Below are 72,089 nucleotides of genomic sequence, written 5' to 3' on the forward strand. Positions count from 1 at the left end.
ATGGGAGAAAGATACTGAAAATATTATATAATGCCATTTTATAAGTCAATGAGATACCCTCCCTGGGAATACTGTGTGCAGTCCTCATCAGAGGCATGGAAAAACATCCATATGAAGAGATGGGTAAGATTGGGACTGCATAGCTATAGAAATGAGACAAATCAGAAGGGGACATCATAAAGACATATAAAATACTGAATGATATCATGAAGGTAGACAAGGTGTTCCAGTACAAAGGAACATTCAACAAAATAGAAAGGGATCGTACCTTTGATGGGGTATCAAGCCTTGTGGATGGGGGGGAAGCGGTACATGTAGTATATTTTGACTTTAATAAGTGTTTTGATATTGTCTTGCATGACCTCCTCATAAACAAACTGAGGAAATACAACCTAGATGTAGCTACTATAAGGTGGGTGTATACCTGGTCGGAAAACCATTTCCAGAGAGTAGTTATCGGTAATTCAAGTGGGGTCCCACAGGGATCAGTTCTGGGTCCGGTTCTGTTCAATGTCTTCATCAATGATTTAGCATAGAGAGTACACTTATAAAATTTGCAGATAGTACCAAGCTGGGAGGAGTTGCAAGTGCTTTGGAGGACAGGATTAAAATTCAAAATGATCTGGACAAACTGGAAAAATGGTCTGAAGTAAATAAGATGAAATTCAATAAGGACAAACACAAAGCACTCCACTTAGGAAGAAACCATCAGTTGCACATATACAAAATGGGGAATGACTGCCTAGGAAGGAGTACTGCAGAAAGGGATCTGTGGGTGATAGTGGACCATAAGCTAAATATGAGAACAGTGTAACACTATTGCAAACATCATTCTGGGATATATGAGCAAGAGTGTTGTAAGCAAGACTCTAGATGTAATTCTTCTGCTCTACTCCATGCTGATTAGGCCTCACCTGGAGTATCGTGTCCAGTTCTGGGAAAGTCCAGAGAAGAGCAACAGAAATGATTAAAGGCCTAGAAAACATGACCTATAAGGGAAGACTGAAAAAACTGTGTTTAGTCTGAAGGGTTGAATGGGTGCAGGGATCCCAAGGGGCAGTTAGGAAGGAGGGGAGTTGGATGGGGCAGCAGGGGGCAGTCAGGGGCAGGAGTTCTGGGGATGGTCAGGGAGAAGAGGTGGTTGGATGGGACAGGGGTCCCGGGGGGGGCATTCAGGAATGAGTGGAGGGGTTGGGTGGGGGTTCTGGGGGCAGTCAGGGGACAGGGAGCAGGGTGTGTGTGGATGGGGCATGGGGGGGCCATCAGGGAACGGGGGGGTGGATGAGGCAGGAGTAGGAGGGGGCTATCGGGGGGGGAGGGGGCAGGGGCCAGGCCCATGCCTGGCTGTCTGGGGAGGCACAGCCTCCCCGAACTGGCCTGCCATACAATTTCCAAAAGCTGATTTGGCCCTCAGGCCAAAAAGTTTGCCCACCCCTGCTCTAGACCATTTTTGCAATTTTAGAGTCTGGAAAGTCTATAGTGTTTTGTATTAACTATCACTACTTCTGAATAAAATTAAAAGGAAAAACTACTAGAGTTGCAAATTTACACCAAGATCATACATCAGAAGGTGGAGTATGCACCTAGGGCACCAAGCTGCAAAGTCCTGACCATTTCCTATGAAGTGCTGATCACCTTCAACTCCCATAGAAGCCACCAAGCACTGAGGGAGCTCAACATTCTTTAGATGAGAATAGGTGAACAGCAGTCCGGAAGCCAAGGCAATGGTGAGCTGGGTGGATGCAGTCAGGATGGAGAAGGTGGGATAGAGCGCTGGAACTGGTGCCAAACAGGACATGGACTGGGGCACCATCTTCTTGACAAAGAGTAACCTCACCATCTGGGGCACCAAGAAAAGAGAGGAGAGGGCTCCTGACTGAGTGAAGGGTAGAGGCAGACACCAGCTTAGGAGAGAAGCGAGGAAAGCGGTAGCAACAGGAGATGGTCCCAAACTGGAAGTGCAGATCTAAGGAAGGGTAGTGAAGAGATCATCAGCTCTCTGCAGCAGGGACTATCTTTTTGTTCTGTGTCTGTGCTGCACCTAGCACAAGAGGGTCCGGGTCTCTGACTAGGGCACTACCACAACACAAACAAGAAAATAATTTATGAAAGTATCTCCACACATTAAAACCTGATGCAAAACTGCTACAAAGGCCAGATCCAAGTCCACTGAAGTCAATGGGAATCTCTCCATTATCTTAAATAGGCTTTGGATCAAGCTCCTAAAGCCCAGAGGGCAGCTCAGAAATATGCCAGTGTTTGAAAAAGCACAAGAGAAATATCGATCACCCAAGCACATACAGCCCTTCACGGATCCTTACTACTTTCAGAGACAGGATTAGAGCCCATCTCTCTTTGATCTAGGAGGTGTGGGAGTTAAACTGGTGCTGTTACGATGGTTTAAAGCCTCACATGTTGTCCCTGAATGTTCCCAGGTTTCAGGGATACAGTCCATCACTGTCTGCTATGGGCTTTGAAGATAAAACATGCTATGCAAGTACAGTCTCATTATTATTCACAAAGTGCCTAATTGGGGGGGTTTCTTTGTTGGACTCTTTGGCAAAGCTGCATTAGTGTATTAGGTTTTACTTTATACATTTTAATTTTTAAGGTGCACAAAACCAGCCTCTCAACTCCAGCATTTTGGGTGCCTTCTGCTCTGACCCTTCACTAGAATGGCACTCCAGTACCAATCACCCACTGATTAGGATGGAAGGCAAGAGTGGGCCTCAAGAACTGACACAAACGATTAAACAGCTTAGCTGCTCTCTAACGTGTCAGGTACATCCAGTACTGCCCCAGTGATGTCCCACTGACATTTCAATGGGCTATCCAAACATTAAAGGCACAAGGTGGCTGCACAGGAGCTGGAGGATAAGATCCAGCAGTCAAGCAGCGAAGGAACCTTAAGTGCTAGGTATGGTTGTCTCAGAAAACATATCAGAGCAGAGGAAAGGCAGAAAAGATGGAAAGCAGCATGGGGTATTTATGACAAATTAGTGATGGGTTCAATGTTAAACAAAAACACATCAAATATGTTCTTTTGGGTGCAATGGGAGGCTGTGTTTTGCAAATGCTCTCTATAATGCGTAAGACAATGGGGTGGAGTTACGCTTCAGTCACTTCAAGGGGAAAATTTAACGTGTGTTTGGGCAGCGCTGGTGCAAAGAGCATGGGCTTACTCTGTGCAAAGAGTCCTGATTCCCCAGGAGGGGACAATGAAAAATGACTACAAGAGGGGAAACCATGAGATACTGGAGTTAGAAACTTTGCTAATTGGACCCTCTCACACCTTGACTTCCCTCTTCTTTGGTCGGTGGCAGCCCTGGGAAACGGGAGGCTGCATATTTCCAAATCCTGTGCAGAAGCCCCTCAGCCACAGAGCATGTAAACTGGGGAGCAAGAATGCACCCTGCTGGCCTGATTCCTCTACAGCTGGTCAGGGAGAGAGCTTCTGAATTCCCTGTAATCCGATGGCTTTGAACAAGTAGACAGTGTTAAAACATACAACTGCAACAAAAGGATGTCCAGGTCAGATGTGACATCTTAGTGCAATAGTGTGACCCATTAGTTATAATCTGGTCACTAGTAAAATCACTTAAATGCTAACAAAAGCTTCACTACCAGGGAAGCTATCAGATCCCATAATTTCTGTGACTCTGACCCCCTAATCTCCCAAAATCGGGAATCAGCTTCACCTAGCCTCAGCAGATTCTCTGAGGCATCTCCTAACACAGTAGCTATGTACCTAACTACTAGAGGTTGGGATGATTCCTTCATTAATGTTTGTAAAGTGCTTTGAAGATATAAAGCGCTAGATAAGTGCTAAGTGTTGTTATTACCACCCGACCTCAGCCTACTGGGCAAGGCAGGAACATGCGCCCTTTCCCCAAGGCTAGCAGACGGCTTGAGGCAGGGTGTCACCCTGTCCACACTGCAGCACCCTCAGCAGACTGCTGCAGGTGGTGAGCCTAGCCTGCTAGTCCAACTCCCTAAATTCTGCAGACTCCCCTTGTTATTCTAAACTGTAGTGCTCATTGTAATGCCTTCCTGAAAATCATCTTTTAATTCCCTTATCATGCATTCTGCCCTGCACTTCCAATGGAAGATGGCATTAATAGTTGTTCTTGTACAGGTGCCAGAACCATTCATGTTGTCAGCACAATGCTGGTTAACTGTTGCTGCAAAGCCAGCAAGGGGAACACACCACACTGCTCTTTTTGGTAGGGTCTATTTAAAAAAAAAAAAAAAAAAAAAGAAGAGGAACTTTGTTGCTCAGCAACTAATAATCTAAAAAAAAAAGAAAAAAGATATTTAGAATCTGGAGGACATTCTTCCCTCTGATTGCCGGAGTCTTAAGAAAGGTCACATTTGGAATCTAAACTACTGGGACAGTTAAAAGATTTTGTTTTAGTATTTATAAATGGAAACGTCTGCACTCCCAATGACTAAGCACTTCATGATGGGGACTGGGGAATTTACCCTACAAGATACTGTCACACTGGACACATAGGAGCCAATTCAATATTGCCACGCTGAGTGGGGATAAAAACGTTCCTGTTCTTACTTGGTGCCATTTTACACTATTTTTTGTTTGGTGTTTGTACAGCAGCTCTCACAAACAACCAACAACAAAGCTGTACCATGATGGTGGATTGGACCCATCGATTCCCGTTGTGTAATGGGGCTAACCTATCAGAAGCATGGAATTCTCACTGTACTGGGAATTGCACAGCCAAGGGCTCCGGTAAGATGGGGCATTTTACTGACTCAAACAGGAGATTCTTTTCCGGTGAAGGAGGGCAGAGCTGCAGAAACGGATTGGTTCTGCTGAGTTCTGATACAAAGTCTTTTTCCAGTTAGAGCACTCTTGCAGGTCACAGTATGTTTAACTGCCTAAGCAGTTAATCTCCCTCCTGCTTCCATCATCGGAAAATCCCTTCCATTCATTTGATAGAGCCAGCAGGCTACCTTGGGCACTGGAATTGAGAGCAACAGGAGGGGTTGCTCAGTCACAATTTTGTTGACAATATATTGGGGCTTTTTAACCAGTTGTCGTGCAGCAGGGTGAAGGGGATGAACCCCTGGTGGGTGGGAAGGCATGCAGCTTCCCCTTGGGCTTGGATCAAAGGGCCTCCACTTTGAAACAAGGATTTGCAATAACAGCACCTCCTGCCCCCTCCACTCTCCCCTCAGCCCCCAAATTGAGGGAACGGCAAGGGAAGGGGAGAGAGAACATTCTTCTTGCTCCAGGAAGGCTTTCCAATTTGCGTAATGAATACCTTCTGAAAAGCTTAGCAGCTCTGTAAACATACATGAGATTTCAACACTTGGTAAAGGTTCATCTTTTCCCTGAACTCCGATGGCAGAGACCAGCATTGGTCTGCAGGGAAGGTGGACTGACGACCAGGAACAGGCCCAAGGAGGCTCCCAGGCTCCACAGGCACCTGGCAGACAATGCTGGGCACTGGCAAGCCTTTTAAATACCAAAAGCTAGTTTAAACCAATCTATCCATGCGGTATTGAGATGAAAATCCTATCAGTCTGTGGTGGGAATATCTCCAGTTCTGAGTGGTCCAGGGAGCTGTGAAGTGATGAAGGCGAAATCCAAGAGACCTTCTCCACCCTTCTTGTGGAGGACGGATGCAGCAGTGGCCTTCGGCTCTCTAGTACACGGATTTCCTTTCTTCTCAGAAGAAGCCTGGTAGTCAATTAACCCAGAGGTAATTGGTGGAGCGAAAACACACAGTGCCAGCCTGATTCTCGCTGCGCCTGGTCAGGGAGAGGGTGACTGCATTCCCCAGGAATACAGCTCCAATGGCTTTAAAACGGGAGAGAGTGTCTTATAAAAACAAACACCATGAAAGGGTGACGAATTGGTGCTTGGGTCAGACATGACGTGTTAGTGCAATTGGGCCCAAAGTCGCAATCTGCTCACTATTGACACCATTTAAATGACAACAGGGAGGTAATCTGACCCTTACTTCTGTTATTCCAGTCCTCTAACCTCAGGGAATCCACCCCCTGACTCCAGCAGACTCCCTCAAGCAGGAAATCTGAGCCCTGTGCCTCAGCAGATGCCCCAAGGCAGGGAATCTGCCCCCTGATTTAATCCAGTAAGCTGAGGTAGGGAAACCAAACATCTAACTCCATTGATGAGACCCTCTTAGTGTAACAGGCTTTGAGAGGCAGTACATCTTCTCCCAAACTTAAGCATACGACCTAGCATATGGAATCCATCCCCCTGATGTTACTATGCCACCAGCATGGCACCCCAGAAGGAACATTCTCAGGCATCTCCTCCACTTCCGAACTGCCCAATGACCAGCTCCTCCAAGTGTTATCCCAGCATTCAGCTCATAGGATTGGCTCTTGGAGCCTAACATCCACTCCTGCACTAGAGGGCTGAGATCATGAGGTCCTCTTGCTTGGCAGGGCTGGTCACATGACCAGCTGGAGTGGAAGTCCGGATTTTGTCAGTGACCAGGCATTCCTGGCTGCTCATGCCTGTGGGAGTGATGTCCATAAGCTCCCCAGACGAACTCAGAGGGAAGGAGGGTGAGACCGAGATGCCAGAAGAGGGATCTGCTGAGCCAGCAAACAACCTAGGGGGCTTGGGGACTAGGTTGGGCTCATACTGTGCTCTCAGCAGGATCTCCTGATCACTGACTGACTTGGGCATCTCAGCAAAGTCACTGGAGCTGTCAGATACCATCATGCAGTAGAGGTCCTGGAAAGAGCTGCTTTTGCTGTCCAAGTTAAAAAGGCTGTCTATAAATTCGGCAAACTCCAGCACTTGTGGACTGGGCACATCAGTGAGCCGCCCATTCTGGAGCGTCAGTTCCTCCCGAGGGGTGAAGGAAACGTGATCCCCTTCGCTACCAGCCCCTTCCTCACTGTCACGTCGCTGGGGGGTAGTGCCACCACTGTTGTGCAAGGCCTCCGGGGGCTGGGTCTCCTGGGAGTGTTTGGAGAGGCTGTCGGCAGCAAGCAGCTCTGTCCGTGAGCTGAGGGAGGGGTTTTCCTCAGGGATAACGGGGTCTATATAAAAGCAGTGCGTCTCATCCTTCTCCATGACAACGTGGAGGCTGGGTGAACCACGGATGCTCCGAAAGCCAGAGGAGCGCCTCGACTCAAAGCTGTAGATGGACTCATTGTCAGACAGACTTTCCATGGTAGCGAGAGGAGCACGACGGTCCTGCAGGTCCACAGACAAGCGCTCCTTGGTATCCAGAAGCAGGAGTTCCACGGGGTCCCTCTGCACGGGAGAAAAGAGCTTGGTCTCATAAAACCCCTCCAAACTGATTTCAGAATGGGACTTGCTCCTGCAAAGAGACAACAGAAACATGAGGCAGCTGCATGACTCTGAAACCTGACTTATATCAGCTCATTCCTGTGTAAATGAGGGAGTCCCAGACACCATCTCTCAGCACCGACATAGCTCTGCTTACTGAGTGCACATCAGATATCACCTCTGGGCCCAGCACTTTCACATACACCTTGGCAGTCAGCATCTCAATCTCCACCTCCTACCTTCCAACACTGTCAGTTAAAGCTTCACCTGCCACAAATTTAACCCATCAACCTGTACCTAGTTCCCTGAGTAGCCTCTCCCCTGGATGGAAATGATGGAAAGTGAAGCAGCAGCAGCCTCCAATCCTGGACTGCCCTATCTCTGACCCTCCCTTTCACAGCACAAGGCTTGAGAGAGTAACCTCCTCTCCCCTTCACCCACCTCCAGAACAAGAATAGCCTCACATTATTCCACTCTAGAGTCTGCTTTGGCTAGAACATGGAAGTCTCTCTCCTCTGGGTAGTTAACAGCCTCTTCCTCCTCTCTGCTTGCTCCTACCTCCCTCTTTTTGGCCTCATTGTAGCCTTCACTAATCACAGAATCAAGGACTGGAAAGGACCTTGACAGCTCTTCTAGTCCAGTCCCCTGCCCTCATGGCAGGACTGCTCCCTCCTCTGGCTGCTCTACTGTCATGGTTCTGCCCCTGCCTACCCTCTCATTCTGTCTCAGGTGATGGCTCCTGATCAGGGCCTAGAACCCCTCTGTTTCCAGTCTACTACTTTCTCATCTCATCTTTTTCTTTAACTTCAGATACTACTCAGTTTTATCCCGGGGTGCATACTTCAACAGCCTTAATGACTCCATCATGTTCGGCCTCCCTACATGGAAGCCAGATAAGTGCACGGCTTCCTCTCAGCTTCCTTTATCTGAAATCTCAGAAACAGAAGTCCTTTTCTGGGGTAGAAGTGGCCCCTTCAAGCACAGCTCCATCTCTTCATCCCCATTTGCTCCAAGCGTCTATAGTCTTCCTCCTCCATCGCTCGTGTCTGCAAACTGGCTATCTCCAATGCAACCATGTTCATAAATCACTCACTTCACATTTTCTGCAATCTTCATCCAAGTCCTCTCCTCTCTCACTTTGACTACTGCAACTCTCGTTCTGTGGCCTCCCCAGTCCCAATTCTGCCAATCCCAGCATGTGCATATGCCCCAAACCCTCACACAGGTACAAATGAGTGCAACCACACTCACTTCCCTTCCCCTACAAAATTCCACTGGCTCCCCATCTCGTTCTCACTGAAAATTACCTTCCTTGTTTTTGTAACTCCCAATGGTCTGGCTCCAGCCAGCCTCACAGTAACTGCCTACTTCCTTCCCAACTCTCTCTGCCCCGGCCTGTTTCCTGTCCATCACTAATCTGGCCTCCCTCACTATGATAGCCTTCTCTTCTGCAGCTCCTGCCAGCCTTCCTGGGTTCATCTGCCTTACAGTCTCTCTATTTCACATCTCAGCTGGGAACATACTTTCCCCCCCTTGCCCATGCCTCTGTACTTCTCTCTTCCCCTGAAATTTTCTGTAATAACTTTATTTACACTGTAAATCATTTTGGGATACACTTTACATAAGGAACTATACAAAATGTAGCATTCTGCTCACTATGACAGTCTCAGATAGTATCTATTACCATTGATACCATCTATTACTACCAGTACAATCATATTTACAGGGTACTGGAAAAGAGAAATCTACCCTGCAGGGATGCAAGCTTCGCTCCACCACCAAATCCCAGTCTTGTCCCAAGGGAAACCCCTTCTTTGCCCCGGAGTAAGAAGGAAAGTTGCCATGTCCTTTCACCACTGGGTTTCACTTTGCTGTATCAATGGACTTTTGGCATGATATGATCTTCTTTATTTCCTAGGTAAAAATCCCACTTGAGAAGCTACTGAATCTATACTTCACACATGGGCCAGTCACAATTTTCAAAGGGTACTTGTGACTCTGGCAGCACAAGTGCCAGCTCACGCCAAGGCCTTAGGTCTCAGCTGAACACTGATAAATATATAGCTGGAAACCAATCTGGCTCACCTGTGTGTTGGTATCGTTAACATAGGTGTTAGAGTATGCAAATGTGCTTAGACTTTATGAAATGTTTGTAAACTGACGCTTGCATTAATCTCACTTATAATATTTGTATCCCATGCTATAAGTTAATATTTACGTGTTTGCTCTATAACTGTAAAAGTGTTTGCTCTGTAACTGCAAATCACCAGACAGGAGAAAGGCATTCACAAAAGTGAAATACTACTTTGCCTTCGGAGATGTTAGCTCTGGCCCAACAAAAGAAGGCCCATCAACACCAGACAAACCACTGTGGAACATCAGTGGACAAAAGACTTTGTTAGTTGCTTCCACTCACTCACCCCCGACCCTGCTCATGAAGAGAAGACAATTCCTCCCAACAGCTGAACTTGCATCTCAAAGCAGAAGTGGGAAAGGAATAAAAGGCCCTAACAAGGAGAAACAGTATCTTTTATGCAAAAGATCCTCAGTGCCTGGTCTGGGTTAGCCCTAAAGGACATACAGAGCTTGCTTATTATAGAAACTTTTATTACCTTTTGAAACTTAACACTGGAACTCATTTGTGTGTGTGTGTATGTGTTTAGCTACTTTAAACTTTGTAAATAACTCTCTTATTTCCTTTTCTTAGTTAATACATCTTTAAATAGTTTATTATAGGACTGGCTGCAAGTGTTGTCTTTGGTGTGAGATCCAAGATGCAATTGACTTGGGGTAAGTGACTGGTCCTTTGGGATTGGGAATAACCTGAATATTACTATAATCTTTGGTTGGAGGAACCATCTATCAAAGGTAACCTTACCTTGGTGCCAAGATAGATCAGAGTTCACAAGAGGACTGTCTGTGACTCCATGTTAAGGCTGATGTAGTGCTTGAGGAGTTCACACTTGATAATAGCTTGGTGAAATCTAAGTACAGAACTCACAACCAATTTGGGGTTTGTGCCCTGCTCCTTAACAGTCCATACGGGGCTTGATCTCATGCTCTTGAGCCACTGCAGGACAGCTTGGCAGTGACCAGGGATCCTGTGGGAGGCAACAACCCCTCCACAGGCCTTGGGTAAAGTTTTCAAGGAAATTAAAGGCATATCCTTACTTGACGCTGCTGTTCCTTCTGTCCACTGTTATGGCTCCAATCCCGATCTGTAATGAGGGTCCGCTGGGCAGGGGCTGATTCTGGAAGATCAATTCCGGGTTGAGATCCACTTCTGTTGGACTCACCATCACTTTGGCTGCAGAAAGCAAGGCAGTTTTGCCCTTGTTGTAATTCTCCAAGACCTAATCAAAATAAGATCAGCTTTGCTCAGTGACCGTTTCTGTTCTGACCATTGAACATCCCCCAGACAAGCCAACTTATCCCCGATTTGCTTCTTATCATCAGCCTTTGCAAGCCTAGAGGGATCTCAAAGGCAAGGATCATACCTAGGATCACACATGCTGATATTATACAAATATTGACACTAAAGCCACACTGTCAGTACGTACTGCTGGAACCCAGCACGGGGAAAGCAACTAGGGACCTTGCCTGTGGTAGCCCTATGATTAGCAGGGCCTAGGAGACCTGGGTAAAGCTATGTGCCACTGCCTCATGACTAGGAACTGTATTTGTATCATTCTGCAGCCCTTACCCATGTGTGGTGGAAGGCACTCAGATAAGCAGTCCCACTGAGGGTTGTAAAATCAGGCCCAATGACTTAAGACATGTCCTACTGTGTGACATGTAGATGCCTAATATTGCCTCTGTAGCAAAACGGAAAGATTCTACAAAGGCTCTAGCATGTTGGGAGGTGCTGGACAACTCAGGGACCTCTACACACGTCACTGCTGCCCCACTGAGGAAGTTGTGGCTTATTAGATTAACTTTGAATACATGAGCAGTCCTTTGGCAGAGAGAGGAAGGGTGTGGAATAGGCAGGTTCTGAAGGAAGGAACCAAGAAGCAGACAAGACTAAGGAGACAGCTGAGGCTGGGGTTCACACTGTGCTGTTTTGGAAATGCAGCACGGTCAAGTGGATAGGCACTTAACGGGGACTCAGAAGACCCAAGTCCTATTTCCAGCTCTGCAATGAATGAGCTGTGTGACCCTGGGCCAGACTTGCCCACTTTGTGCTTCAGTTTCCCTTCCCACTCTTTGACAACCTTGTCAATTTAGACTGTAAGTTCTCTAGAGCAGGGACTGGCTCTTACTATGTGTACACAGAATGCCTAGTACAGTGGGCACCAATCTTGGCTGGAGCCTCTCAGTGTTACTGGAATACACTACTCTGTATAAGAGTTAATAAAACCAGGTGCCAGCACGTGACTTTTTGACTCTTCAACAAGGGCATAACTTTGGTTTGGAGCAGCTGAGTGGGGATTCTACCAGCTTACGCCCTCGTTCAACCTTCCCATCTCCTGCCACTCCCAGGGTCTGAGACTCAGAAGCTATATTGCTGTGCTGAGTCTCCCCCTATCCCTCCCGATATCAGAGACTCAGACACTCAGCATTACCTTGTTGAGCCCCTCCATGACCACATAAGGGAGGTGTTCATGCAGCATTGCAGGGGAGATGATGACTTCATTAAATGCTTTATTGTCGCCCCAAATTGCAAAGTAAGTGGGATCCTCCTGTTCACAGCAACTGGAATAAAAGTCAGGGATCAAAAGAAAGGGAGAGATGAAGACATGGGAGAGCATGTGAGTCAGAGAGGGAGAAGGAGGGAGAATGTGAGGAGACAGTAGGGGCCAGAGACAGAGAACAAGAGGATGGGAGGGGCGCAGTAAAAGAGAAGAGACGTTGAGTTACATATACTACTGCCACTTCTCCCAATCCTGATGCAAGATCTCCACTCCTTCTATCTCCTCTCCAGGACAGACACAACCATCACAGGATGGTGCTAAATAACTCCCACTTTCAGACAAAGCAAGCTTGGGTCCCTTTCCAAAACTGAAGTGTGCCTCCCGGCCCCAGGCACTGGCTTGCAGCATGGCTGCAGCTCCAGCTGTACTTACCAGCACTGCTCGGCAGGGTGATTGTGCACCACATGGATGATGCGGCCAGGTGGATAGAGTGGCGTACTGGCAGACAGGGCAATAGTTAGGTCACTGGGGTAAGTCCAGAGACGGCTACTGGTCACTGAATTCCCTTCAGTCTCTTCTGGGAGCTCTGACTTGGGTATACACTTTGTGGCACCCACGATGATTCGCCACTGTCCAAGAAGAGAGAAAGGAGGAGAATGAGGTGATGCAACGGATTGTGATGTCAAAATACAGAAAGGGATAGTGTGGAGATGAGAAAAAAGAATAGGATAAAAAGCCAGGGGAGAAGGGGGCGCACAGTGTCATATTCCTTGGGTCACTTCACATTAGACTGTTGCTGGGTTTGGTTAAACAGGATACAAAGTGTCCCAAAACAACAAAATCGGGCTTGCGCCCTTATTTGCTTAATCAGAAAACAAAGGAAAGTTAAAAGGTCTCCTTTGCTGAAGGTTTCCTTAGAGGAGCCAGAGACATGGCGTGAAAGTGTTATCAGCCTACATTGGAGGGCCAGGTATGGCGAATCTTTTACAAAGAGATATTTTATCATACCTATTTATTAGGCATTTGAGTTAAGTAGACATTAGCAACAAAAGAAAGAAGAAAAAGTTCTAAAGAATCTGCATGAAAACCAGTTCCCCTCTCAGTTTCGCTTCCCTGGTCCTTGTGAAATCACAATCTCAACAGTTTTATATACCCACAGAACACTGAAAGACAAGCAGCATAGACAACAGCTGAATTTCTAATGTGAAAAACAAGCAGAGAACAAACAACCCAAACAAACAGAAAAAAACTTTCAAGCATGCCACACTAAACAACCACACAAAAAGACAAGGACTCCTTTTTCCCCATTTATAGGTCACCTTTAAAATCCTTGATATTAAAAAAGCTACTAGTGTTAATAAGACTCTTGTTATCCCTTAGATCGGGGTGCCCAACCTATGGCCCACCGGAGCATTTCCTAAGGCCCACAGCCTGTTTCAACATAATATACTAACAGCCAATTCATTTGCATTTGTTCACATCATTTTCATTTACACAAATGTGTAAATAAACAATACTGTACCTAGAAACATGCTATCTAAATATATATGAAAAAAGCTGAACTTAAAATATAAATCAATATGGGTGAATTTAAATCTTATTAAAACAGGTTGAATCTGTTTGGCCCACACAAGGTTGTGCTTAGGTTTATGTGGTGTGACAGACCCAGGTTAGTGGGGTACAGGAGTCTGGTAGAGGGCAAATATACTGGTCACTGGATGAGTAGTTTTCTGTTCCCTGAGTGACCAGAGCAGGGGCTGCACTGGAGTAATCAGGAACCTGCTAGAACCAATTAAGGCAGACAGGCTGATTAGAACACCTGCAGCCAATCAAGGCAGGCTAATCAGGGCACCTGGGTTTAAAAAGGAGCTCACTTCAGTTTGCGGGGGGCATGTGAGGAACTGGGAGCAAGAGGCACAAGGAGCTGAGAGTGAGAGAGTGTGCTGCTGGAGGACTAAGGAGTACAAGCGTTCTCAGACACACCAGGTATCAGAGGGGTAGCCATGTTAGTCTGGATCTGTAAAAGCAGCAAAGAGTCTTGTGGCACCTTATAGACTAACAGACGTTTTGGAGCATGAGCTTTCGTGGGTGAATACCCACTTCGTCAGATGCATGTAGTGGAAATCTCCAGGGGCAGGTATATATATGCAGGAAAGCTAGAGATAATGAGGTAGTTCAATCAGGGAGGATAAGGCCCTGTTCTAGCAGTTGAGGTGTGAAAACCAAGGGAGGAGAAACTGGTTCTGTAATTGGCAAGCCATTCACAGTCTTTGTTTTATCCTGAGCTGATGGTGTCAAATTTGCAGATGAACTGTAGCTCAGCAGTTTCTCTTTGAAGTCTGGTCCTGAAGTTTTTTTGCTGCAGGATGGCCACCTCAAGGTCTGCTATAGTGTGGCCAGGGAGGTTGAAGTGTTCTCCTACAGGTTTTTGTATATTGCCATTCCTAATATCTGATTTGTGTCCGTTTATCCTTTTCCGTAGAGACTGTCCAGTTTGGCCGATGTACATAGCTGAAGGGCATTGCTGGCATATGATGGCGTATATTACATTGGTGGACGTGCAGGTGAATGAACCGGTGATTGTGTGGCTGATCTGGTTAGGTCCTGTGATGGTGTCGCTGGTTTAGATATGTGGGCAGAGTTGGCATCGAGGTTTGTTGCATGGATTGGTTCCTGAGCTAGAGTTATTATGGTGCAGTGTGCAGTTACTGGTGAGAATATGTCCACATATCTACACCAGCGACACCATCACAGGACCTAACCAGATCAGCCACACAATCACCGGTTCATTCACCTGCACGTCCACCAATGTAATATACGCCATCATATGCCAGCAATGCCCCTCAGCTATGTACATCGGCCAAACTGGACAGTCTCTACGGAAAAGGATAAACGGACACAAATCAGATATTAGGAATGGCAATATACAAAAACCTGTAGGAGAACACTTCAACCTCCCTGGCCACACTATAGCAGACCTTAAGGTAGCCATCCTGCAGCAAAAAAACTTCAGGACCAGACTTCAAAGAGAAACTGCTGAGCTTCAGTTCTTCTGCAAATTTGGCACCATCAGCTCAGGATTAAACAAAGACTGTGAATGGCTTGCCAATTACAGAACCAGTTTCTCCTCCCTTGGTTTTCACACCTCAACTGCTAGAACAGGGCCTCATCCTCCCTGATTGAACTATCTCATTATCTCTAGCTTGCCTGCATATATATACCTGCCTCTGGAGATTTCCACTACATGCATCTGACGAAGTGGGTATTCACCCACGAAAGCTCATGCTTCAAAACGTCTGTTAGTCTATAAGGTGCCACAGGACTCTGGTCAGACAGCAAGAGGAAGGTCCTGTGGTGAGAATAAAGAAGGTGTTTGGAGGACGCCATGGGGAAGGAGCCCAGGGAGTTGTAGCTGTCATACAGCTGTTACAGGAGGCACTATAGACAGCTGCAATCCACAGGGCCCTGGGCTGGAACCCAGAGCAGAGGGTGGGCCTGGGTTTCCCTCAAACCGCCCAACTCCTGATCAGATACAGGAGGAGTTGACCCAGACTGTGAGTTCCACCAGAGGAGAAGATCACTAAGGTGAGCAAATCTGCCAATAAGTGCAGGACCCACCAAGGTAGAGGAGGAACTTTGTTACAGTGGTAATAAGGCTGGACACCACTGCCTTAGAATGCTGGCATTTCCCAGTCTGCTGGAAATGAATCTTTACGACATAATATACATATAAATCCTCCATCTCCAAAGGGTTAACGTAATCTACTTAACCCAAAACTGCACAACGAAATAGACACCATGTAGCCATGGGTATAAAACTCCACACCCGCTCCATTACTTAGTCCATTACTGGCTATTGCTCGCTAAAGGCCTGGAAGAGCTAGAACTGGAGTGTGAGATCCTAAACAGATTCAGCTCAGGACAACACCCTATTTGTTCGGTCTGGTGTTTCCATGCAAATAAATGTCAAGGCTTTTCATTCCAGGTGGATTTGAATCTTCTTACCTTTGGTTTGTTACTTCTCTGGAGAACATCAAGGAGCTGCCGGCGAAATCCCTCTAGCTGTGAAAGACCAATCCTGGAAGAGAGAGAAAGAGAGAAAGGGTGTTAGCTACAACTGCACAGGTGACTCCCAAGAAGTAAGCACCACAACAGAGGTACCAAGGAGAGGTGGGACTGACAGAACAGAAGAGTGAGATACCACAATACAAGAGATGGTACAAAGATTTGGGAGATGCCACGATACAGATGACCCAAGAAACATCACAGAGATGTGAGATTACATAATATAGGTAACGATGTGTAAGAAGCCACAGATACATTGATTAGATAGTATATGGGTATCAGATGTGACAATATAGATAACCAAGGAGATGGATACTGAGGTGTGAGATGGCATGAGGCAGATAGACAGTACCTGGTGTGATGTCACAACACGAGGAACCAGGAAAATGGTTCAGAGATATGAGAGACTACAAAACAGGTAAGCCAAGGATATGGTACAGCAGTATAAGACACAACCATATAGATCATCAGGGAGACAATGGACAAATGAGAGATGTCATCATATAGATTGCCAATAATAATAATAGTCAGTACTGCAGGGCACTTTTCCTCCAGAGATCTTAAAGCACTTTACAGAAGTGGGTCTATCATTATCCCCATTTCAAAGATGTGGGGAGACACACCATGAATTGATGGTAGAGCTGGAAATAGAACCCAGGTCAACTGGTCCAAAGCCCCAGCCATTAGGCCACATATTTCCAATGTGATGATAAAAAGGTGCGAGATGTACAACTCTAGGTAACCAGGGAGAGGGTACATTGCTCTGAGATGACAGAGCACATGGAACCAGGGAGACAGTACACAGGTGCAGGATGACACAATACAGATACCATGAAGATGGCACAGATATATCAGATGTAACAATGAACATAATTGTGAAGTCAGGATATTCACCTTTTTACTCATACAGGCAACTGAGAGAGGGGAGGGATATGCCAAAACACAGGTGTGTGATACACCAATAAAGGTGTCCAGGTAAAAGATACAGCAATACAGGTAACTAGGAAAAGAGGGACAAGTAAGAAGCACATGAGGACAGGTAAATGAGGAAACTGGAGATAGATATGATCTAGGGGGAGGGAGGTTCAGACTGGAAACAGGTGCCTTTGGTATAAAACAAGTGGATACTGAAGTGAGGAATTCAGAGCTTTTTCAACTTGCCTGGGGACTAGATCTTTGCCAAGCACGACAGCAGTCACAAACTCTTTTGAGTACTCCATGGCATCCTCACTGGAAGAGAAATAGGATTCAAAAAGAACAAGAAGGATTTCACTGGCAGAGACTGGCACTCCATGGCCAAATTGCTCTTGGCCTCTGAAGGGTCTGATTTCCAAGAGGCTGGATTTGGGGGATTGTGGTGTTGTGCAGGCCACAATTTCTGTTCCTCACAGCATCTGGGGTTTCTACCTTGCTCCACAGGTGCTAGGCTTGAAATCCACTTCCTGTGCCCCAGGCGCTATTAGCCCTTGCATACACTTGGGAAAGGAAGTACTCAAATATTATGCCTCAAATTGAATCTCCCATAGTCTTCGGATGGCCAAGACACTTGAGAGAGATAGGAAGGACAGAACGCCCCATGACCACCTGAGACTGACACTACATGGTGCTTATGGGATTAAGAACATCACTTTCTGCATCACCCTGTCCCCGCTGGCCCAAGGTAAGTGAGCCAAGGCTCCCAGATTGCTGTTCCTTATGCAGATTTACATCGTCATTGGCCTCTCTCCGAATCATGGCCTCAGTAGCTAGAGGTCAAAACTACTGACAGAAGTCAAATGACAGGGTCTACAGATGTCACTGCAAACCACGTTAGAGTGCAATGAAGATTAGAAACATGATAAGTGGAGGCATCCCCTAGAACTATGGGATAGTCTGAGGTTTAGCAGCACACTCTAGTCATGGTTGTGTCTTCAACAGCCTAATGGATTTCTGCCAGGGGAAATCTAAATACATAAGCTACAGAGTTCCCTCAGTGACTATCCTGAGGAGTAATCCCTTGGACAGTCACTGCAGGGGACATTCTGTCCAACAGATACTGTGGAGACTCCTATCATGGTAACTGTCTTGAAGGATAATGACCAGAGTGATTACCATAAAGGGAAACCTCCCCGGGTGCCACAGAGACACAGGACTATCATCATGGATGACTCTCTGCAGCTGCTGTAAATACCCCCTGCAATGACAGTTGTGACTGCTCAAGGGACCCCACCCCTCTCTACGTCGGTCAAGATGGGTGATTTTTCTTTTTAAAACTACTATGAGTCACCTGCTGTATATCTATCTGCAATGGACAGAGGAGCACAGCGCCCTGAATCACATAATATGCAATGAAGGATGTGGGAAGGGAAACACTTGTGCCATGTGACTTCACAGATTTAGTGGGTGTCTGGGGCAGCTGTCCACCTGGCATCAAAACCAAGACAGACAGAACCAGGCTGGCTGGACACAACCAACAGCAATATCAGTTTCTATAGTAAATCACCCCCCATGGCTGTAAATTCTTTAGGGCAGGGATTGTCTCTTGCTATTTTTCAGTACAAGACCAAGTACAATGAGGCCTTGGGGTGCTATCATAGTACAAATAACACACAATAATGATCAGCTGCAACCCCCCAGTCAGGTCTCATCTTCCAACACATACCTCAGCAGCCCCCCTGGGGGAGAATAGGCATAGCACTTCAGCGATGGGTACTGCGGACGCAGCAGGAAGGACAGAATGGCAGCTGTGCCTGCCCCTAGGGAATGGCCCACCACAATCAGCCCATAGTGTTTTGTTCCTCTGCCCTGCAAAACAAAGACCAGCTGAGATACTGGAAGAATTTGGGAACCTTTCTACAATGCTCCCCCGGCTCAGCAAAAGCTGACTCTCCCATGCACTAGTGCTCCAGACCGTCCCTCCTTCCACTAATGGAAATTAATTATGGCCTGGTAGGACGACACTTTCTGGAGTGGTCGTGGAATTCAGATTCCATGCCGCCTCAGTCTAGGATACAGAATGACAGTTCCACCAAGCAAATCCCATCCCTGCCCCGGAAGGACCCTTCTTCTGAAGTGAAAGTGAAATTCCCTCAGTCCTAGGAGTCACATCAATAATTTAGTGGGGGCTCATCTATGCCTCATCTGACGGATGGGAGCAGGACACTTTTGTTACTACCTGTGAATCTGTCTCCTCATACCAGGGAACCCATGAGCCTGGAGACATAATGCGGGTAACCACATCCACTACCATTCATGGAGGCAACTTGAATAATTTTCAGGACAAGGGGACTAGTTCCAGAAACCTTTTTAGAGGGAAAACTTAGAGATATGTGCGACGAGAATAACCACAGATGCATATCTAACACACTGGGGTGCTCCCAATGGGCTGTACACTTGCCAAGGAAAATGGTCTACTCTGGAAAGGAGGATGAATATAAATTTGCTGGAATTGAGGGTGATCGGGAAGGCCATGGAATGTCTAGTTCCCCTCTTGACCTCATCTAGGTTCGGAGTGACAATTATGCAATAGTAGCTTACTTAAATAGCCAGGAGGAATTTCAATCTCTCCTCCAAGAATAGAGACTCTACGCATTTTACACTGGTGGAAGCTGCTGGTTTTGGCCACCTAAGTACAAAGCAAACACAACATTCAGGCCAAACAGCTGAGTCAACAGACTGTGCTCATGGAGAATGGGAAATGAACAGACAACCTCCATCCGTTCATCTTAAGGAATGAAGAATTCCACAGATCAATTTGTTTGCCTTGTTGGACTTTTCTTGTTGCAGTCACTGGGAGAGGAAGGCATGGAAAAATCAATGCATTCTCAGTTCAGCAGTCTGGTCCCCTAATGTTGGCGTTTTTTCCTTTCCCACTCCTTGCTCACGTAGCCAGAGTACTCCTGAAGACACCAAGATCTGGCCCCACAGTCCTTAGTCTTCCTGGCTCCTAGAAATGTTGGTTTGTTCCCTTGAATTCTATCTCCCACTAAAGGTCCAATCAGATGCCAAAAACTGAGAAATTCAAACTAGTGCTTGGAACTTGGATGGCTGCATCTTCTGGAGTTTAGATATTCTCAATAGCTGGCAGATTTACTCTTGTAATAAAAAAAATCCCCTTCTGAGCTTTACTATTCCATTTGGTATAAATTCAGAAGTTGGAAGCTCTAGGCATGGTCTGAATCATAAAGCTTACTAATAAAAAGCTATGTTGGCTTTATCAAAGCTCTGAATCTCAGTTCTCTGCATGACCAACAGCAACACTAGGGACCCCTAGGCTATAAGGAAGATCTACCATCACATTCTCAGAACTCCATGTTTATCAATTTAGGGTTCAAACTTTTCTTCAATTAAGACGGAAAAATCAAATCTGGTACCAGGACACAAAATGGAACTATTAGAAGCAACATCTACAATACTGCTGGCTTTTTTAGGAGCTTAAAGTAGCATTCTTAAATGGCCAACGCATCTACTAGGAAGGTAAGTGAAACAAATGCTTTGTCCATCAAAGAACCATTTCTTTAGCTTCTTTCTGGTAAAGCTGTCCTTCAGACAGCACTTGACTATTTCACAAAGTTGCTTCCCCAGAGCATGTTAATGGAGACATCTCCTTATCTTCCCCAGGGCCAGATCCTACCAAGCGACACCAAATTACATCTGCTGAAGATTGGACCTATCATATTCAAAACAATCTTACCAAAAGGAAGTCAAATTAAATTGCCTTGATGTGAGATGGATGATCAAGTATTATTTAGACAGGAAAAAAAACAAGATTTGTTTGTACAATGTGCAGGAGAGAATTGAGGTATCAGAGCTCCTAACACCACTATATTCTTTCAAGTCCAGCCAGCAATTATTGAGGTCTATGGAACAGTAGGAAAATTTCCCTCTCATGAGTAAGAGCTCACTTAAGAAGGCCAATTTCCACTTTCTGGGGTGAAAGAAATAGAGCATCATATTAAGAAATCACCAGAGTAGTGACCTCTGCATCCCTCCATCCATTTACCACATATTACAAGGTGGACATCTCATTGGGGTATTTGGCTATCAAGTCCTGCAGTCTGCCATCCTTCCTTGATCCCTCTTTTCCTTCTTCCTTTCCTTTTTGGTTTCTAGATTGCTTGCTAAATCCCAATAGTCCATCTTCAGATCAAGGCCTTCTTTGGACATGAGAACAGGGCAATATTCTCATAGCAGGGAATCTGACAGTCCAGAGAAACCCTCCCTTAGCTAAAAGTTAACCATTCTGTCAGTGTGATATAATTTACACTCACTTTGGAGGACAGCATTCTGGAGTTGTGGTATGGTCTTCTTCATGGTACAGGAAGATCAGCTCATGCAAAAAGTATATATCTGAGCTGTCCAGATGAATGCTATTGGGCATTGCTTCCCAGCAGCCTCTCTCTAAACTAATGGATTCCATGGGCAAGAGATTTTAGTCTTATTGATATGTTTCTCTGCTCAGTGTCACTATAGGATGACTTCCTGTTTTTAGCCTTGCCTCAAGAATTAGTTCTGGAGCTACGCAGGACTGGTGTGGAGAACCCATCAAAACAGGGAGCATGGAGGAAACAAGGACATTGGAGTAACAGGTAACAAGTTGGCACTCTGATGGCTAGGATCAACAGGAATCAGAAGAAAGCTTTGAGTGCCTGGGACCAATTCTACTACAGCTGTTTCAGGGAAGTGTGGATGGAGGGACAATATCAGTGGCACACGAGAATCCTATCTCCTAAACACTCTGCATGGGGCACAAGAAAGCCAGGACTCACCAAGTCACGTCCAAAGGCTTGAGAAAGCACCATTTCCTGCTCCAATTTCTTCTTGATGTACTCAGCAGACAACACCATTCCCTGAGGGCAGACACCAAGGAGCATAGACCAAAATATGATCATTAGCATATCAGCACAGTCTCAACACGCAGAGGCCAGCAAATTACCAAAAGGAGTTAGTGAGATTTCCAGCTAAGGCTCTGGACTGCACCCAAGCAGTGATGGGGGAAAAGTACAGACTCATCCTTTCATTTCATTTGGAGAGGAATTAACTGGGGTATCAGCAGGTATGTGTCTAGTTAGCAGGGTTGTAGACTGCTATACAGTAGCAGAAGTAGTAAATATTTATATTATGGTAGCACCAGTAGCGTGGCTGGGGGGGAGCGGGGCAGTGGCCGCTCCACACTGAGCATAAGTGGCGCTGTGTCAATTTCTTGGAGCTTTTTTTTTTTCCCCCACCCAGAGGGAACAGGGGGAGTGATCAAAAAAAGGAAAAAAGAAAAGGTACCACCTGCTGCGGCGCTTTTACTCACCCAGCAGCGCTCCGAGTCTTCGGCAGCATTTCGGCGGCGGGTCCTTCAGTGCCACCAAAGACACCCAGAGCAAGTGAAGAGGCCGCCGCCAAAGGCCCGGAGCACTGCCAGGTGAGTAAAAGCGCAGCATTGGGTGGCATCTTTTTTTTTTTATTGCTCCCCCTGTTCCCTCCACCTGGCTACTCCACTGGGTAGCACTCAGAAGCTCCAGTCAGGACTAGGGTCCGCTGTCATTCTGAAGTATGAACCCAACATATCTTTGAAAGTTTTCTGACACTTGGAACAGTAGGCCATCTATCTTTGGTATTTAAGTCACACAAGAAGTCTCTGGCAGACCAGCAAATTGAACCCGGATCTCCTGAGTGCTAGCACCTTAACCATGTTCCTCTCTAATTTCAATCTGTCAATAAAAATATTAACTATTCTAACAAGTTAATAGGAAAAAACGAGAACATCAAGGTTCTTGGTATGCTTACAAGCAACAGAGAGTGAGAAAATTGTCTAGAAGCTGAGATGGGAAGAGGAATGGGGCCGCTGATGAATGGATACTGAAGACATTGGAGTGGGTTTGCAGTTGTAAACTATTTGGGGGACTTTAGTTCGGTAGAATCTAGAAACTTCTGGAAGGTGGCTGGGGAGTGACAACACAGTTCTATAGAAAGCTGGCCAGCTCATCTTATTTGTCTGCCTTCAGTCTACACAGTGCTGAATTCAGTACATGGCTGTTTCTCATTCTATCCATAGTAAATATTGAGGCTGCTGATCCATACTGCAACAGATGATTAGTCTCTAGTGATCAGCTAACACTGACGTATGACTGTGATGGGGTATACAAACCCCACACTGCGATGGAAGGGATTAAAGAAGTATCCTGGGCCCAGTGAGCCCCACCACTCCAACTCAAGAACATGGAGACACAGGTTAAAAAGGGAGCAACCCATCTCAGAAGGGAGAGGCTGGGAAGGAGTGCAGACCTATCCAGAAGGATCCTGCCAAAAGGAACTGAAGAGGCCTCCCAGAGGAGACAAGACCATATGCAAAGCCCAGTGGGGCCAGCAGGTTTTGGTTTCCTTCTTTTTTCTTCTTATCTGAGACCAGAAGCAGTGGTAGGAAGTGACCCAGGGAAGGTAGCTTAGAGGGCCCCCACATCAGACGCCAAACGCTGCTAACCTTCCTAGGGCCCTGAGTTGGAACCCGGTGGAGTGGGCAGGCCCAGGCTCCCCTACCACTGCCCTCGTAATCAGCAGACACTTACCACTAGATTCCTCTGCCCCCAGAGGACCCTCTTACAATAAATCACCTGACTAAATCCACCTAAAGGTGAAGAATACGATAGGAAACAAGGGACTGGATGGACTGAAATAACTAAAACATCTCTAAAGTAAAAAATAAACCCTGTCAAGTTTTGTCCATTAAGATATAAGGGATCCATGCGCATCGCAAAAATGGGTTGCAACTTGAGTTTCTTCAAATTTTTCAAGGCCAAATGTGTCACTGAACAGAATGAAACTGGTATTGAAGGGGAAGAGCAGAACACTTATGAATCTGTGAACCTACAAATAAGACATCTGTGATGCTAATATCATCATCAAAAAGTAGCTATCAGGATCATTCAAGTCTCTGTTCCAGGTCTTCTGACAGCTCTTCAACTTCAACCTCATTCAAGAACAGTCCCTGTTCATCTTTAACGTCAATGCGAATGTCTGAAAATCAGGTCACTTATTTAGATAACTAACATGGATATTAGGCTCCTATTTTTGAAAATCCTGACCTGAATCCATGATGATATGCTGCTACTGGGTTGAATTAGTCAGACTTATAGATATATTCTTGATACTTATAGTCTAATGCACACAGTCATTTTAATGTTATGGAACCATAGTCATAGCTTCATCATTGTCGTTAGAGCGGCATTTAGTTTTCCTGTTAAACTTGGATATCACTCTGTAAGGTATGAAGAAATAAAAAATGGGGACTAATTTAAAAACTGACACATCACTGGTAGAGGGCAGAAGGAAGAATTTGGGGAGTTACAAGAAAATACTTTGTACTGTTCTGTAGTTCTAAAAAATTTGCCCGCCCCTGCTCTAGCTCAAAACCCCTTCACATTTTCCACATAGGTAAATCTTGCTGAAAATCCATACGTAGGCTTCACTGGAAGAAGGCAGGCTGTAATTAATTGTTATTAGGAACTGTTGTATCTAGCTGATATAGTTAAAAGAGTATGAGATTTGTCATGGCCATAACTTTTAAGGCTTTTTGTTACAAGTCATGGTCCCTGTCACCCAGACTAGCTTGCTACTTTCTTCTTTAGCAATTTGGCTCGAGATATGTTCATTGCACTGGACCACGAAAGAATAACCTGAGTTTTAAGTAGACAAGATGGGTGACGTAGTATCTTTTATTTGACCAACTTCTGTCAGTGAGAGAGACAAACTTTCGCGCCACAAGGAGCTTTTCTATGGCTCCAAAGCTTGTCTCTATCACCAAAAGAAGTTGGTCTAATAAAAGGTATTACCTCACCATCTTGTCTTTCTAATATCCTGGGACCAACATGACTACAACTAGATTGAGTTTTAAGGGCATTTTGCTCAATATAATATACGCTATGACTTTTTTGAAATTACTTTTCCCATAGATTTGTGATTTTACACTACTTTTTCAATGATAACCAGCCAATCTTGAATACAGATATAGTCAAGGCCCCAGCAATAGCTCAGGTCATTCTTAATTAATGTAACTATGACAACAGATGTGACTGAACCACTCCTTTCCTACTGTAGTTGTAATGAATTGGTGGAAAGGTCAGCACAAACCTGTCAAGAGTTTCCAATTGTAGATCACACGATAAACTGTGCGTGAACAGAACAGTGAACTGGCTCAGCAAATGGAGGTGGGTTATTCCTGTTACTTGTGTGTGTGTAAAAAAGTAATCAACACAAGAAAACAAACAACTTATGGTGAGTCTCAACACTGCCATATACTTTTGTCCAAGATACATGTGAGTATGAGTGAAGCACTTCATTTATTTTCACTTTAACTTTAGATTTTTATACAATATATTAAAGATGTATCAAGAGACATACAAAATATTATCCTTTTTAGTCTTTCTTGGGAGCCAATAGCATTTAATTATCTAGTCATTCATATTAATAACAGTCAGGACCACCAACAGAAATTCTGAGCCCCAGGCCAGGGTCTTCCCTAAGGGGGTGGGGCCTGGGGCAGAAGTGACAGATCTGTTACTTCCAGGACTGCCTGTGCTGGCCAATCACACCGGCTTACAGGGCCCAGAGCGGTCTCACATGCTTAGGAGCCCTGCGGCCTATCTGTGTGATTAAAAATGGCCCGAGGCTCGGACACCACCACCTGGGCCCCTGGGCAATTGCCGCTTTTGCTTCCCCACCCCCTCCCTCAACAGACCTGATAACAGTATTTTAAAATATGGTTGTATTTGTCTTTGCTATTTATTAATAGGTGATAGCTTAAGATATGAAAAATATAGTCAAAACTATTTAATAATTATAATTTGATTTTATAAAATAAAAAACAAACTAAACTTCTTTTACTTATATCTGAAGTTGCAAAGCCAGTAATCAAAGAACAGCAAAGAAAATTTTAATAAAAAGACCAAACAAATACAAAAAGAAAAAAGCAAATGCTCTGATAAAATATGTAATAAAATCAGACATATTTATACAAATATTCTAAAAATGATCAAGAGAAAATGTTTACCTCTAACATGGATTTTAGATTTGCACAATATATAATAAGATACTTGTAAGTTAAATTTTTAGTTTATTAATGTCATTTTCATTTGGATTTAAATTTTATCTTTTTTATTTCATAAAAATTGTTTATAATTATTATTATACTACTTAATTTTGAACAAAATGCATTAGTTCAATAGCATGAGATGTTAGCGCTAACTCCTTTTGATAAGCATAATATTTAGTAAATGAAACAGGCAGCATAATTTTAAATTTCTGAATTCCAATTATATGACAAAAACACCTCATTTATTTCTGAATATTATTTTGTTATGCTGACTAATTTTTGTTACTTCGGAAGCTTAAAACACAGCATTCATATTTACAAGAGCAAGAACGCAACCTTGGTTTCAACAATATGACCCCATTCTGCAAGCTATCCACAGATGCATCTGAGGAAGTGGGTATTCACCCACGAAAGCTCATGCTCCAAAATGTCTGTTAGTCTATAAGGTGCCATAGGATTCTTTGCTGCTTTTACAGATCCAGACTAACACGGCTACCCCTCTGATACCTATCCATAGATATAATCATTAACCAAACACTTAGTCCCAGTGACACAGTATGCATCTGAGTAAGAACTACCTGCATGAGCAAGGCTTCCAGGATCAGGATCTTACACCTCTACCCAGCCAAGGACTTAAGCATGTGCTTAACATTAAGCATGAGATTAGTACCTTTGACTGAGATACTCACGTACTTAAAATTAAGCACATGCTTTAAATTTAGCACTTTGCTGTATTGGAGTCGAAGGTGTGGTCTACACTAACTAAATCAAGTTAATTACACCAGGCCAGATCTCTAAAATAAACATGCTGCATCAATTTTGTTACATCAATATAAGTTTTCTCAATAGAGACGAGGCTCTGGTGTGGGTCAGTGACCATCTGCCTTGCAACACTGAGACTGTTAAACTCTGTCAGGGCTAAATTTATTTTTCTTTCGACTGAGCTTTCCAGAATTTGCTGTCAGTGATTTTGTTTTCCACCTTAACAGATTCCTTTTATTAAAGTGGTATTTTTATCAATTATGTCTCTTTCTTTTCTTTGATTAATGGCATAGTGGCCTTAGAAGGTTTTGGGGGTTTTAATAATGCCATTGGCCATGATATGGCCCCTTTTTTAATCCAAGGCTCTCAAATAATTAATGACTCTTACAACATTTTGGGGGAGAGGGGTTGGGATTACACTGTAAACTTAGAAGGCCAAAATAAGCAGGATTTTCTGAGTACCTTGTGTCCCAGCCAGGTTCCATGGTGACCTTCAACTGGGAGGCGCTCTGCATCCCCCGTCAAGTCAGTCAGGGCATCCTGGAGGGAGAGAATCCAACACAGTTCAGAGAGTGAGAGAAAAGAAAGACAGCAAGAGTGTGAAATGAGCTCTCTGCTTGTACCGAAGGAGATTACCAAGGACCAAGCATAAGCTGGTGCATGCTGGTGAGGGTGAGTGCCAGGGGACTCCCATCACAGAGCACACATACCTTTGGAGATAGGGTTCCTCGGATGCTGATGACCACCTTCTTCTTCTCATGGTCCACAGCCACATAGAAAGGAGTTTCATAGACCTGGGGAAAATGCATTACTCTGTTAAAACCTTCAGCCCCACTAGCTGCGATTTCTCACACACACACACCCCTCTCTTTTCCCTCCCAGCTAGAGGGAAGCAGACCACCTGCATGACAAATCTCCCATCTGGACTGTTCAAGGTCAGCAGTAACATAAAGACTTGTATACATGTGGTGTGGTCAGTCCAGAGGGAGATCTCCAGTGCTAGGGGAATGGCTTAGGGGTCTTCCAGCCATGCTAGAGAGCACATAGCTCTCAGGAGGAAGTGGCTGGAGAACATGTCCAGAGTACAGCAGATGCCATAGAGTCTCCTTACCGCATCATGACAAGAGGTGTAGACAATGTCCACTGAAGTCATATTTTCATCTAGGAAGTGGCGACGGATAGCGATGGCATTGCAGCCGCAGCAGTTATCCTCCTCAATGGTGACACTAGGGGCATAGCGGGGCCGCGAGGGGCAGAGACAGCAACATCTGCAGAGAAAAAAAAATACTCTGAGGAAAAAGGAAAGGTGGGGAGAAGTAGAGCTTTGGGAAGAGGGGAGGGCAAGAAGGAGAGGCACTGAGCCAAGAAAGGGAAACAGGGAGATACTATGTGGGTTTGAGAGACTCTGCATGCGAGTCTCTGGCCATTGTTTTTTATGCATTGGTGCCATGAAGCTGAAGCATAGACAAGAAGGCACAAGCATTTTTACCGCCTAACTGTGACCTGAGTAGGTTTAGATGCCATGGCAGTAAAAATGCCTGTGCCCACCTGTGCTATAGGTGGAGCTGCACCCATGCCAAAAAATGATTAGTTTTCCCTAGACTAGACACAACCTCTTTTTCAGTATCAGGATGTAAAATCATGAGGGGGTGCAATGTTGCTTGTGGACACCAGGAGGAGCAACAGTGCAACTAATGACGGAAGAATCAATATGACTGTGGGATCTTTGAACCCTCCACAGCTTTGAACGCCTGGAGGGATGCTATACCTTTGTTACTGCAATTCCAAATGTCTTGTAATAGACCAAGAGGCCATCTCTCATTCAGGTCTATGTCCATAAATAACAAAGCCATTCTGGAGGCTAACCACCAAACCTTACCACCAAAAGGACTTGAAAAATGTCTTTCCCTACACTTCATGCACAGATGACTGAAAAGTAGACAGACTCTTATTAAAAATGTTCCTAAAAATCAAAACAGCTTCTGGACTGAGACCGTGCCTGAGAAGCGTAGCTCTCCACACACACCCCTCCCCCCTAAAAAAAAAAAGAATAATGAGAAAGTTCCAAGCAACTGAAAATATAAAATGTTTACAATGAAAGTGCTACCTCACTTCAGCTGGAGTGCTGCTACCTGGAGGTGACCATGCTAGTCCTGGCGTCAGAAATAAATCCCAGACAGCAAGGAGCACAGATCCTGGCCAAATCTCACTGATGCCAAATGTCAGCTCCTTGCATTTCCGTGCTTCCCAGAGCTGTGAGATGGCAATTCTGACTCAGTGAATATCATGTTAATCAATTCCCCATGCTGGCTGTATGAAGCACATAGGTCTGGCAAGGTCTTTAGCATGTCAGAGAGGGCATACTGAGACACAGTCTGGATTATTTAATAGGGAAGACAGATGAGCAGTGGAGAGTAAGGGACTGAAAAGAAAGAATGGGAAGGGATGGGGAAAGTAATGGAGAAGAAGAGAGGGAATGGAGACTGAGAGGAGAAAGAAAAGAAAGAAGGAAAGAAGGAGAGGTGAGGAGAAGAGAAATGGAAAGAAAGAGGAGACAGATAAAGCAAAGGAAAAAGAAGGGAAAAATGAAGAAGGGGAGAGAGGAGGCAAAATGGGAAGAGCAAATGAAAGTGAAGGCAGATAGAGAGGCAGGCAAGGCCACTCACGAGCAGGATCTGGCCAGGCGACAGAGTCCACAGGTGGGCTTCCTCATCAGGTACATGGGCCAGCCATAGGCAGCCAGGGCAAACAGCATATAATAACAGACCTCTTTGTACCGCAGCATCTCTTGCTGAAAGAAACAAGAGAGATTAAGTGCCTTTCACATTCTCTTTGGTGGCGCTTGCCTCACCTTGCCTCCCTTATCCAGCGCTCTTCCCACCAAGAACTCCCTAATATGTGTTAGGGACGTGCATACTTGTTTCCTCTTGGTGTCTGCATATTACATCAGCCCTCCCTATCCCCACCACAAGAGCAGCTACAGACCTCAGAGTATATCATCAGTTGCCTTGTGGAGGGCATATTGGTCATCCTGGGCCAGATCCTCCACTGGTGTAAATCAACTAAGCTACGGCAATTAACACCAGCTGAGGCTCTCACCCATAACTGTTTAATAACGTTTAGAATTATATCTAAAGATATTCCTGCAGCACATCAGCAAACTATCAGACTTTTGCAAGCGGTCTTAGTTCTATTACACTAAGGAGATCTCAGTGCCAGTCCCAGTCCGCACAAAACCCAGAGTGCCCGGCACTGCTCTAATTGAGGAGAGGAGACACTAGATTACTACTTGTCAGCAACAGGATCTCTCTAGCACAGGGGTTCTCAAACTTCATTGCAGCGCAACCCCCTTCTGACAATAAAAATTACTACACAACCCCAGGAGGGAGACTGAAGCCTGAGCCTGTCCAAGTCCCGCTGCCCCCGGCTGGGGGCCAAAGCCCCAGCCTCACTGCCCTGGACGGAGGGGCCTGTAACCTGAGCCACACTATCCATGGCTGAAGCCAAATCCCTCAGGTTTTGGCTTCAGACATGGGCAGTGGAGCTTGGGCTTCAACTTCAGCACCAGGCCCCAGCAAGTCTAAACCAGTCCTGGCGACCCCATTAAAACAGTGTCACAACCTACTTTGAGGTCCTGACCCACAGTTTGAGAACCGCTGCTCTAACATATTGTTCTCACATAGCCACAGATGGTCACGGAGTTGCACAGAAATGGAATTGTAAAGCCACTCTTCTAGTTCAGGGCCATGTGCCTCAATGCACGTGTGGATCAGTGCTGACCTTGTCTATGAAAGGAGACACATAGAAAATTCTCCACCTGTCTAGAATGAGAGGCAGTCTGAAGACAAAGTGGAACCCAGTGGAACAGTATGGAACCACAGGTAGATTAATCACAGAATCACTTGATCTGAAAAGACGTGGACTGTGGACAGCTCTTCTTCAACAATCCAGGAAGATGGCCAAAGTGTGCCCTGTTAAGGGCTGCAATGGCAACATGCTGGGAGACCAAAAGCAAAACAGAATTTGCACAAAATAGGACAGATTTCAGCTGTTTTCACCTTCATTAAAGAACTGCAACCTGCATACACTACTGGTTCCTGCATGCAATGTTCCATCTTGATGTAGGTGGCCTGCTCTGATCGAGATAGAACCCTGATCTATGCTGGCAGCACTTTCGTATGTAAGTCCTGTATTAACACCCTGCCTGTGTCACTGACTCCACATTTGTGGCTTTGGAAAAGTCAATTAATTGCTCTTTCTCCTCTAAGTGGGATAATACCACCTACTTCATAGGGACATGGTGAGGATAATGCTTTAGAAAGCTTTGAAAGACCAAGGCAAGAGTTAAGCTTTATTGTTATCATCATCTAATAGGTCTTTTTCATCTTTAATTTCCTTGATTGTGTGAGACAGACAAAGAAATAAATGAAAGCGCAAACACCAGCTAAGAGACAAAGGGAAATGAGCTATAAGAAGATAGTCAGCTTGCTGTTTGTTTTATGGATTTGCATAGAGCAGGTGAGTTCATGGGCTGGTGACTTACCGAGTTTTTCAGATCCAGGTACTTGGTGTTCCTGGTCACTGGCATCCCAGACAAAAAGGCCAAGATGTCATTGTTTGCCTGTAAATCACACACACATATGGATGAGTTCCCTCCATCCACAAAAACACAATGGCTGTGTACAAGGGAAGGCAAGTTCCCATTGTTCCATGCCAACACAACTCACATTTTCCCTACCGTCTGGTCAGCTTTCTGAGCTTATTTTTGTTCCAATTCCCACCCAGTCTGATCTCTAGTCCCCTGGTTTTGAATCTCTCTCATCACTAGCACGACAGCCTTGAAAACTGGGGTTCTGGACCACTTTGCTGCCATGGCACTTTTCTGCAGGGGTATCAATCAGCCAAGTTCAATTTCAGTAACTCCCTGGGTACAGTAACTATCCCTAATATTCCCCCTGTCATTTTGGCTGGATACAGGAGTCTTCTTTACCCAAAAGTATAGGGGCCTAATCCTGATGTACATGGTTAAATAATTATAATGCACCACCTGGGGGTGGGAAATTAAATCTGCATATATCACCCGCCTACAAAAAGAAAGGGGTTATGAGGTTTAATTCCTTAATGGAATCATAGAAATGTAGGATTGGAAGAGACCTCAATAGGTCATCTAGTCCAGCCCTTTGCACTGAGGCAGCACTACGTATTATCTAGAGTAGGCAATCCCCGACAGGTGTTTGTCTAACCTGTTCTTAAAAATGATGGAGATTCCACAAGGTCCCTAGGAAATTAGTTCCAGGGCTTAACTATCCTGACAGTTAGTAAGTCTAACCTAAATTTTCCTTGATGCAATTTAAGCTCACCCATTACTTCTTGTCCTATCCTCAGTGGTTAAGGAGAACAATTTTATCACTCTCCTTTTTATAATAACCTTTTACATACTTGAAGACTGTTATTATCTCCCGCTCAGTCTTCTCTTCTCCAGATGAAACAAATCCATTTTTTTTAATCTTTCCTTGTAGACCATGTTTTCTAGACCTTAAATCATTTTTGCTGCTCTCCTCTGGACTTTCTTCAATTAGTCCACATCTTTCCCAAAGTGTGTAGCCCAGAACTGGGCCCAGTACTCCAATCGAGGCCTTATCAGTGCTAAGTAGAGTGGAAAAATTACTTCTTGTGTTCTGTTTACAACAGTCCTGCTAATACGTCCCAGAACAATATTCACTTTTTTTTTTGCAATATTATTACATTGTTGGCTCACATTTAATTTTTAATCACTATAAACCCCAGATTCTTTTCTGCAGTACTCCTTCTTAGGCAGTCGTTTTCCATTTTGTATTTGTGCAATTGATTATTCCTTCTGAAGTGCAGTACTCTGCATTTGTCCTTACTGAATTTCATCCTATTTATTTCAGATCTCCAGTTTGTCAAGAGCATTTTGAATTCTAATCCTATCCTCCAAAGCACTTGCAATCCCTCCCATCTTGGTATTGTCCACAAATTTTCTTAGGGCAGGTCTACATTACAGCGTAAGTCAACATAACTTACATAGCTCAGGAATATGAAAAATTCCCCTACAAGTGACGCAAGTTTCCCACCAACATAGCTGCTTCTTCTCACCGAATTCTCCTATCAGCATAGTGCATTTTCACCAGACGCACTACAGCGGTGCAGCTGCATCTGCACCGATGTAGTGCTGTAGGGTAGATTTGCCCTAGGTGTACTCACTATGCAATTGTCCAAATCATTTCTGAAGATAGTTAACAGAATCAGAACCAGGACAGATCCCTGCATGTAAAGCACTTTGGGAGACTCAGATCAAGTTGCAGAAGAACTAAGTATTTTATATTTAATTCACAACCCAGTGACTGATAACAGCCCATCATTCAACCGAAACAAAGTGGGCACAGCCACGGGGTTCACACACACTGAGGCAGGTAAAAGCAACAGGTAAAACAGGGGCCAGGTGGAAATGAGTGAGATACATGCAGTCTCAGAACCCACATTGGGACAGTGCAATCCGGACGTACTCCATGCGCTCACCTCATCCAGCACTGCATTACGCTTTGCCCTCTGCCGCTGACGCAGGAGAACCAGGCCCGCGATGATGTCAGATGGGACTATGTCAAGGTCTCGGAAAAACTCAGCAAAAAGGTAGGCAATTTCAGAGTATGCATCCTGTGGAATCCAGAGAGAGGGGAGGGTTACAGAGGAGGAGTTTGAGGGAAGGAGCAAGAGGGAAAGAATGAGTGGGAATCAGTATGGCAGCGATGGCCTCATTCCCACAGCACTCTTTGGAAAACATTCCCAAGGGGACCTCTTGGGAAAAAGTCTCTGGTCTAATTATTATTAATATGTATTATTTATATTACAATACCATCTAAAGGCCTCAGTTGAGATTGGAGCTACACTGTGCTGGATGCATGAATGTTAAGAGACAGTCCCTACAATCAAAATAGACAAGACAGACAAGAGGAGAGAGAAAGGAAGTATTCTTAGCCCCATTTTACAGATGAGAAACTACGGCACAAAAAGCGTATGCTGGGAATTGAACTTCAGTCCCCGTCCAGCGCCTTAACCTCAAGGCCAGCCTTCCTTTTCAACACTGATTTAGTTTGAACAATTCATTTTAATAAGAAAATCCCCCATATTTCCTCTACTTGTTGACCTCATCATTCTCTATCTCAGAGTCCTATGATCACCTCTAGTATACTGAAGTCGGCCAGTCTCCCAAGCCCCTCTGTCCCAGCTATACTCTTAAGAATGGAGGAGACAGATGTATTATTTGTATAACTATTATCTGATTGTCATCATGTTTGTTACATGGTTTCAATGAGTTAAGTCAATCATTGGTGATTTTATACATCAGCAGGAAGATAAACAATGGCTACGGATAATCCCAGTCACCCCAATTTAAGGGGACAATACAGATAACAAACCCTTTAAGTCTAGCTCAGACTATTTTGAGGCTCACCACCTGCATTGACACAGGGGAAAACTGGGACTTTGGAACTGTTAAAAGCTGAGCCCCTGACAGACAAAGGGGGAGAGCACTGCAACGAAGAGAAGACTGAGCAGGAGGAGCAGCATGCAGGAGGATCCCTGAGTCGCTGAAGGACGCTGCTCAAGACCCAAGTGACTCTCAGCAGGACTGAAGATTTTGCAAACAGGTGCTATTTTTGGTTAGATTGGTATCTCCCATGTACCTCTATGAGAAAAGGGGGTATGGTTTAGAAGTTCCTTTGCAAAGTCTGGGCATTCTATGCTTTAGCTGTCACATAGTCCCCAAAGAGTTAAACTGTTACCTCAGGAACTCAGGAGGGTAGAGCTCTGTGGAGAGCATGCGTATGCTCTTGGGGAGACATGAGGGGTTAGCACTGGCCAAGGGCAGTTGGGCTGCAGGGCCCCATATCCCAAGGAGGAGTCTAGACAGGAGAGGCCAGATTAAGAGAGAGTATCAGGATGTTTCTCAGATCCAGCAGGCTTAAAAGCAATGGGATCCAGAGGTTTGGTCCAATATAGCAACCCAGTGTCTAACCACAAAGGGGAGCTCAGCTAGGGCTGTAGCACATACCTAGCCATTACTTTGGCTCTTCCTCATCACTTAATCTTTCCTGGATGCTTGCCACAGTCTTTACCCTGAACTGTCGGCCCATACTTTCCAAAGGACCTTCACTCAGCATCTAAATTTACAACTGTGATTTTGTGTGCAATTGGTCTGCATGTGTGAATGTGGTCATTAGACATGTAACTCCCTGACCGGAGAATGTGCTTGAAAGCAGAGTCTGGTTTGGAGAACATGGTTTCCCTTTTTCTGTCCTGATCACTGCTTAGAAGCTCTACTTTTCCAGAGGTAAATGCTTCCATCTCTGGCAAACTATGAAGGGCAGGCTTCTGGGGTGCGAGATTATTTCCCTCCATCTCTTGCACAGTCTGCACTAGAGATCTCTTTCATCTGTGACTGAACCAATGGGATTTCAAGTACCAATGATGCACAATCTCTACACTAGCTGTATTGTTTTAAATGTAGTTTTCACCTGTACCAATCCTAGCACTGTACTGCAGCATTATAACTGCATTGCCTTCTGAGTACCTATCCCACAGTTCCCTGAACTAATGGCATGTGGGAATGCAAAAGGCCTTAAAGGAGAAGAGGGAAAGTTCCCATAAGTCCAAGGGAACTGGTAAGATTTCCCAGAACTTTTGTCAAGATGGACAGGCCTGCGTAAAAGTTGAGTTCTTATTCCTTGCTCAGCAAGAAAGGTTTGTGCTGGAGCTTTTCAAAAGTAGGTACAAGATCTCTGCAGTGGCTAGAGAGACAATGTAGGTTGTTTGGACAGGACCTGCAGTGCACAAGACCAGCACTAATAGACTACTTGTTGCAAAGGTCATTCCCCAATCCCACAATAACCATCTCTGTCCAAGAAGTACAGGGTGATATCCACTTGGCGACACTCCACTTGTGTGTCCAGACAATGACCACAGTTTTCCACAGACTGAGGGGGACAAGTTTTCCTTGAGGCCTGGGCCAGGCAACCATGACCACAAAACTTCAGAATGAGGACAAAGACTTTTCTTCCCTCTCTGTGGGGAGCTGCCCCCAATCTTGCAACACTGGATCACAAAGATGGGAGCTCCTATCCCCATGCAGCCGAGACTAGTGTTTGCTAGCGCTGACAGAAGAACAGAACTTCCATCTCACAGAACATTTTGATTATTTTACATTTGTTCTCACCCTGAATCAGGCCACTGAAACTTATCACATAAAGAAAAGTAAAAAAAAAAAACCGGATTCAGAAATGTCAAAACAAACAACATTGACATTCCTCAATCAGAATGTTTCATTTTGGGTTATTTAGATATTAAACTGTGTCTACTTGAGCCACTACAGTGGCTCATGGGAGTTGTAGTTTGGGTGCCTCATGCCCCATTCTTCCCTATGGGCTGGGCTCCCTGACTGCACTACATCTCCCACAATGCACCACCATTTCCTCTCTGGCTGAGCCACTGTGATGTATCTGGGATGCGCAAGGACCCAGACTACAACTCCAGTGAGACACCATGACAGCTCTGGTGGATACAACGTAAAAATGACCCAAATGAAAATGTTTAGATTCAGAGTGATCTGACCAGAAACAAAACATTTGTTTTTTCCAACTGTCTCTTCCATCCAGCAACTGACCTGTGGAAACTGGCTATGTTGGATAGTTACTGTCAGTTGGACACCAGTTATGGGCTCGGAAGTTCCCAGGAAATGCTATGGCATTTGCAAGGCATTATATCCAGTATTGCAGGGGCATGTAACCAGGCTGGCCAATTGTGCCAGTCTATAGGGGGATTTCAAAAGTGCCAAGTGCCTGATCCTTTGGTAATTCTCACTAAGCCCCATGTGGCTCACTAACAACATCCCCAGGTTAATTACACACTGTCTAACAAAGCCTTCCCTTTAATCTCTAATTTACAAATAGGACAAATAAGAGCATCCCTGTGGCCTTCTCCAGACCATCCACTACTTTACAGTGCTCTGTATTTTCTCGACTCATCTCCTCTCCAGGGTAAAGAACATGTACAACCCCACGTTTCTTTCAGTACCATTCTCTGCACCTTTCCTGTGTCTTTTTTTCTGAGATGAGGAGACCAAAACTGCAAGCTGTAATTAGTGCAGATGTACCATTGATTTATAGAATGCCCTCAGATTTTTCCATATCGTTCTCTATTTGCTTCTAATGCAGCCAAAAATCTTTTCTGATTTTTGGCCACCACTGTGCATTGACGTCTTTGCTGAGCTGTCCTCAATAACTCCTAGATCTTTTCTTGAGAGGTTATAGCTAATTTAGAGCCCATCGGTGTGTGCAAGTAATTGAAATTGTTCATTGCAATGTGTATTAGCTTGCCCTTATCTTTGATGACTTTCATCTGACATCGGTAACAATTCCCTCATTTCCGATCCTTCAGGAGTTCCTCACAAATGCTCCATAGTTTTGACTAACCTAATTATTACTGTGTCCTCTGCAAAATTTGCCACCTTACTATTCACCTCTCCAGAAGGCCATTAATAAATATGGTGAACACCAGATCTAGTGCATGAATCTGCTCCCACTGAAGTCAATACGAAAGCTTCCGCTGACTTCACTGGAAGCCAGGATTAAAGCCATTAGGCCAGATCTGTGGGGGAACTATCTACAGCAGTGATTTTCAGTCCATGGTCCGTGGACTCCTGGGGGTCTGCAGACTATGTCTAGGATTTCCAAAGGTGTCCACACCTCCAGTTGTAATTTTTTAGGGGTCTGCAAATGAAAAAAAGTTGAAAACCACTGATCTATAGTATTAAACTTTTCACACTGAGAATTGGTCACTGTCTCCTACCTCAGTTTGTAAGCCATGACAAGACTTCACAGGGACACTTAATTTGACACTGAGTCACTGTATTTAGCAGTAGTTTTATGCACTCCATCTGCCCGTAAGAGACCTCCTGCCAATTCTGGTGGTTTTGCATTTTCCTATTTTTAAGATCTCTCTCTCTCTCTCTTTCTCAATCCCTTGCTGCTGTTTGAAAGGCTCTCACAAACAACAGGGAAAACTGAAGTAAGTGTTAATGAAGAGGAAACAGGGAAGCTGCCTAGACACAAAGTTCCATGAAATGCAGAAAGTAAACATGGTAAAAAAGAATTTTTTCTCTAATCTTCATTTACAGGAATCTTAGGTGCTCCATGTAACAACAGCAGGTAAAAACACTTCAGGCAGAAGTGCGATCTTAAAGTTGACAGTGTCCCTAGGAACTACTACATTTCCACATACATAACCTTTTGTGAGGGAATTTCTTCAAAGGCTTTTTCAAAAGTCTAAATTAACTATATCAAGTGTTTCCACCTTAACTATTGTTCAATTAACCCCTGCAAAGAATCCCAGCAGCTCAGATAGAAATGATTTTCCCCTGCTCAAGCTGTGCTGGGTTCTCCCTCTCATATTGTACTCATCTAGATGCTACATTATGCTATGGAACTGAGGGATGGTTCACCCACACCCAGGGTAAGAGACTCTGGGCAACAACTGGACATCACCATAGTGACACTCAGATGGGACACAGCTGTATTAAATAATACTGTAAGAGGATGCCCCCTTTTATTAATCCTGGTCCCATGACTATAATTTCCAGGATCAGATGGGTAAAACGCTATCCAACTTTAAGAGACCTAGAGACCTGCCTCTCTGGACATGGATATAGCAGTTATAGCTAGTCCTTCCTGTGCCGTACAGGGATTGGGCTCTGGGTGATAACCTTCCAAATCCATCCTCTAGATTCTCTAAGCATTGGTACTCCTGACGATCAGCCAGTCTACTTTAGAAAACTTGTAACTCAAAGGAGGATGAGGAGACCCACTATACTGCAAGCCTTTGCACCCACCTATTCTGAGAGCCATTCAGTCTGTTGCTCCTACAGGGACATTTCCACTGTTCTCTCTCACTGCACTTAGTGCCCTTAAATCCCAACCAGGTGAGAGTGCCCCCTGCTGAAAACAGTGATACACTTCCATTGTCAGTCTTGGGGATTCTCACAGTGCTATGCTCAGAAAAGCCCAGGACAAGGCTGGCTGGGCCTGGAATTTGCGCTCGGATGCAGAGCTCTTTGTTACTTACAGACTGGGAGTCCTTTGTCCGTGTGCAGCAAAGAAAAACTTTGAGCCGGCGAGTCCAGCTGCTGGCCTGCCCCTCCTCAAGGCGATGCCTGCAACAGGGAAACAAAGAATGCATATGGACAAAGGAAAAGCAGTAGCATAGCAGAGGGGCAGGAGCGAAGACGACAGCAGTAAGAACACAGAGAGACAAGCAATAGGACCTGGTGCACAAATCCTGCAGACTATGTGCTGTCAAGGATAATATACATACAGAACCTAATTGTCATTTCCACTAAAGCCCCTATACACTGCTCTGGCAGCAGTACAAAGAGGACTTAGCAGATGAGAGTCTGGCCCATGCTGTATACAGACAAACATACACAGGACAGGGGAAATGGTTTATGAGACAGTATTCCACATATGACTGATTGACAGCTAGTAGAGTGTGTTGGAAGGCAGGTGGAGACATTCGTGAAAGTTCTAACTTGTCTGGCCAGTGCTAAGGCTCAGTGCTCACATACATGATGTCCTTTTCTGATTTTGATGGTTGTAATGAGGACATTAATATTCCATGGTCTGCTAGAAGCAGGATGTCCAAGGACGTCTCATTCTTTGGAGCTTGGAGGGGTACCTAGAGGTAATTGTTTGTAGGTGAGGTGCCTTCCCTAGGATTTACTGCTTTTCACAAGGAGAGAACTTTTACCTCTATGGGACAAACTGACTCCTTGCAAATTGGATTTTACAATACACCACAGTGGAGCTCAAGTCAAGCCCAGATGCTACTGGGCTTGGGGAACTACATTTTGTGACCAGTTCTTTCCCTGTTTTTGACTGATGCACATGCAAAGCAAAGAGGATTAGATCAAGCAAATTGAAATTCATCTCACTTTAAGGCTGGGGATGGTAGTGTCTTTGATTCTCTGCTGAAAGTCTTTTACTACAGGGATCAGCCCTTGGTATCCCCAATTGGATACTCGCTCTGTTGGTGCCAGCACAGATGAATTAAGGTTTAATGTGCTTCAGTGTGATTAGAAACAGGTCACCTCAACCCTCTTCTCCAGGCACAGGATCCTGCTGGGAAAAGCTCATGAGTACAGTGAGTTGCTTTTGGAGAAAGATTGTGGTAAGCAGGGTGCCTCCTATAGAAACATGGGACCCAGTCACGCAATTCAACATATAGTGCCTGAAAGGGGATATGTAAAGGTTTAAAAAGTAGCCCATAACTTGCAGCTAAGATTCCAAAAGATGAACAAGAATATAGTTTTAAAATGGAGTTAGCACTGTACTGTTACTGAGCTAGAGAGAATCATAAGCTTCATGAAATGCTAAGGAACCCAGGTGGCAGAATTTTTACTTCCTCTGTCAGCGTCAAGGACTTTACAACTGCTCTAACGGGGGAGCAGGGAGGCATAAACCAGTCTTTCGGGGCTAGACTTTCAAGTGTTTAGACTTAGCCCAAAGGTGAATTTGTCAGGTAAGTCTCAATGTAGTGAGGCGGATGGGCCTCCCTCCTCCAGGGTGAGAGAGGGAGAGTTACACGCCCCTTGGAGGGCAGAGCCTAAGCCTCTCTGAACCCCTCACCAAAAGGAGGGGGCAGGGCCGGAAGTATAAAAGACCAGACCCACAGCCCATTCGGGGAGAAACCTGCAGAGAAGAAGGACGTCCCGCTGGCTCTGGAGCAGCTCGAGGTGGATCCCCTGCCTAGCTCGGTCCATGCCCCAGACATGGACAATGACTGGCTTGGCGTGCCCGCTGCCGTTTACCCAGAGAAGTCGGACAATGCCTGGACGCCAGAGGTACCCATCCCAGGGGAGACAGGAAGTGGCCCAGGGGCAGCTGACATAGGGCTGGCAGCAAAGCCCAGACCCCCAGCGTTAGCATGTTGCAGCTAGATCCCCGCAGACCCCAGGGCAGCTGATTCAGTCCCTGCCAGGGCCCTGGGCTGGGATGCAGTGGAGTAGGGAAGGCCCACGTCCCCCTGCCCCTCCCCTTGGGTGGCTGACCCTCATTCCTCTGCAAGGGGCTCTCACTGGGAAGAGAAGTGGCCCCAGCCCCCCTTGAGACTGTTGTCTGCTGGCTGCCTGAGCCCTGCAAGCCCAGGCCCCAGCCTACCTGTAAGACTGAAGTGTTTGCTGGTGGCCTGAGCCCCGCCCAGGCTATAGCCAGCCCCTTAAGACTGTCGGGGGACGGGCTGCCTGAGCCCAGGCAAGCCCAGTACTGGTAAACAAAGACAAGCCTGGAGACAGGCTATGGCAGCCCTCCAGGGATCTCCCTCCTCCAGAGTGAGTGAGGGAGCGTTATACTGAACATAATCAGTTGAACTATCTTTGATTTCTGTGAGGATTAAAATAGCCATGTAACACAACAGAGAGTCTAATAACAACAGCTGAGCAGCACAAAAGGGAAGCCACCAAAAATGAACTGTCCTAAATGTGACAAATAAATCCAAAGGAAATCTGTCATTGTGACAGGCTCTGTTGTGGGGTAAGACAGTGGAAACACAGCTCAAGTTTAAAATGCATTTACAAAGGTCACATTGACTCTGACATGTCACAGGCACTTGCCATTGAGGACTAAGGGCTTGATCCTGCAAGGCAGAGAGTGTCCTTAACTCCCTTTAACTGACAGTGCCCAGCACCTTGCAGGATCAGGGCCAAGACCAGAAGGTGATTTAAAAATAAATCTTTCGGGGGGCTAGTGTTATAATAATAATAATAAATACATCATAGCATTTTTTCCATATAACATTATATCCCAGCAGATCTCTAGTTACATACACCAATCACCACTGAAATTCAGCCATCTCTGGGGTGGAAGGCTGTAAACAGCAGGTTCATAGCACACTGCATAACAATATGGGGAGGGAGAACTTTGGTCAAGGACACTGGGACAAAGCCAGACCCTGACTGACAGTGCCCTGGTGTCTTTAATATCCACAGAACAGTAAATTTTAAGCTCTCAGGCAGAAGGAACCTTTCAGACTGCAGGGTGCTCAGTTTCTCTCTCTCTCTCAGGAAGACGAAGACCTGAATCAAACCTGCTGGGATTTGGCATGTAGTCTTAGAGCTGGACCCTGACCTTCCCGGGATTGTCCTGATTTCAGCAGAGCAAGCTTGAAGCATGAAAGATAGATTAACAGGGTACTGAGGAGCCCAGAACTGATGCAAGTGACACGTTGATTGGTAAGGAGGGATCTCCCCATTGAAAAAATCCGAACTCCTTAAAGGGTACATGAGTTTGCTGTATGGCTCTTTAATGGTCCAAGGGTCTTTCCCAAAACGTGAACAGCATCTGAACGATCCCTTTTCAAGCCAAAGTTGGAGCAAATGTTTGGTGCACCACCCCTCATTGTTTATTCTTGATTTGAAACACATTACTTGCAGGCTATTTTCAAATGGTCACACCTTTGCACATGCAAAAGAAAACAGCCTCAACTGGCAAAGCCACATTCCTCATCAAGGGCTACATACACGTCCACACTGCAGGTGAAAACAAAGCCAGTTTGTGCTGTCCAGCATTTTAAAAAAACACAAAGAATGTCTTACTGGGTGAAAAAAAACCCTTTCCTCTATTTTGGGTTACTCACAAATGGCACAATGGGTTCTTAATTATAATGTCTAACTAGCAACACAAAAGTAATTGCTTCTGGGCACAGACAAAACATATCAGAGGGGAATATTTCGACAAAAGACAAACAATTAGCAAAGAAAGGGGCTTGGAATGAAGATGCTGTTTCAACCTTAACTAGAGCATCAGTGTTGCAGCACTGTAGAAGGGCAAACAGCCATGCAAAAGGATGACCAGAATAGGATATTATGCACTGCAGCACCAGGGCTCACTGGGGACAGCAAAAACCCTGGCTTACATTGGGATCCAATCAGACCTCTCACTTCAGACACAAACACTGATGTACATGTGCTGTACAGCATGAATATACTGGCGCATCTGACCTGTGCTCCTTTGAAATTATGCTCAACAGAGAAATGCACTGATGCCTGCAGCAGAGAGCACCCTGAGGTAGGATGGGGAAGAGTCAAGTGTTGGACAGATCAATATGGGCTTCAGACCTCTTTCTGGAGAACTGTGCTCTACTTCCTTACCGCAGGTTGTACGTCCTCAGGTTACGCTGTCTCCTCTTTGTGGCTCGCAGTTTGACAAAGGTCCGTCCCGTTGGGTCAAAGACGCACAGGACAGTGATGCAGACACTCAGAATGACGACCCAGTTGCAGACGACCATTCCTGCAGAGAGAGAAGAGGGTGAAAGTCGGGGGTCTGTCCTGGAGCCACAGCAATGGCTCATCCACCCTAATCTCTTGTGTGCATACCAGCTCATTTCTCCATTTCTGCAAAGAGAGCAAAAAAATGGCATTAACCATCTCACTCCTGCAAAGAACTCCTTTGGGAGGGTCTCTGATCACAGCTGGATTCTCCAGTCTCAGGATTCTTGCTTGAAGGTTACCCACACAGAGGAGACACTTAAATATCTGTTCAATATCTAGAAGGATTCCAGGGCATGTGTCAGGACACCAATAAGACTAGCTGAGATCCTGAAAAGAAATCTGGGTAACTAGTTAAGTCTCTGCAGAACAAATTGTAAAAGACAGAATTCTTCAGATTCACCCACCAGATCCAATGCTGGGAACTTGGATTCCTGTCCCTCTGGAGACAGCTCAAACATATGAATACAATGTCTGCTCTGTGCAGTGACATAGCCAGACAGCAAGCACTACATTCACAGTGACAGTACTTCAATCTGTTCCCGGGGTAGCTCTCCATGTATGGAGTAACTCCCTGGTCAGGGGCACCCCCTACATGCACAGAAGCACATGAATGCACTAACTGAACACTACATTCAGGACACCCAAATACATACCCAAGGTGACACTCTTGGCAGTGAGGTCATTGCAGGAGGAGTAGTACTGTGTTAACCAAATGATGCCCACAATAGCATACACAAACTCGATCACCAGGATGGCTGAAACAATAGGAACACAGAGTGCAATAGCAGCAAATTTCTAACAGTTAAGCACTGCTTCTCCCCAGAAAGGTGGGCATCCTCCTAGCCCCAGCTCTGTCAATCCCACCTGTGTCACACAGCAGCAGCCTCATGCCAAGGGAGAAATCCCAGTTCCTAATGCTGAATGAACTCTAACCAGTGGCTGGTTCATGTCCCACCAGGATAGGCACTGCTCTCCAGTAGGAGAGCAGCACAAAATGGATTACCTTGCAGTTTTGGCCACAGTGCTTTAGGAGTTGATCCTCAAGGAATGATTACAGAGATCCACTAGCTCCTCAACAGCCCCTACCCCTGTGTTACACCCTGACTGTACGTACACAGAGCTGCAACCCTGGCTTGATTCAGACACACAGTTATACCCCTCCTAGCCTTTTCCCGCACCCCTACTTCAATTCACGGAGACTCTCCTATGTAATGTACCACCATGTAACCATGCATCTGCCTCCCCATGATACACTGCCTGTGTGATTTGTAAGGGAGAAGTTAATTCCCTTAGGCAAATTTTGGAGGGTTTGTACATGTGATTAATCCCACCTTGTACATTCTGGCAAATTTGGTGCGTATGGAAGGGAATTTTTCTATTTTAGGTACTTATACAGCCCCCATTACCACAGTATCTGAGCACCTCACAATCTTCAGTGTATTTATCCTCACTACACCACTGTGGCACAGGGAAATGCTATTATCCTTATTTTACAGGTGGGGAACTGAGGCACAGAGAAGCAAACTGACTTGCCCAAGCTCACACAATAAGTCTGTGGTACAGCAGAAAACTGAAGCCAGGTCTTCCAAGTTCCAAACCAGCATCCTAGTCACTGGATCATCTAGCAGACTCAAAGTGTGCAGGGAAGGGGGGACAAAAGATGTTAAGACCCCAAGCTTGGCAGCCTCAGGACACAGATAATCCCTCCTGCATCTGGCAAGTTCAGAAAGGGGCATACGGGGTGGGGTTAATTTCCCACGGGCTCTAGCAAACCCAGGAGGATGTGTGTGTAACACAGGGTCTCTTCCCAACTAGCTTTGGCAGACTTGCGAGAACATGTGGAGTGCTTACCTTCCTTGGGCTCTGCCAGATCTGGGGTAGGGATTATACCCCTCAACTCTGCCAGCTCCAGGAGCAGGGGATGCTCTGCAGACTCAAGGTCTGTTCTAGTCACATGCTGCCACTTCTTTAAGGCCAGAACCCTCTCTTTCTTGACCACTTCGGGTACTACTTCCCTCACTAGTTGGTACATCTCAGCCATTGGAGTTGTTTCACTCAACTGAGACACAGGCACCCGCCCAAGACATTGATCTGCTGATTTTTCGATTAACTGCAGACCTGTCAAGCACTCACACTCCTGTCATCTCTACGGCCCTGTCAACCATGGGCTTGCACCATCTTACTGCGCCTGATTTAAATACAGTTCCAGCAAACACTTTCTCATGCTGTTCGGCCAGCCAGTGGCATGTTTAAAAACTGTGCACTAGGCCTTGTGTACATTGGATCTTTCCCCCGCAAACTCCTACCATTGCTACCATCACATCAGCTCCATCTATGGGAGTGTTAGCATAGACAAGACTTCTGGGGGCTCAGAGCTGGTCGAATGGCATGTGCTTATCCTGCAGCCACAGGGGCCTTGATTACACCAGTGGTAACACCCACACTGTCAATACCAGAGGAACTGATGAAACTGTGGTAGCAACAGTGAGAAATTTTGGGAATTAAACACAGACAGGCTCAAGACTCAGTTTCAATATAGTTCCCTAACATGGCTAAAGTCCAGTGCCGACAAGGTATTAAAGGGCTTGATGACTTCACAGGGAGATGAGAGGGGAGGGAAGAGATCTCTCACTTGGTTTTTCCCTTTATCTGCCCCTTTCACTCAGCCTGGATTTAATATAGTGTATCTCAAACTGCCAGGCTCCTCTCCTTTCCCTTGGGAGACTCCACAGTGTCTGGGAGAAATGGAGAGAGGAAGATTTGTTTGCTTTGCTTGTTAATGGTTTGCACTTAGCACTCAGCAAAGATGGAATTGCCTCCCATATGGAGAGAGCTTTTAAGAGAGGATGCTGGGCTTTTGATAAGTCCTAAGTGGAAAGAAGCCAGCAAAACAAGAACAGGCAACAGGCTGCCCTGCCCTTACATTTAAAAGGGACATAAATCCTTGTTTATCCAAAAGATTTCCCCACCAGGCTCCTTATAAAAATACTTCTCCCAGGGAGAAGATGTGGTGGCCTAAATACATTTCCATATCTTGGGGGATGAATAGAAGGATATAGTGAGAAACAGTGTGTTGGGATATCCCAACACCTGCACAAGAGACCAGTGTCTGTTCCCCTTTCCGGTATGACTCTGAGAAGCTCAGGATAGGTGTGACAGGAAGAAAGGTCTTAGGAGGAAAAGAGGTCTGTACACACATCTCAGGACTGAAGGGAAGGCATGTGGGCATCCAGTAAATATAGTTATAGCTATGGAGGTGGGTTATCTACGAGCACACTGCTAGATGGGTAAGTGTATTGAGAGGTGGCCTATAAGTGGTGTCTTAAAGTAGGCAGGTGAAGGCTAGGTGTACATGTGTGACAGGGAAGGGCCCGTGTGTGCCTTGGGGTGGGCATGCTCGTGTTGTACTGAGGCATATACTTGTGTTATTGGAAATCTTGTGGAGAAGGAGGGGGCAAAGGTGTAAATGTATCACAAAGTGGGTGTACAATCGTATTGCAGGAAGAAGGATGAATGTATTTATTGTAGGCATGGGGTGTACAAGGTGTCACAGTGAGGGGGGGTGAATGAAACATTTGCTGGGAGGGTGTTTTAGGTGGCAGGTGAAGGTATGTATGGAAGGGCAGGGGGTTGTGTACCCATTCCAGAAGAGCTCCATAGCTACTCATGTGCATGTCAGAGAAGAGTGGCTATCTCTTAGGTGTAGGGAGGAAAAGTCTTCTGAGAGTGACAGATAGCAGAGGTAAGTGGTTAGAAGGCCCTATGCTGCTGCCTCTTACCCAGTCTGACATAGAGCACGTACTGCATCGAGTCCCGGGGCTCTGTGTACAGGATGCTGCCACGCATGCTGAGCCAGATGATTGCCACTTCTGCGATCATGCAGCTGAGCAGGATGCCCAGGTAGCCTCTGCCGTGGTCCACCAGGTTAAGGGAACAGGTCTCGTTGGGATTGTACACCAGCCCGAAGAGCACCACGGAAAGGATCACAAACCTGCCATGCACAAGCCAACTATTTACCAGTGGCAACACCAAGCAAAGCAGCCCAGCATATGGTAATATTTCCTCAACTAGAGTCTCCTCACAGCCAGTTTTTTTTACCCTTAGGACTAAAGGAAGGAACCCTAGATGGCCTGTACATTTCCTGCTAGTTCTCCCACTCACCTGAAGATCATCTATATATTAATTTGGTCCTGAATTCTCTTTCCCAGCTGCCAGGTGACATGCTGCCCAGATCTCACCACCTTGGTATCCTGCGTCTATCTGGCAGTTCTGAGATATTCCCTGGGATACACCAGAGGCATCACACTCAAATCACTGTCCTCTGGGCCCCTCTAAAGAAGCACACCCCAAAATTTCAATAGACCACTCAGAATAAAGGGTGAGGATGTCTCAGGAAGTTACAGGCACCAGGCTTCTAACAGAGGCTTCCCCTGTGAAAGTGGGATAAGGGTTTTATATAGCACTGATCCAAGGAACAGGGAAAGCAAGAGGGACCAGAAGTTCAGAACAATTTGGTACCAGTCATAAGTGTCCAATAGAGCCTTCCTAAGCTATACAGGGGAACTGGAGAGAACTCCAGCCACTGGAGATGGGAGTAGCAAAAGGAAGTCATGAGTTGCTGCAGAGCAGCCTTCTCCTGAGCATTGGTGCTCTCCACTTACCAGGTGGTGTGAAGGAGGAAGAGGAAGATGGCTGGCAAAACGAGGTCATCGCTGCCCACAGACCAGCGACGGCGGAACACCACAATCCCTGGCATGGCTAGTGGGTCTGAGGAGGCTCAGCAGGCAGGATACTCATCTCCTGAAACAGAAATGTAGGAATGAAGGATGCAGGTCCCCTCTAGTCCCTCAATGCACCCCGTGCTAACTTAAAATCCCCTCCATCCACCACACACAAAGGAGGGGGTCCTGTTTGAGAGTCCTCTCCATCCCACTCCCATGACAGCATCAGATCTCCTCCATCCATCACCAGCAGGCAAAGAGGGGTGGGCATACCAAACTCCAGGTGGGGAGGCGGGAAAAGAGAAAGGCAGTCAAAGATCATGGGAAGCATTAGCTTAAACAGGTATGTAGCTCATGCTGAATGTAATTAATACTAACCCGAACACCAGCTTACACGATTAGTTGGAATCCTATTACAGAGCTCTGTGTTTGTAAGTGATCCCTGCTGGGCACCTACAACAGGTTGTGCCAGCCTAAGCTCTGTACAGCTCCCTATTACTGTGTTCTCCCACACATCTGCCACCAGGTTCTTCTCTCAAAAGCCTCCTCACAACACCTTCCTCTCAGCCGGCCAGATGCTCCAAAGCATCCATTAACACTTGGCCCTCACACACCACTGGGAGAGCTGTACATCTCCTTCCCATCTCTTGGGGGTGTGCACCCTACAGCCTCCATGGTGTCCCAAAGCTAAGGAAGGAGCATCCAAGGAGACCTCAATCTTGACTGCAGACTGTTTAGAAGCCCCCGTTCGCTCTGCCCTCACTTTGCCTCCTGTATGCATTAAATCATTGGAGATTTAAGGAACAATTGCTTCTCTCCCTTTCTCTCTCTTTTATGTATTAGTTTTTCAACCTGATGATCCTTAATTAGCACTGGCAACAGAAGTCAGAGGCTATACAAAGCTCCCCTGCATACGCAGCTCTGCACCTCAATCCTGCCCTGCAGCAATTCCTCTACTACTCTAGTCCAACGTTCCCCCTTACGCAGCCCTGCCAAAGCACCTCAATCCTGTACTGGAGCATCCCCTGCTATAACAGTCTGAAGATGCACCTCAATACCGACCTGCGACCTCTGCATGGTTCTGTTAATGTATTTCTGTCCGGACCTGCAGCGTCTCAGGCTATTCCACTTCTAGCTTTCACCAGCAACCCACTGTGCTCTGCCAGTGTACATCCAGGGTGAGGTTACAGAATCCCCTGCAATTCCAGTCTCTCCTTCACCCTCAGCTTTGTCAATGCTCTTCAAGGGTGACCTGCAGCTTCCTATGCTATTACAGAGTCTGGGTTACCATGCAGCGCTGTCCATGCACTTCAACTGTAATCCGCAGCACTCCCTGCTATTTTAATCCTACTCCTTCACACCCAGACACTGCTGACAATGCATCTCAATCCCAAATTAAGCAACCGTGCTAGTCCAGTACGGTCCCTATGAAGTACTGACAAGCAAGTCAAGCGTCCAGAGGCAAAAATAAAAACATCTCGTTTCTATTACTTGTGATATAATCAGGATTTGCATCAGGAATTCTGAGGGGACAAACTACTACACTAATCTGCCATGTCCCAGTCCTAACTCAAAACTGATCATAGCTCTTTCACATTAGATCTCAAAATCCAATTCAAATACTCTGGATAAAATGACCTGATGAGTGATCACATTTAAATTAACTAGAATCTTCAAACCACAAAAACATTTGCAGCTTATGACAGGCCCCACGAGCTGCCCTAGCAGCACCACACGGCTACATTATTAGAACGTCTGATGTTACAACAGGTCACACGATCTGGCATTTTGTACTTGTCAATTATGTTTCTGCTCTCTAATCAACACACAAGAACTGCAGCTCATCCTAGAACTGGGCAGCATTTCTTTTACCGTGTCCACTACCAACTACTGTCACCCTGGTTGAGTTGGTTTTGCTCTCCTACACATGCTGTCATGCAGCAGCAAGTGACTACACACACACCTCTAAGACTTTTCAGGAAATTCCACAATTAACATGCTGATACACTTCCAGCCTGTTACTCACTTTGGTAAAGGCAACACCGCATTCCATGCTCAGCAGAACAAAAAACAATATGAAATAACTACATACCATTTGGATTCACACTCCCCTAGCGCACATTTGTCAAGCACACTTGGTACATTTCAAACTGCTCACTCCACTGGCCATATGGCAATACTTTCTAGCCTTATCATGAACAACCCCACCATCCACCACTGGCAGGCACATGGTGGTACTTTCCACCTTTACCTTGAATATGCTACCCTAAATCAATGCACACAGCGATACTTTTCACCTTGCTCTTAAACACTGTTTCTCCTTGCCCGTGGACATAGTGGTACCTCCCAGCCTTTCCCTACCTGTAACTGCTCTTTTTCCATGCAGACATTCCCAGCATTCCCTGGCTTACTAGTGTGCCCCATCAATGTATTTTCAATCATTTTTCTGCACTTGGCAGTACATGCAGTTGTACTTTGCAGACTTTCCTGCCTACTACCAGATTAAGTAGTGCTACTTTGCAGAAACAAGTGAGTCCTAGGGTAGGTTCCTGATGAAAAGCAACAGGTGGGCTTGGAATGAGGTATCCAGCCTTTCATTATTGAACATGATAAATACTGTGGGACTGATGCTGCTAGTCCTCTATTTTACAAAGACCCTACACATAATAATTTGGAAACCAGGGGTAGATGGAGTGCAATTAATTCCTAATGATCGTCTGTGTGAAATCTAAACCAGGAAGCCTGGAGCCCTACTCCCTGTGTTAGAAACAGCAAGAGAGAGGAGTGAGAGACGGCCTGTTACTATCATACCTGACTTACAGAAAGACAGAAATAGTGCTCTCAGGGGGAGGAGTCCTGGGATCTGGAACCCTGGGATGCAGCCAAAGAGCTATATTTGAGGAGGCCTGAAGACATGAACCTAGCAGGGGACTGGGGAGGGAGGAGAAGAGTCAAAGGACTAAGTGCAGAAGAGCCTTGGGACCTTAAAATAGTGGGTTAGAGACTTCTCCGAGTGCAAGGAGCCCCAGACTTTGCTCCCCCGTTACAGCATGCAAAAGCACTTACGACACAAGGAAGCCCAGGAGTCTGAAACCTGGGTTAGAGATTGAGAGAGCACTGAGTGTGAGACGCCCTGGGACCCTGAGCCCCGCCTAGGGGGAAACACATGCATGCACAAGTGCTCAGTGCAAGGAGCCTCAGGACCCCGACCCTTCAGGCCAGAGTGAGATCTATGGGAATCAGAAACGCTTACATGGCAAGTGGTCCAGCAGAAGCACATTCTTCTCTCCAGAGAGGGTGTTTCAGGGAAAGTGCGCGTCCATGGAGACAGACATCATGAGGGAAGGAGGAAACCACGAACTCTTCATGCAGCCATTGAAAATCCCAGTCAGGAGAGGAAAGGACAGCTTGATGACTGTCTGCCAAGGAAGCCAGGCATCATCTTCAGAGCACTTCCCTCCCTCCAAGACGGCAACCTCATTTATTCAACTGGGGCTGCTCGGAGCGAATGAGCTGGGGTCGTGACTTCCCCCCCTTCACACCCCCTCTCGACACACTCTAGAAGGAAGTGACATCATCCCTGTTCTGAGGAGATTGTGTGTGAATTGTGGGAAGAAGGACTGAAAACGAGAGCATGAGATGCTGTCAGAGTCATGGGGAGAGAAACACACAGAGAGATGGAGAGAGGAGGGAGGTCTCAGCCAGCAAGTTCAGCAGCACGGAAACCGCCTCCCCTCTGCCACAAGGAAACAGAAAAGACTAAGCTTGCTGCAGTGATCCTTTGGGAATGTCCTGGAACTTGGCTGCCTGCGGGAACCCCCCCTTCCCCTGCAGTAGATGGCATCAGAAACAGCGCTGCTGGAGGACAGCTCGGAAAGGCTCTGGGGCACTAGTCTATCCACTGGCATTCGCTGAATGCAGAGGGGAGGAGGGGAATTGGACAGGACATGAAAGGGGCAGCCAGGAGGGGCCACCCTCCTGGTCAGAGAAAGGAGGGACTGTTCAAAAGGAGCAGCCTCTCCCAGGCCTTTTCAGCCCTTAATTCCCTGTGACATGCTCTCTAGGGTATGGCAGGACATGGGGGAGGGGTAGAGAAAGCTCTGTCGGGTGAAGGCTTAGAGAAAAGAGCAAGAGAGAGAGACATGCTATAGCGAGACAAGATTCCAGTAGCTAAACCTAGATTTAGTTTAATCCAACATCCTCGTGTGTCTGACATTAACCACAGAAGAAGGTATACAAGTGAATACATGAGCTGAACACAGCTGCAATCGAAGGAAATAGGTTGACACATCTCCCATTAGACATGAAGCATCACCTGCATCCATACAGCCCCTGACAAACCGACCCAAGAATCACCCACTTCCCACTAGCCAAATACACAGAGGAATGAGCTGGCACGTTCACACCGTCACATGCAGACACCGAAGGCATAACACCTATACCCACGCAGTCTCTGATACACTAGCCCATAGTAAAAGCAGCAAAGAATCCTGTGGCACCTTATAGACTAACAGACGTTTTGGAGCATGAGCTTTCGTGGGTGAATACCCACTTCCTCAGATGCATGTAATGGAAATATCCAGGGGCAGGTATATATATGTGTGCTAGCAAGCAAGCTAGAGATAACGAGGTCAGTTCAATCAGGGAGGATGAGGCCCTGTTCTAGTAGTTGAGGTGTGAAAACCAAGAGAGGAGAAACTGGTTCTGTAATTGGCAAGCCATTCACAGTCTTTGTTTTATCCTGAGCTGATGGTGTCAAATTTGCAGATGAACTGAAGCTCAGCAGTTTCTCTTTGAAGTCTGGTCCTGAAGTTTTTTTGCTGCAGGATGGCCACCTTAAGGTCTGCTATAGTGTGGCCAGGGAGGCTGAAGTGCTCTCCTACAGGTTTTTGTATATTGCCATTCCTAATGTCTGATTTGTGTCCATTTATCCTTTTCCGTAGAGACTGTCCAGTTTGGCCGATGTACATAGCAGAGGGGCATTGCTGGCATATGATGGCGTATATTACATTGGTGGATGTGCAGGTGAATGAACCAGTGATGGTGTGGCTGATCTGGTTAGGTCCTGTGATGGTGTCGCTGGTGTAGATATGTGGGCAGAGTTGGCATCGAGGTTTGTTGCATGGATTGGTTCCTGAGCTAGAGTTATTATGGTGTGGTGTGCAGTTACTGGTGAGAATATGTTTCAGGTTGGCAGGTTGTCTGTGAGCAAGGATTGGCCTGCCACCCAAGGCCTGTGAAAGTGTGGGATCATTGTCCAGGATGGGTTGTAGATCCTTGATGATGCGTTGGAGGGGTTTTAGCTGGGGGCTGTATGTGATGGCCAGTGGAGTCCTGTTGGTTTCTCTCTTGGGTTTGTCTTGCAGTAGGAGGCTTCTGGGTACACGTCTGGCTCTGTTGATCTGTTTCCTTATTTCCTCATGTGGGTATTGTAGTTTTGAGAATGCTTGGTGGAGATTTTGTAGGTGTTGGTCTCTGTCTGAGGGGTTAGAGCAGATGCGGTTGTACCTCAGTGCTTGGCTATAGACAATGGATCGTGTGATGTGCCCGGGATGGAAGCTGGAGGCATGAAGGTAGGCATAGCGGTCGGTGGGTTTTCGATATAGGGTGGTGTTAATGTGACCATCACTTATTTGCACCGTGGTGTCAAGAAAGTGGACCTCCCGTGTAGATTGGTCCAAGCTGAGGTTGATGGTGGGGTGGAAGCTGTTGAAATCATGGTGGAATTTTTCCAGAGTCTCCTTCCCATGGGTCCAGATGATGAAGATGTCATCAATGTAGCGTAGATAGAGAAGGGGTGTGAGTGGACGAGAGTTGAGGAAGCGTTGTTCCAGGTCGGCCATGAAGATATTGGCATATTGTGGGGCCATGCGGGTGCCCATAGCAGTGCCACTGATCTGGAGATATATATTGTCATCAAATTTGAAATAGTTGTGTGTAAGTATAAAGGCACAGAGCTCAGCAGCCAGTTGTGCTGTGGCATCATCATGGATAGTGTTCCTGACAGCTTGTATTCCATCTGTGTGTGGGATGTTTGTGTAGAGAGCCTCTACATCCATGGTGGCTAGGATGGTGTTTTCTGGGAGGTCACCAATGCATTGTAGTTTCCTCAGGAAATCAGTGGTGTCGCGGAGATAGCTGGGAGTGTTGGTGGCATAGGGTCTGAGTAGAGAGTCCATATATCCAGACAGTCTGGCTGAACTGACCTCGTTATCTCTAGCTTGCTTGCTAGCACACATATATATACCTGCCCCTGGATATTTCCATTACATGCATCTGAGGAAGTGGGTATTCACCCACGAAAGCTCATGCTCCAAAACGTCTGTTAGTCTATAAGGTGCCACAGGATTCTTTGCTGCTTTTACAGATCCAGACTAACACGGCTACCCTCTGATACTCAGCCCATAGTAATCCCTCATCTGAAACTCTTCCCCCTGCCCACCAATCCACACAGACAATGGGCTCACTCTCACGTATACCACCTGTATAATCCTGAAACTGCCTCCGATGCTATCAGCTTTCCACTCAACCCTCTGTCATCTGCCCTCTCCTGGGAAAAGGAAGCAGGAGGCCCTCAAGTGGCCAAACTCTGGGTCCCCTGTGGCACCAACAGTTTCTTAAGACTCAAACAGGCGTGCTGGAAAGAGAGAGTCTTGCTAGAGAATGTCCATAGAGAGGCCCTGAAAATTTAGTGAAACTGCTGTCCTGAGGCATTCGCCACCTCCATCTGTGCATGAGATAGCAGGCTGTGTGTTGCATGACACAGGCACTGAAAACCATCCCTTACCAACCTCATGCATGTGACACATTTGTAACCCCCCTGCTGTCAACCCATCTCCCCAACCCTAGTTCCTGGAGGCGCTCGCAAGCATTTAACGGAAAAAGCAAAAGAGAGAAAACAGTTATGTTCTGAAATCTTCAGCCAGGCCTTCATTCCTCTGCCTGTGACTATATAAACTCCTTTTCTTTATGATCCCGGCTCCAGAAACTCTGGTATGTGTAAAATGCTGCTGCCATCTTCTCACACACACTCACAGATGAATGACCACATTCACCCCAAAATACTCCAACATTTCCACACTCATTTCAAGGTTAGGTTCAAAACTGCCCTCAGTGTTCTTAACACCATCCCAGGACATGCTGTAGGTGACCTCAAAACCTTCTCTCTGCCTCCTCTCTTCATCTAGCCTTGGCCTCTTCTCTATCCTGCCATGCAGTCTGACCACTATAGTTGTAAGAACCTTCTCTGTGGCATCTTATATCTCTTCACCTCTCAGATGGAATCCTACTGTCCCTTGCCTGTACACTTTCATTTCTCTCTCCTTTTGAAATTATTTAACTCTGTTAAATGTGTCGAGTTTGTTTGTATATTTCATATAGATGCCACAAAGATTGCATTGTACTGAAGAAAATAATTAAAGGTGTACCAGCAGTTGAAAGCAGCCATGCAAGTCTATCTCAGGTGCCCACAAGCCAATGAGCACTCTTCACCACACTCTCGCTATACCCTGAGCGTCCACTGATTACAGCCTATTACCACACATCCCAACAAGCCACATCACCACTGGACAGGTTTCCAGCTCAACCAGAGTGTTCTCCTGGGAGCTGCACTCCCCCTGACCATGCAAGTGCGCCAGATACGGTACATGCTCCACAACTCATGGGCTGTGTCACCACAAGTTCCACACACAGAGCCCCTTCCTGTTCCTGTGACTACACCAGACGGCACGCACGTACTTGTTCTCGACTCCAGCGGAAATCAGCAATTAGAACCTGTACAAAACACAATCGTTCTTCAATCGGTTATTTTTAAAGACCCTAAATGGAGCTCTTTCTGCTTCAGAGTCTGGATCCTCACAATCTGGGAACTGTTCTTCCATTGGGGAGGGGATGTGATTTCATCTTTAGGAAATGTTTTCAGATTGGTGGGGAGGTGCTTTCTTGCCTATGGCTGCACACTTACAAAGAAACATCTCTTCCTGCTGAATCTTGTGTAAGATTCACAGTGTGCACTCTGAAGGCATGCCAGTGTGAATTGAACAGAAAGGCTGCATTCCTAGATCACTCCTCTGCACAATTTGCGCACGACAAACGTAAGCATTAGTACCTCCAAGCAGAGTTGGTAAAGAAGCAAGGGATGAACCCCAGAATAATGGGAAATTGAATTCCCCTCTCATCCCAGAAGTAGAGTGTGTCTCCAAGACAGGGCTGGGTCCCACTTTAGAAGCAGTATGGGAGAGAAGCTAAAGGCTGAATGAACAGGAAGACTGAATTTCCTTGACAATCTAAGAGGGCAGGGCTTTGTTTTACTGGTAGAACACTATATTTCTCTTGATGGAAGCCCACAGCAACTTTCAGAAGAACCTCTCTCCTTCCCATAAGAGGAGCTGGTGTGCGGGTGGGTGGAGCATTTGGAGAATGGGCCCGTTTCTGAGGTAAACAGTTATCAAGAATAAAAAAAATCCACTTCATTCTATTTAGAGCTAAAGCTCACAGACTCAAAGACTTTAAGGTCAGAAGGGACCATTATGATAATCTAGTCTGACCTCCTGCACAATGCAGGCCACAGAATCTCACCCATCAATCTTAAATAACAAACCCCTAACCTATGTCTGAGTTACTGAAGTCCTCAAATTGTGGTTTGAAGACCTCAAGCTGCAGAGAATTCTCTGGCAAGTGACCCATGCCCCACACTGCAGAGGAAGGCGAAAAACCTCCAGGGCTTCTGCCAATCTGCCCTGGAGGAAAATTCCTTCGCGACCCCAAATATGGCGATCAGTTAAACCCTGAGCTTGTGGGCAAGACTCACCAGCCAGTACCCAGGAAAGAATTCTCAGTAGTAACTCAGATCCCATCCCATCTAACATCCCATCACAGACCACTTGGAACACTTACCTGATGATAATCAAAGATCAATTGTCAAATTAATTGCCAAAATTAGGCTATCCCCTCATACCATCCCCTCCACAAACTTATCAAGCTTAGTCTTAAAGCCAGATATGTCTTTTGCCCCCACTACTCCCCTTGGAAGGCTGTTCCAGAACTTCTCTCCTCTATTGGTTAGAAACCTTTAAACAGGAGTCGTGGGGGTCTCCCATTGGCATAGGCTTCGAACAGGCTGAGCACAGCTTAAAACCCAGAGCCTTGGGCATGAGCCTGGGCAGCATGCCGGGAAGACGGGGAAAGAACCCCTTCCAACCCTCTAGCTTTATTTATAAACTAATTCTAAAACTACTATACTACACTAACTATATAACTACAAGAACTAGAACAACTATCTAAACTGGTAAGCAAAGCTAGGGAGAGTGGAGGGCAGCTGTTCTGCACTCCATAGTTCCAACAACAGTCACGGGTGGTAAGAAGAAACTGAGGGGGCACTGGGTCGGCTGGGGTATATATCCAGCACCATGAAGGCGCCACTCCAGAGGGCTCCACAGCCAACCCAACAGGTGTTGCTAGGGTAAAAATTCTCCGATGATCGTGCACACAGCACACACACACCTAACTGGAATCGATATGAGCAAGCACTTGAAGAAGAACAAGTACTACCTCCAGGCCCAATACTGCTTAACTTATGAGATCTGGCAAGATCTCACTCCTGCAAGTGGAATGATATAGGCCACAAAAACAAAAGATATTGTTAGGAGCTAGAAAAGACAACCAGCTGGCCCAATACATTGGCTCCTCTTCAATTTATCTATTCCTGCCTTCTGCTTTCTCACAAAATCCCTTTCCCAAACCTCATCATGCTGCGCGCACAGATCAAGATGTCTTCTGAGCACTTCTATTGTCCACATTTAAATCATCCCCTTGGTCCCTTACTCGGCATACTTCTTTCCCCTTAGTGCGAAGTAGCTCTCCCAAGTTCCCTATTTCCTCAAGTTGACGAGACATCTTCTACGTAGCTGAATGTTCCAGCAGCTTTACTGCATTAATTGATCTCTTTTGGAATTTCAAAAGTCTCCATCAGTCGCCCCTAGAAGGCCCCCTTTCCCTCATGATAATAAATTAGGGCTGTCAATTAATCGCAGTTAACTCACGCAATTAACTCAAAAAAATTAATTGTGATTAATAGCACTGTTAAGCAATAGAACACCAACTGAAATCTATTAAATATTCTGGATGTTTTTCTACATTGTCAAATATATTGATTTCAGTTACATCACAGAATACATAGTGTACAGTGCTCATTTTATATTTTTTCTTACAAATATTTGCACTGTATTTTTCAATTCACCTCATACAAGCACTGTTGTGCAATCTCTTTATCATGAAAGTGCAATTTACAAATGTAGATTGTTTGTTACATAACTGCATTCAAAAACAAAATGATGTAAAACTTTAGAGCCTACAAGCCCACTCAGTCCTACTTCTTGTTCAGCCAATCACTAAGAGAAAGAAGCTTGTTTACATTTATGGGATGTAATGCTGCCCGCGTCTCATTTACACCACCTGAAAGTGAGAACAGCCATTCATATGCCACTGTTACGGCTGGTGTTGCAAGATATTTACATGCCAGATGTGCTAAAGATTCATATGCCTCTTCATGCTTCAGACATTGTTCCAGAGGACATGCTTCCATGCTGATAATGCTCGTTAAAAAAAATAATGTGTTAATTAAATTTGTGACTGAACTCCTTGGGGGAGAATTGTATGTCTCCTGCTCTGTTTTACCCTGATTCTGCCATATATTTAATGTTATAGCAGTCTTGGATGATGACCCAGCACATGTTGAAGAATGAGGGGGGATTTGATAGCTGCTTTCAACTACCTAAAAGGGGGTTCCAAAGAGGATGGATCTAGACTGTTCTCAGTGGTACCAGATGACAGAACAAGGAGTAATGGTCTCAAGTTGCAGTGTGGGAGGTTTAGGTTGGAGATTAGGAAAAACTTTTTCACTAGAAGGGTGGTGAAGCACTGGATGGGTTACCTAGAGAGGTGGTGGAATCTCCTTCCTTAGAGGTTTTTAAGGTCAGGCTTGATAAAGCCCTGGCTGAGATGATTTAGTTGGGGATTGGTCCTGCTTTGAGCAGAGGGTTGGACTAGATGACCTCCTGAGATCTCTTTCAACCCTGATACTCTATGATTCTATGTTGTTCCTTTTAAGAACACTTTCACTGCAAATTTGACAAAACACAAAGAAGATACCAACATGAAATTTCTAAAAATAGCTACAGCACTTGACCCAAGATTTAAGAATCTGAAGTGCCCTCCAAAATCTGAGAGGGATGAGGGGTGGAGCATGCTTTCAGAAGTCTTAACAGAGTAACACTGCAATGCGGAAACTACGGAACCTAGCCACTGTTGATCACTGATTACTCTCGCCCCTCGCTCCACCGATATAGTCACAAGGTGCCCGTTATCTACCGGGTAATGAGCGTTGGGATAGGGCGGAGGCTCGCTCACTGGATGTCCTCGGGAGGGGTGACAAGTAGTGATGGGGATAACGCAAACAATGAGTCGTGGGGTTAAAATTGAGGGTTTATTGAATGGGTCACAAGTGCGGATTAGGAACAACTTAATACTAGTTACAACTTGGGCTTACAATATAATTCTAGAACAAATAATAAAAATACTGCAATTACAAACAGAAGCTGACCCTGGTACCGCTCTAGGTCCCAGTAGTTATTCAGGTTCTTCCAAGGATTAGTAAAGGTGCTATTGGTGCTATTATTAAGCATAAATGCAATTACTCGTCTAAGTAAAAAAAAATGCAGTAAGACAGTTAAAGATTGCCGTTCAAGGTTTCCTGGTCATTGGGTTTCCCCTCACAGGAGCCTTGGGGCGGCTAGAATCGGCTTTCGTCTCCGGCTTACAACACGATTACAGGCTGTTAGTTAGCAGAATTAGCAGCTAGGCATACTTACACAGACAAACCACAAAAGTTTCATTACCACCGGCAGACGGGTAGGCTTCTGAGAACACGGAGCCGAGGGAGACCTCAAGCTGATCAGGCTCGGTTACGGGTAAAGGTTTATGCGTTCTCTCCCTGCCCACTGCTTGCACGGTGGGCAATTTATAAGGGTAATGACGTGTTCAGTTTTTTGGCCAGGTTTCTCCTAATTAGGAGATTTACAGGTGCCTCGTTACCACCCTCGGGGGGGGGGGTTTCCTGGAACTGGCTGACCACAAAATTTGCCTAGCCCCAACGGTTACTTTCGGGGAAATGCTTCTCGCTTGAGAGTACGTGCATGCTCATTTCCTGAACATGGAGGCCAGGGCAGAACTGCTAAGGCTGCAGCACAAACATAGGCACTAACATGCCCCCGTGCCCTGGGCTCCATGTGAACGTTATGCCTATACCTTAGATTCATCGTCCGACTCGCCATCCCCTTCTACAAGAGGGCGTGTGTCGGGGGAAGAGGCAATGTAGGCCGACCCGATAACACGATGGACGCAGGCCTTTAAGCAGGCACAGCCAAGACAGAGCAGGATACACCCGACCAGGAGGGAGATAAGGAGAGATTGAAAATAAGCCTTGTAGGCTCCGAGACCCAACCAATCAAGCCAGGACCAAAATCGGAAGGCCTCCCTGGACTCACGCATGGCAGTTCCTAAAGCCCTGAGGTTATTAATTACTTCCGTTAAATTTCCAACTACAGAAGAAACAGAAACACAACACTTATCCTTAAACTGCGGGTACATGGATATAAGGGTCTCACAAAAATCCCGTGATTGCAGCAGAAATTGTATCATTAATCGGTTCTGAAAAGAATAATCCGATAATTCCGTTAGCTGCTGATTGACTAAATTAAAACCTTTTGCGGTGGTATTTGCCAGCGTTTCAATAGCCAGTGATTGGAATAACACTTGCTCACGTAATAACATATATCCAACAGGGTTAAACGAGACCACTGAAGATACTACAGAGGACAGCGCACCCTTTGCCTTCTCCCACCAACCCCAGGAACGTCGAAGCCGTCCGGCTGAGTTGGGATGCCAGGTCTTAACATAAATATCGCCCCCTTTTAAAAGGATAGAGCCAATGGTACATATGCCTCTAGGATTAGGGGGGAGTGCCGTATAGGCTGCCTCGCCACACAGCCAGAAGTGACCGGGTCTGGGGAACCAAGGGGAAAAGGCAGAGCTCTGGCATGCCGAGCCTCCCTTAAAAACTAACTTCTTAATGTGGCTGTGGGATAGATATGTGTGTTTGAGGGGCTGGTAAAATCTTTTTCCGCTATAAGTGATGCCGCCGGACCTAATTTTCTGGCCGCGGCTACCGCATAAAACAGGGGGTGGGGACGTACGATTGAAAATAGGGCTGCTGGCCGTCTCATTTCCGTCCACAAGCTGCCACTGGGAACAATTTGGGTAGGCCCCAACCCAAATGGTTTCTGTTCGATTATTTCCCATAAAGGCCCAACAATGGGATGCCATGGGCCTTTCTCCAAGTGACAAGGGGAGTGGGCCCATACGACGTACCCTGGTTTCATTAAAAATAGAAAAAACAAGGGGGGAAATGGGGTCGAAAGGATCGTTTGTGCAACCTGTCCATTGTACGGTGGGGAGCCACTGAGCAAAGGGGGAGGAGCAATTAAGGGGACCATTAATGCTACTAAAATTAAACACTAAAGGCATTAAATCAAACAAAGGCCTATTTACAGACAGCTTATTGGAACATGCAAGGCAGTTATCAGGGGTCAGTGACGTTTCCTCCCAAAACTTCCTGGATCCAATAGGCTGCAAACATAAGCTGATGGATATTTTTGCCCACGGGATGCGGACGTCCCAGGTTCAGCAGATCTGGGCCCTTCTGGTCGTCGTCCCGGCTTCCCGCCGTTATGGCGAGCTGCAAGACAAAGCAGAAGGCAGCCTTATTGGCCCCCGTTAGTTCGCTCCTGATTCGGAATGTTTGCTTATCCAGTTATGGTGGACCAAGGTATGATTGCCCTGGACATCCACAACCGTATAGGTATTGGGATATTTACCCGCAGTTACAATTCGTGCGGCATAGGGTTCTCGATGACCCGAGGCCTGTGGCTCGGCCACCCAGACAAGTTGGTCAGGGTGATATACAGGAGTCCAGGGGCCTCTAGGCCTGGGGCTGATCTCAGGCCAACGAGAATAGTTTGCGTTGAGGGAGATAAGAACCTGTGGTAATAACGTACTCCAACCCTTATAGTCAACCTTGGGATTGACGTTTTCAGAACCCCGATTTTCCGCTCTACAAGGCCATTACTTTCGGGGTGATATTTTAAGTGAATATGGAGGGAGGCCCCCCATCCCAACACCAATGCTTCGAAACGCTTGCTGGTAAAAGGGGGTCCCCCATCTGCTTGAACTTCGGAGGGCACTCCCCATGCCGCGGCCACCTGTTGCAGCGCTCCAGCCACGGCCGCCGCCGTGGTGGTATTCAAGGGGATGCAGTGAGTTTGACGGGAGCCCAAATCCACTATGACAAGCGCCTTTGGGTGGCAACGGGCCTGGGGTAGGGCTCCCATCAAATCTATCTGCCACACCGCACCGGGGGGAAAATACTCTGCCGTGTACGCCCACCGCTCGTAACGAGGGCGGTTTTGGGACTTGATTTGTGCACACTTAAGGCAGGACTGTACTATTCTTTCGCAGTCCTGCTGCCGTACCTCGGGTCTACCCTGAGTACCTAGGACTAACTGATTATATAAGCGGCCACTAGGCAAATACCCCCAATCCTCATGAAGCCATCGGAGGAATGGATCGGTTTTGAGCTGGGGCTGTTGCCCCAGATACACTTGGGACGTTTGAATTTCCCTCATCTTTTGGTCCAATTTGGAGTGGAGGGGGTTAGAATTAGGACAATGCGACGGACAATGGGTTATAAACCAGGGCCGAGAGAACTTACGTACAAGGCTGAAAATAGTGTCCCATAGGGGCGAAAATGCTGTGGGGGTAGCCTCTCCCGTGAGAATGCTGAGACAAAACTGTGAGTCTATGCCCAACACGACTTGAACAGAAATGGAATGAGCCTAGGTAACGTGCTGGGCAGCGAGAAGGACCCCATGGACTTCGCTATGCTGGGCCGATGAACCCGGCAGGAGGAGATCGACCTGGAAGTGGTCGCATTTAGCACAGAGGACTCCTTCCCAAGGGGTCGGGGAAGTGCCCCCGTCGGACACAATCCAGGGGTCATATTTTGTTTCTATACACAAGGGCTCCAAGGCTACTGGGAATCGGACATTGTTTGGCAGCGATTTAAGCATCCAATCCCGCCACGTGATTTCCCCCAAATAACACAGCTGTTGCCAAGTTAGGCTGGTGCCGTGAAAACTGGGGGGGGGGGGCAGCCGCGTGAGCCAAGGTATGAGGTGTACCTCTGGGCCGATCAGGGTTCCTTTACTAGATAGCAGAGTCCAAATGCGCGCCTCGCCTGCGGCTAGCAGCATAAGTCCTATGGGCCCATATCGATACTGAGGGCCCTTGAGCCCAGTTATAGACCGGTTGCCCGTCTTGTGATACTGAGTACCCATAGTGATGTTGTGTAAAGAAAAGGGTAATGGTAAAAGGTGAGTCCCTTTTATATCGCGCCAGCCGTGGGTTAGAGGCAAACCAGGCGGCTATTCGTTCCAGGCTCTTTTGGGCCTCAGGACTCCATATTTCCCATTTCCGTTTTGACGAGAGGGGCTCCTGGATCGTCTCAAGGTCTACGAGGTGTTTATCCGGGATGAAGTGTCGGTGATAATTAATTAGGCCTAAAAGTCTCTGTAGTTGCCTTTTATTCTCGGGCGGGTCTGTTACCCAAGGGTCTAGCAGTCCCGAGGTAGGTTGGCCACAGTTGTAGGGGTCATAATGTTGGCCTAGGAAGGAAAAGCTTTGAGAGGGCACGAGGTGGCTTTTTGTCTCATTAATTCGCCACCCATTGGCCTTTAGTTCAGCTACCACGGTGTTAGTTACGTGTTGGACTATGTGTTCGTTGGGCCCAATTATGATTATGTCATCCACATAGGCTAAAATGGTGGTGCCCCCAGTGGTTTCTACCCCTCTTAAGGTTTTTGCAAGAGCGGACGTGGCGAAGGCGGGGGAATTACAGAACCCTTGAGGGCACACCTTCCACTGGTACTGTGCGCCCTGGAACGCGAAGTTTAGGATTCGGGTTTTGTCCTCTAACGGGATTTGATAGAACATATCCTTTAAGTCCAGGGTGCAGGCCCACCTCCCACTGGCATCGCTTAGCTGCTGCCGTATTTCTGGAATGGTGGCCGGGCCCGCAAATGGAAGGTGTCGGACTCGACTGTTTGCTTGTCTATAGTCGATGACCAATCGAAATTCAGAGGGGTTGCAGGCTTGGGGATACCCCAGCCGGGCGATAGATAGTTTGACGCGGTTGCCTGCGCTATCCGTCCCTCCTTTAATAATTGGTTGAGCAGTTGTTTAATGAGGGGGATGCCTTCAGGCTTCGTGGGAATAGGGGAAAATTTCCATGAGCTGTTATTAACAAGTTTGGGGCTATAAGGGGGCGGGGGCATCAGGCGACAGGGTGACGGGCAGGGCCTGACAGACCTGTTTTTGTAATCGTAGTCGTTTTATATCCCCAACCACCAGCAAATTTGTTCCTCCCAACAAAGCCTTTACTTTCCGCTCGTACCCTTTATGAATCAGAGTGAAGCGGACTACGGGTTTTTCTTCAATGCTGTTAAGACCCTGAATAAACATAGTAGAACTTGTGGGTATATGTGGTACATCGGGTTTAATAACGGAGATTTGAGCTCCGGTGTCCAACAGGAAAGATACAGGGGTGTGAAGGGGTTTGGGACCGGCTACCAATAGGGTGTGATATGGTCGCTTATCCCATGTCTCCGTGGAGGCCGGGGCGCACCCGGCCTCTACTCGTTTTTTGTTCTTAAATAATCGTCCCAGTCCTTCCATCCTAACTGTTTCCCCAGGTCTTGTTGTTGAGAGTTAGACATCTTCCGCAGTGCTTCCTTGGGCACCCCCTTATGTAATAGGAACCCAAAAAGCGCCCTTTCGGCCTTAGTACATTCAGGGTGCTTAGGTGGACCCTTATTAACAGGGTTCTCAGCTGGAAGGGCTGAGATGCGGCTCTTGGGGGCTTGTGGCATTCGAAGACGGGACATGGCCTCATATAGAGTAATAAGAGGTTGCCCAACCCAACCATCCAGTAATAGGGTTCCCCCTGTGTCAATCGGTGGGGAGCCGTCTATGGCTAAGTCCACTGCATCCCTGTTGACCGGGATTTGGGTGGGGTCCCCGATATAAATGAGCGGCGTGTTGGATTGGGTTTGCTGCGGATTCAAGTTCAAGGGCACCGTCTGTGGGTCCCACATTACGATGGATGCCCCGGCAATAGTCCATATGATCTCATGGGGCGTCTTTATGCTGCCAGGAGGTATATACATGCCCTTAAAACTGCCCTCATGGCTAAAGAGGCTGTGGCTGGTGTAGTAAGTGGCCAGACCCCGTTTCTTAAGAGGTTATGGCCTGAAAATCCTCCCGACCAGGTGGACGTTTTGGCCAAGAGACTAGCCTCCTCCCTGTCCACTATCTCTGTCCCGTGATCCAGGGCCAGACGGCCCAGCCAAACGAGGGCGGCCTCACTCTCCCCACGTCTAGTGTCTACCATAAACTCCTTCAATTCTGCTTTAGTGCGGGTACAATATTCGGTGGTAGTAGTAATTTGGCCAGTATTAGAGTCCACCTTGCTTTTTGTGATAGCGACAGGCATTGCCTCTATCCACATCTCCTTCTCAGGCGCAGGTGGGGCTGAGGGGAGAGCGGGATAGATCGAAGGGGGAGGGGGGACTTCATAGGGGGGTGGGTTTCTGCCAGCCTGACTCCCGTCCTCCTCCTTGTCACTCATCTCGTTTTCTGCGCTATCGGTGTCGTTCGCGGCGGCCTGTTTAGCGGCAAACATAGTGCTTCCATGAAGGACCGCACAGAGGTCCAGCGCTTTGTTTAGTGCACTGAACAAGACTGTGGACACGTCTTCCGACTTATACTCGTCCGGTCTAAGTTTCTTTGACCGCTTGGTCTGTTCTAATTCCTCCATTAATTGGGTTAGCAACCCGTGTGCTGGGTCACCCGGCTGTACCCGGGACAGGGTATGAGTTTAGAAACGGTGGCCCCGGATTTTTTAACAATACGGCTACACTCCTTCCAAATGCCGGACGGTGTCTCAGTCCGACTAGTATCTGCGACCCCCGTGCACTGGGGCTGCAGGGAACTATCGGCCAGCTGACATTTAAATGTGGGATGGCAATGGAGGAGACACCCTATGGCGGTCAGGGCTAACGAGGCCGTATAGCTTTTTGACCCTGATCCTGACTCTATAACGCAAACCCAATCTAGGGTGGGCCTCTCAGATTGTCTGCTGGCCACTTGGTGAAATTGTAGGTGTTGAAATTGCTCGAGTTCGGACTGCTCACGGTCCCCACTACGCCACGGGCACTGGCCCTCCCGAGGGCATCCTGTTCGTGACGCCATGTTGATCACTGATTACTCTCGCCCCTCGCTCCACCGATATAGTCACAAGGTGCCCGTTATCTACCGGGTAATGAGCGTTGGGATAGGGCGGAGGCTCGCTCACTGGATGTCCTCGGGAGGGGTGACAAGTAGTGATGGGGATAACGCAAACAATGAGCCGTGGGGTTAAAATTGAGGGTTTATTGAATGGGTCACAAGTGCGGATGAGGAACAACTTAATACTAGTTACAACTTGGGCTTACAATATAATACTAGAACAAATAATAAAAATATGCAATTACAAACAGGAGCTGTTCCTGGTACCGCTCTAGGTCCCAGTAGTTATTCAGGTTCTTCCAAGGATTAGTAAAGGTGCTATTGGTGCTATTATTAAGCATAAATGCAATTACTCGTCTAAGTAAAAAAATGCAGTAAGACAGTTAAAGATTGCCGTTCAAGGTTTCCTGGTCATTGGGTTTCCCCTCACAGGAGCCTTGGGGCGGCTAGAATCGGCTTTCGTCTCCGGCTTACAACACGATTACAGGCTCAGTTAGTTAGCAGAATTAGCAGCTAGGCATACTTACACAGACAAACCACAAAAGTTTCATTACCACCGGCAGACGGGTAGGCTTCTGAGAACACGGAGCCGAGGGAGACCTCAAGCTGATCAGGCTCGGTTACGGGTAAAGGTTTATGCGTTCTCTCCCTGCCCACTGCTTGCACGGTGGGCAATTTATAAGGGTAATGACGTGTTCAGTTTTTTGGCCAGGTTTCTCCTAATTAGGAGATTTACAGGTGCCTCGTTACCACCCTCGGGGGGGGGGGTTTCCTGGAACTGGCTGACCACAAAATTTGCCTAGCCCCAACGGTTACTTTCGGGGAAATGCTTCTCGCTTGAGAGTACGTGCATGCTCGTTTCCTGAACATGGAGGCCAGGGCAGAACTGCTTAGGCTGCAGCACAAACATAGGCACTAACAGCCACCAAAAAGGAAAATCAACCTCTGCAGGTGACATCTGATTCAGATTATGAAAATGAACATGTGTCGAACCGCACTGCTTTGGATCATTATCAAGCAGAACTCGTCATCTTCATGGACGCATGTCCTCTGGAATGGTGGTTGAAGTATCAAGGGACATAATCTTTAATGCACCTCGCATGTAAATATCTTGCGGTTCCGGCTAGCTCTCACTTTCAGGCGACATTGTAAACAAGAAGCAGGCAGCATTACCTTCTGCAAATGTAAACAAACCTGTTTGCCTGAGTGATTGGCTGAAGAAGAAGTAGGACTGATTGGACTTGTAGGCTCTAAAGTTTGACATGGTAGAAAATAGCCAAAAACATTTAAATAAATGGTATTCGATTAATGTTTAACAGTACGATTAAGCGCGATTAATTTTTTTAATTGCTTGACAGCCCTAGAATAAACCCAACTCTCTAAACCTTTTCTTTAAATTAGATTAATCAGAAGTGGTATCATCTTCACTCTCCTCCCCAAGACAATTATTTTCCTGTAGGACAATGGTTCTCAAACAGTGGTCCGCGAGCTCCATTCAGGTGGTCTGCTGACAGTTCCCTCTAAGATGCGCGCCTGCGCAGCCACATCAGAGAATAAAGGGCCACCCAGCTAATTAGTGGAACCATGCAGACATGGCTCCACTAATTAGGTGCCTGGACCCTGAAGAAGATGCACATGTAAGGTGAGGTGGTGGCCTTGGAGAAAGAGGAAGTAGGTGGGAGATGGCAGTGGGGCGAGAAGAGGGGGTGGGGGGAATCTGGGACCTGCAGGGCTGTGGCGGTCAGAGAAAGAGGTGACTTTCCCCAGCTCTAAGGCTGTGGCTGCCAGGGGGAGATGCCCTCCTTCCCAGCCTCAGCTCTGTGGCAGGGGAGAGATCCCGCCTCCTTCCCAGCCCCAGCTCAGGGACTGCTGCAGTGAGGGAGAGAGGGAGAGACCTCCTCACCTTCCCAGCCCCAGCTTGGGGGCTGCCGCAGCAGGGGAGAGAGGGTACATCCATCACATTAGAAAGGTAAGACTACTGATATTAAAATATGAGCAGTGCGCTTTTATTTGTAGAACAAAAAAAGTTAATTATTATTAAGTTTTTTTATATATAGTGCTTTTATCCAAAGTGCTTTACAATAGTCAGATAATGGTACAAACAACATTTGGAAAGACCATTAAGTGGTCCGCCGAGACCCTCAGCAATTTTCAAGTGGTCCACGGGAAAAAAAGTTTGAGAATCACTGCTGTAGGACAGTGTTCACAGCACTGCATATGGTATCCGACACAGGGCCTAACTATCACTGTATCAGTTTCTCTTAAGCAATAATACTATGGCCAAACCCAAACAGTCTATAACTATTAGTCAGGCCTCAAAAAATCATGAAATAGGCTCAAAAATCATGAGTTTTTAGAAATAGTAAATTTGGGATTCTTTTTATTTGTCTTCTGGGTTTTTAGCCTTTAAGATTCCCGTATTTTCTTCAACCATGAAGGCTAGAAATTCAGCTTTCATTAAAAAAATAAAAATGAGATTCTCACCTAATAACATGACCCCATGAACAAAATATTATGAAAGTTGACAACACTGCTTGATTAACTTATTCCCATGGGATGGGACCAGGCAATGCCCATAGTATCCAAGGTGAAATCCAACAAATGCCTCACATAGCCACAGTATCACCTTACCAACCTAGTACCTTGCTTGCTTTTCTACAGCTGACTGGCTAGTATTAATGATCTCTTAAAGCATGAAGGTGTTCTTTACCAAGTTCATTATATTCTTTGAAAGGAGCCTCTTTTCACAATCCCTTGAGACAAACATACAGCAACATTTGAGCTGCTGAGGTGTTCGTGCAATATCTATTTTGCAGCAATTGTTTCATTTCTGCAAAAAATGCTGAGACTATTTTATAACTTATGGTGGTTTTGGCGCAGGGATCAGAGGGAGTCCTACATGGAGACAATCAATTCCCTAGCTAATTACACTTTTGCTAATTGCAATATTGCTCTTCCCTCCCAGGGCCTTACAATCAGCAGTGAAAGGCTGGATGGAGGATCAACCAAATTAAAAAGAGAAGTTGGAATGATTTCTCTGTCTCTGGAGGCACCCCTTCTCTGGATACTGCTAAAATATCCCTGACCAGCAGGATTTATCCTCAGGACTCATATTCATAGCAGAATGCACCACATGATTCCATGAAAGAAAACATTTTTTTCAATTGTGGCTATAAGAAAGCATTTTTGTCTAAATGGGGAAACAAATGAGTAGATTCCTCAGTTCCATACCCTTCCTTCTATGAGTGGACACACCCAGTGCAAAGATTTATCACAGAACCAGGAGGGACATTTTTCAAGGGAGGGTGGTACGCACACACTTATTAAAATATTGGCAGCACAGCACTGGCGGTTTGTGACAAACTAGTCAAAATATGCCTGCTAGCGATCACCAAAAATGAAGAAACTAATCAGGTTTCTAAGTCCTAAACTGTCCAGGAAAGAGGAAGTTTTGTGAAATATGGAAACTGCTGACAATGGGCCCAGTCCTGCTTCCACTCAGATATTGGGACTTTTGCCTTTAATCTGAATGGATCAGACTGACCTCAGCGTTTCATATTTACTAGAATAATTGAACACAAAACATCTCCATCACCAAGGAATGACTTTGACAAACCCAACAGATAATGCTGCCTTGTATATGATTAAGACTAACCATTGCATTTGGAAAATGATCAAAGTCTAGTGACATTAATTTGATTAAAAACAACACACAGGTGTTGCGTCAATGCCAATGTCTGCAACTACCCACATTTGGTGCTTACAAGACCACAATCTCAGCTGATGATTCCAAGCTTGAGCTAAAATACCATCCTAGTAATTGCAGAAATCTGTGTTTAAAATGACAGACATTACAAGGTTTCGCTCAGGACATGTCTACGCTACCACGTATGCAGGGTCGGCTCCAGGCCCCAGTGCGCCAAGCGCGTGCTTGGGGCGGCATGCTGCAGGGGGCGCTCTGCCGTTTGCCGGGAGGGTGGCAGGCAGCTCCGATGGACCTCCCACAGGCCTGCCTGCGGAGGGTCCGCTGGTCCCGCGGCTCCAGTGGAGCATCCGCAGGCGTGCTTGGGGCGGCGAAATGGCTAGAGCCGGCCCTGCATGTATGTTGGCAAAATTTATGTCATTCAGGGGCGTAACACTTGTAAGAGTTTGCAGATACAGCATGGACCTGATTTTCAGATATACTTAGAACACACAAACCCTACTGAAGTTAATGGGAGCTACAAGTGTTCACTACATCCAAAAATCAGCCCATGCGCGTATGCTACAAAGCCATCAGCCCAAAGGTTGTTAATTTTACCATGACACATGCGCTGGAGATGGTAGTTTGTGGTTTTGTTGTAATATCCTTAGGGTGTATTCAAAATATACTAATTCATGCTTGTAAACTATACAACTCTCAACTTGTCTACAGTAAGAAAAACAAAGGGCTTGGTGATTTCTGCTAGGGCTGGCTACACTAGGAAATGATACTTATGAAACAGAACATTTGAGTGCCAATTAGACAGCCTTATTTGCTTTAAACAGGCTATTTTCTTACTACAATATTGCTTAAAATAGGTATTAGTCTTAGAAGAATGTTTTTAGACTTTATGAAATGCCTGTGAATTGCTGCATGCATTAATCTCACTTTTCATGTCTATATTCCATGCTATAAGGAAATATGTAAGTTTTGCTTTATTAGTTTGAAAATGTTTGCTCTGAACTTATAAACCCAGGCATGGGAATAGTTCTCCCCTCCCTCGCCCATTAAGAATACCTATCACGATTAAATAGGCCATTAAGGAACATCACGATACTGAGGGTATGGCTACATTTGAAATTTCAGAGCGCTGCGGCGGCAGCGCTTTGAAGTGTGAGTGTGGTCAGAGCGCCAGCGCTGGGAGAGAGCTCTCCCAGCGCTGCACGTAAACCACATCCCTTACGGGTGTAGCTCCCAGCGCTGCGGCACTGACTACACTGAGGCTTTACAGCGCTGTATCTTGCAGCGCTCAGGGGGGTGTTTTTTCACACCTCTGAGCACGAAAGTTGCAGCGCTGTAAAGTGCCAGTGTAGCCAAGCCCAGAGACTCTAAACTAAGCAGAGATCCCTAGGGGATACCCCTGAGTTCACCCTTAAAGACATTTTGAATTGACAGATTACTGTATCTCTGTCACCTTTAGGAACCATATATGATAACTAATGTGCATATGCTTGCTTGCTTTAACCTGTAAATAACTCTCACTTCTTTTTCCTAGATAGTAAATCTTTAGTTAGGTTATTACAAGATTAGTTACAGTGGTTGTCTTTGGTGTGAGATCTAAAGTACAAATTGATCTGGGGGAAGTGACTGGTCTCTTGGGACTGGGAGCAATCTGAATATTTTGTGATTTTTGCTGTAAGTGACCATTTCTCACTAAGTCCAGCTTTCTTGGATGGCAAGATACACTGTTATAGCAGGGGTGGCCAACCTGTGGTTCCGGAGCCACATGCCGCTCTTCAGAAGGTAATATGCAGCTCCTTGTATAGGTACCAACTCCAGGTCTGGAGCTCCAGGTGCCAACTTTCCAATGTGCTGGGGGAGGGGGCTCTGCACCCTGGCTCTGCCCGCACTCCATCCCTTCCTGCCCCCTACCCTGAGCCTGCTATGCCCTTGCTCCTTCCACTCCAAGCCTCCTGCACGCCATGAAACAGATGATCGGGAGGGATGGCGAGGCACTGATTGGCGGGGCTGCTGGTGGGCTGGAGGCACTGGGAGCTGTGTGGGGGAGGGGGAAATGGGGGGCTG

The 72,089-nt window shown here is 46.2% G+C and overlaps 1 protein-coding gene across 1 annotated transcript; it reads right to left on the reverse strand.

Moving 5' to 3' along the window:
- Nucleotides 1-1,395: 1,395 nt before the first annotated feature.
- On the reverse strand, nucleotides 1,396-51,273 carry DAGLA (diacylglycerol lipase alpha). Its single transcript, XM_030560842.1, has 20 exons — nucleotides 51,120-51,273; nucleotides 47,807-47,945; nucleotides 46,925-47,136; nucleotides 43,799-43,900; nucleotides 43,026-43,164; nucleotides 38,948-39,035; nucleotides 33,353-33,487; nucleotides 31,356-31,433; nucleotides 29,479-29,603; nucleotides 27,924-28,080; nucleotides 27,523-27,606; nucleotides 27,275-27,352; nucleotides 21,741-21,821; nucleotides 18,635-18,777; nucleotides 17,155-17,223; nucleotides 15,934-16,006; nucleotides 12,361-12,557; nucleotides 11,860-11,989; nucleotides 10,466-10,647; nucleotides 1,396-7,325 (listed from the first exon to the last, which is right to left on the reverse strand). Exons 2-20 carry the CDS (start codon nucleotides 47,899-47,901, stop codon nucleotides 6,398-6,400), a joined length of 3,096 nt encoding a protein of 1,031 aa, XP_030416702.1. The 5' UTR covers nucleotides 47,902-47,945; nucleotides 51,120-51,273; the 3' UTR covers nucleotides 1,396-6,397.
- Nucleotides 51,274-72,089: the final 20,816 nt, after the last annotated feature.

Source organism: Gopherus evgoodei, chromosome 4 (assembly GCF_007399415.2).
Source record: "Gopherus evgoodei ecotype Sinaloan lineage chromosome 4, rGopEvg1_v1.p, whole genome shotgun sequence".
NCBI classification, from domain to species: Eukaryota; Metazoa; Chordata; order Testudines; family Testudinidae; genus Gopherus; species Gopherus evgoodei.

Bases quoted from the DNA above. Each gene is read 5' to 3' on its own strand.
- DAGLA (XM_030560842.1), bottom strand. From the start codon at position 47,901: ATGCCAGGGATTGTGGTGTTCCGCCGTCGCTGGTCTGTGGGCAGCGAT. The intron at 16,007-17,154 runs GCAAGTTGAAAA...TCTCTCTTCCAG, and splicing joins GGCAAAGATCTAGTCCCCAG to GATTGGTCTTTCACAGCTAG. The intron at 7,326-10,465 runs GTAAGGATATGC...GTCTCTTTGCAG, and splicing joins AGAAGGAACAGCAGCGTCAA to GAGCAAGTCCCATTCTGAAA.